This window comes from Chenopodium quinoa, unplaced genomic scaffold (genome assembly GCF_001683475.1).
Source record: "Chenopodium quinoa cultivar QQ74 unplaced genomic scaffold, ASM168347v1, whole genome shotgun sequence".
Lineage (NCBI taxonomy): Eukaryota > Viridiplantae > Streptophyta > Magnoliopsida > Caryophyllales > Amaranthaceae > Chenopodium > Chenopodium quinoa.
The window spans coordinates 1,766,418-1,838,506 of record NW_018743503.1 but is presented as its reverse complement, the minus strand read 5'-3'; the positions used below and the strand labels follow the sequence as shown (position 1 = coordinate 1,838,506).

The 72,089-nt window shown below is 40.8% G+C and overlaps 2 protein-coding genes across 2 annotated transcripts; one reads left to right on the top strand and one right to left on the bottom strand.

Moving 5' to 3' along the window:
* Positions 1–26,911: 26,911 nt before the first annotated feature.
* LOC110739567 lies at positions 26,912–27,364 on the top strand. Its single transcript, XM_021920023.1, has one exon. It carries the CDS (start codon positions 26,912–26,914, stop codon positions 27,362–27,364), a length of 453 nt encoding a protein of 150 aa, XP_021775715.1.
* A 1,864-nt stretch (positions 27,365–29,228) lies between these two features.
* LOC110739566 (protein trichome birefringence-like 42) lies at positions 29,229–70,500 on the bottom strand. Its single transcript, XM_021920021.1, has 5 exons — positions 70,305–70,500; positions 30,866–31,553; positions 30,578–30,755; positions 30,258–30,442; positions 29,229–29,791 (listed from the first exon to the last, which is right to left on the bottom strand). Exons 1-5 carry the CDS (start codon positions 70,498–70,500, stop codon positions 29,320–29,322), a joined length of 1,719 nt encoding a protein of 572 aa, XP_021775713.1. The 3' UTR covers positions 29,229–29,319.
* Between the last annotated feature and the right edge of the window lie 1,589 nt (positions 70,501–72,089).

Sequence of the window (72,089 nt, the reverse complement as noted above, 5' to 3'; positions counted from 1 at the left end):
CTAGGCTTCGATAGGGCCTAGCACACCATGGTGCGCCTAGCACACACATGGTGCGCCTAGGCTTGCGATGAGCTAGCCTAGCCTAGCTGCGGCTACGCTCATACTTGTTGCTTGTGATTTTGCGACGCTTGGTCTCGACGCCCTAGGCTCGATTTCCGACGTCTGTTTTAGTAAAACTCTGTCGACTCATTAAATCCTTTCGGATAAATTCGTTGTCTCGGATCGGTGATTCGATTGGGTTCGACCCGAAGGGTTCAGTTAAGATTAAGCTATAACATCAATTGCACATTGATATTACTGATCGGAAGCGGCCTCCACCTAGGCATTCCGATCACTTGACCTTACTGAAGAATTAGCTCCGTAATAATTCTTAACCCTCTATCGGAAGAATACACTTGTTGGAAGGACACCATTCCTTTCACCCAAACCTTAGTGACTTGTAGTTTTTTGTGATTTCAAGTCATGAACCCCTTAGAATACCTATAATAGACATGTTATGAGAAAGAAATAGGTCATTTGGTCGAAAACGTAGTAAATGGGCAAAGAATAGGTCATATAGGCCATACTTGCCTCAATTTGGCTCCAAAATGCGTCCCAAACCTTAGGGAGTTGTATTGTTTTGGAATTTCAAGGCATTTACCCCTTAGACTACCTGTAATAGAGATGTTTAGACAAAAAAATAGTTCATTTGGTCAAAAACATAGAAAATGGGCAAGGAATAGGTCATATAGGCCATAGTTGGCTCAATTTGGCTCTAAAATGCGTCCCAAACCTTAGAGAGTTGTATTTTTTTGGCATTTCAAGGCATGTACCCCTAGACTACCTGTAATAGAGAATTTTGGAGAAAAAAATAGTTCATTTGGTCAAAAACATAGAAAGTGGGCAAAGAATAGGTCATACAGGCCATAGTTGGCTCCATTTGGCTCAAAATGCGTCCCAAACCTTAGGGACTTGTAGTTTTTGTGATTTTAAGGATTGTACCCCTTACAATACCTAAAATATGCATGTTTAGAGAAAGAAATTGTTCATTTGGTCAAAAGCATAGAAAATGGTCAAAGAATAGGTCATATACTTCATAGTTGGCTTAATTTGGTTTAGCTTATTTGTATAACTTACTACCTCGTTTGTTCCCTTTTATATGTTTATCTTGTAGGTGGCCTACCAAAAGAGGGTTGAGGCAGCTAGCACTCAAACGACTCAGAAGAGTCCGAATGAGCTGTACTGGGAGACAGTGGGTGGTCGGAACAAAAAAGGACGTGTGAAGGGACTAGGCGAAAGTGCTGACATGTACTATGGCAGCCAGATAGGTCGCCGACTTTCCACCTCTTCCATGCAGTACACGCACTCCTTTGTTTCTCAGATGCAGGATCAGATGGAATCTAGGGTCCAGACTATTCAGGAACAAATGGAAGCCGACATGGAAGCCCGAGTTCAAGCCCAAGTTCAAGCCCATGTTCAAGCCCAAGTTCAAGCCCAACTACAAGCCCAAATGGAAGAAATGGAGAAGAGGCTGGAAGAAAGGATGATAAGTCGTTACGCCAATGACCCATGTTCCAACGTGCGACCTCCATTTCGAGATCCCAGGGACGACGACCCGGGTTTTGGTGGAGTTGGCCAGGGCTCTCGCGCTGTTGTATAACATTGATGAACTTAGTGTTTGTTAGTTATAATTTTATATTAACTTAGTGTTTATTGTAAACATTGGAATTAGTATCTATATATATATATATATTTGCACAAATTTGTTCAGTGAGTAATATAATATAAGAAGCAGGAATTATAATCCCTCGGAAATAGAGAACTTTCGACGGAATTATAATCCCTCGGAAAAGAAGACCTTCCGACGGAATTACAATCCCTCGGAATCTTCCGACGGAATTATAATCCCTCAGAAAGAGGGACCTTCCGACGGACTAAATCCCTCGTAACATTCCCCACTTTCGACGGAAAATTCCCTCGGAAAGGTGGGGCCTTCCGACGGAAATTTCCGTCGGAACAGGGGAATATTTCGAGGGATTTTATTCCGTCGGAAGGTTGCGACGGACCTCCAATTCTGATCAAACTAAGGTTCCGAGAAACTAATATCCGTCGGAAATTCCGTCGGTAAGGAAGTTTCCGACGGAAAATCCCTCGGTATATCCCAAATTTCCTACAAAGGGGTCTCCGACGGATTTTTAAGGTTTACCGACGGAAAATTTCCCTCGTAAATCAGCTGTCTTTTAGTAGTGGGTGAATGAGGATGATAACCTACGCATTACCCGTAACGATTTTGGTCTCAACAATGAGGAGGATGGAATAGAGTGGGTTGAAGATGGAGAGAAGGAGGAGGAAGACAAAGTGTCTCTTGGGATTTTGGGAAGGATCTGGACAGAACGACATGTTATTTCCAATGCTCTGATTACTACCATGAAACTTGTATGGAACCCAAAGCACGGAAAGGTGGTAAATTGTATTAAGAAGAAGTTGTTATTTCAATTTCACCACTGGAATGATAAGCGTCAAGTTATGGAGGGCCAACCATGTCAGTTTGATAGGCATGCTTTGATCCTCAATGATGTGGAAAAAAACTGTAAACCCTCTAAAATCCCGCTATTTCAAATTCCTTTTTGGGTTAGGGTTTATGACCTGCCATTTCTTGGGTAGAATAACATTTATAATGCTAAGACTATTGGTGATAAATTGGGAACCTTTGTTATGCTTAATAATCATGGTGATGTTAGGCTAAACCAATTCCTTCTTATTAAAGTTAATGTTGATGTGCAAAGGCCGGTGAAAGACAAGATTAGTATGAAGTTGTGATGAGAATCGAAAAAGTATGTTGAGGTGAAGTATGAGAGACTTACCCTGTTCTGTTATGTGTGTGGTAAATTAGGGCATGGTGAGAAAGATTGTGATGATGCTGGTCTCGATGTCCCCAATTGCTGCAAATTTAGTGATGATTTGAGGGTGGCCTCCCCTTGGAAGGCTATCAAAATCAGTGAGACAGAGAAGAAAGACAAAGCAGGAAGTTGCGCCAAGCAGCTTTTTATTGCAAAAAAGTCACGGTTTATTACTGAAGAGAATAAGGTAGTTGTTGAGAGTGTTATTGGGCAGTTGGAGAAGGTTGACTTTGTGGATACGGGTAATGTGCACCAGGGAAGTAAGGATGGGGATGGTGAAGTGCGACATATGGTTGATAGTCTGACAGTTCTGCTTCAGCAATCTGACAAAACTAGCAGTGCATCTAGCTCTATTTCTGTAGTAGTGAATCCTAATGAAGTCCCTGATCGGAAAAAAGTTTATTTTGAAGTGCAAGAGAACTCAAATAGAAAACTCAGGAAAGTGAAGTTGCTACATGGTGTTGCTGGAATGCACATGGAGAGAGATGACTTGGGGCGAGTTGTAAGTGAAAAAAGGAAGGGGGAGGGGATTTAGGTGGGAATAGAGAGCAGATAGAAGGGACTGATGTGAAGAAAATCATAATGGGATTTGAGGAAGTTCCTATGTCTTACAATATCTCGAAAGTAGCGTTGGTTGGTAATGTCCAACACCGCAAAGAGAAATGAAAATCTTAAGTTGGAATGGCCGGGGATTGGGCAATGCCAAGAAAGTTCGTAACCTCCAAACGTGGTATTGGAGAGACCGCCCTAATATAGTTTTAGTTATGGAGACGATGATTGATGCTCGAAGATTAGAACTAGTTCGAAAAAGGTGTGGGTTTATGAATGGTATTTGTGTAAGTAGTAATGGCAACTCGGGTGGTATTGGGCTATGGTGGAGGGTCATAAATGCTCATGTTTGGTCGTAATCAAATCATTACATTGCTATTGAGGTCAAGGATTACAATAACAGTCCTAAGTGGGCGGTTGTGGGTATGATTAGCCCGAAACGGGCTATAAGCACCTTACTTTTGAGCTCATTAAGAACCATAGAGATGATATTCAGTTTCCCATGGTGGTGTTTGATGACCTTAATGAGATTTTACATGAGAGTGAGAAGGATGGAGGGGTGTCAAGGAGTGAGAGGAAAATTGAGTTCTTTAGAGAGATGATGGAGTTGTGTAACTTTGATGACTTAGGATTTTTGGGGAATATTTTTACTTGGAAGCGTGCAAATGATCCTAATGGTGTGATAAGGGAGCGTCTTGAAAGGTTCATTGCTTGTGATGGTTGGTGTAACCTCTTTAAGAAGCGTAAGGTGCGACACTTTCCTATTGCTTTCTCTGACCATGCTGCAATCCTTCTTGAAACTGATCTGGAGAAAAGGCGCAAAAGAGGAAGAAAACGTTTCCATTTTAAGGACTTGTAGCTTTCTCACAGTGACTTTCAAAAAACCGTGAAGCATGCATGGACCTTAACAGTGAGCAGTGTGTTAGTTCCAAAATCACCTCTTGTGTGGCTAAGTTGAATACAAGGAGGAAAATTCTTCTTAAAGAGAATGAATTACAAAGCTGGCAGCGTCGGATCCCCGATGGGAAGATGCTTCAAAAGTGCGCAAGTATCGTGAAGGAGTTAGATGAACTACAACGTCTTGATGAGTCCATTTGGCATGCCCGTGCTAGAGTTAACGAGCTTAAAGATGGTGATAAATATACCTCGTATTTTCATAATAAGGCTAATAGTAGGCAGAGTCGGAACCGCGTTGATAGGTTAGAGATATGAATGGTGTGATGTGTGATGATGAGGGAGGAATGGCGCATATTATTCAGAATTACTTTTCTGACATTTTTTCTTCATCCTTGCCTTCTAACATTGAGGAGGCTCTTGCAGGGTTAAATCGGGAGGAGATTTTTGATGCGTTGTCTCATATGCACCCGAACAAAGCTCCGGGTATTGATGGGTTGCATGCATTGTTCTGCCAGAAATGCTGGAATATTGTGGGAAGTGGTGTGATTGCTTTTATTCAGAAATGGTGGGTCAAGAAGGGTGATAAGGTGAATCAGACATGTATAGTACTTATCCCGAAGTGCAAGGAGCCGAAGAAGATGACTGAGTTTCAGCCTATCAATTTATGCAACGTCATTTATAAAATCATCTCTAAATTGATGGCTAATCGACTTAAGGTTTTTCTTCCAAGCCTCATCTCTCACCATCAGAGTGCTTTTGTGCCGGGCCGACTAATAACTGATACTACAATTGTTGCTTTTGAATAAAAGAATGGTGTCCTTCCAACAAGTGTATTATTCTGATAGAGGGTTCAAAATTATTACAGAGCTAATTCTTCACTAAGGTCAAGTGATCGGAATGCCTAGGGAGGCCGCTTCTGATCAGTAATATTAAGGTACAATTAATATTATAGCTTAATCTTAACTGAACCCTTCGGATCGAACCCAATCGAACAACCGAACCGAGACGACGAATCAATCCGAAGGATTCGATGAGTCGTTGGAGTTTTAAGAATACAAACGTCGAATATGGAGCCTAGGGCGTCGAAACCAAGCGTCGCAAAATCACAACCAACAAGTTCAAGCGTAGTCGTAGCATCACTATGGCCTAACCATGTGGACGCAAGACTAGCTCGAGCTAGCATGCACAATGCGTGTGCTAGGCGCACCATGCGTACCAGGTGCATAAGGTAGCACCATCGCTAGCACTAGGTCAATGCGTGTGTGCGTGCCTCGCATGGCAGCACCATCGTAGCAGCGTGCTTATGTGTGTGTGCGTGCCTTTTCATGGCACAACACCACCGCAACAGGCATGCCTAGGTGCTATCGCAAGCCCTCGCACATCCTACGCATAGCACAACACTATCGCATGGCTAGGCCTGTGCGTATCTGCGTGTGCGTGTAGGCCATCACAGCAGTAGTATGTTGTGCTTGCTTGCTTGCGTGCGTGCCTTTGCATGGCAGCACCAAGTAGCAACAGCGAGCAACATGCTAGCAACCTCGCACAGCAGCACCATGCCAGGCATTGCCCAGCGCCCAGCAGCCAACAACATGCGTCTCTCGCTAGCAGCACGCATGTGCTAGCTGTGCTGGCTGGTGCGTGCTGGCCATGCTTGCTGTGCACAGGCTGGCACTGCTAGCTGGGCAGCAAGATGGGCTGCCAGCTCACTCCTTGCTTGAAGCCGGTTTGAGGAGAGTGGGGACCAAGGCTTAGAGCCATGCCTTGGGGAACAAGGTAATGGTCCCCCCATGGTCATGGTCCTCACCTAACCCATTCTTTCCTCTTGCCACTTGTTCCCTTGTGATTGCATATGCTAAATAATTTATTTTGGAATTCAATAAATTAGTGCATTTGCACATGATCCCACATTGATCATGAAATGGGATTCAAGTCCCCATTCTCTATAAATACCCACTTGGTTGGGATTTTGAGAACACACACTTGAGTGGAACTATATAGGAATCTCCATTGTTGAGAATACCTAAAGTTCGTAAAAGTCCAATCTTTTTAGGTCAGGCCCCGACTAACCTTCGGGGCTTGGGCCGATCGGGTCGGGTTCGAGGGTACGAGCCGTCGGAGACCTTGCGTTTGCGGGGTTCAAGTAAGAGCTCTTTTAGCGAGCGAAGCACGTGTCTAGGGTATAATTCTCTATCCATCTTTCTATTAATTGTGTATTAATTATGTTTTGCATGCTATAATTGCTTTAGTTATCGGGGCGGGTCTTGGTGGGTTTCTTTCCGCGTAGAGTGGGTCTCTACGAAACCCTACAGCGGTATCGGAGCCGCGCTCCTTTTATTTATTGCAATTATTTATTAATTAAGGTGTTTTAAAGAAGATTTAATTTCTGGTGTTTGCTTTTCTAATTAGATTAGAAGTACGTTTTTAAAATAGTTTTAATCTCGTATTTTTCAGGTTTTGGTCTGGGAATTCTGATTTTGTCCCAAATAGTGTTTTTTGGGAGGAATCGACGTTCTAAATCAGTTTCAACCCTTTTTAAGGATTGTCCAGAAGCCAAATTCGAACCAGAAACCCATTTTTTTCTTAAGTTTTTTTTGTTTTCAACGAAAATTTTAAATCTTTTATGCCTTGATTAATGCAAGCATGTCAAGGTTAGATTAAATGCATTATTGCATCCCTAATCTACTGCAGTTTAAATATTTTTTAAGTATGATTATGGAGTTATAATATGTGCTTAAGTTGACATGTTCTTTTTCACATAATTAAACTTGCTTTTCACAATTATGCAAATAAATTGCATTAATGTGTGAATGTTAAAGATCTAATCTTTAAATGTTTTAATGATTGGAACTTTAACCCTAAATTCCATGTTGAACTAACTTTGGATTTTTCATATTTGGTTGATTAAAATCCTTAAAGTTCAAATGCTTGTGATTATTTTTGATAAATCTTCATATTGGAAGATGTAATCTTGTTATTTTACACAGGTATAAAAGTTGGAAAATTTTATCATTGGATGATTAGATTATTTTTTCAACTCCCTATTTGTCAAATCCATTATTAATTTGCATATTGGTTAAATTAATTATGGACATAACTCTTTTAATTTTAAGCTTCAAGAAAGACCTAAAATATTTGTGCACAATTAAAATTGAAATTAATTAAGTTGGACTTATTTTATTTTGATTTTTCCCTAAATTAATTCTAAAAATAAATTAAGATTAATTTTACGTCGCACGTAAATCGAGATTAAAATCCCGAGAAAAATACACGAAAATTAAGGCAAAAACCCCAAGCGTCACCAAGGCTAGTCTATGGTGCGCACAGGGGGTGAGCATCGAGCATGCGATGCTGTGTGGCGAGGGATGCAAGGGGGCTGATGCGTGGGCAGTAAGCCAACATGCGTAGCATGCAAGGCACGCTGCTGGAGCTAGCAGTGTGGCATGCTACGCTAAGCGCTGCATGCTAGCACCATGCACCAAGCACACCCCACGGGCTGCTTGCCAGCCATGGTGCGCAACCCACGAGGATAGGAGTGGGTGTCTTTTTTGCTTAAGTTTGTGCTATGCGTTTGTGAAAATTTTTCCATTTTAAAATATGTATGTAATTATTTAACGAGGTTGGACCTCGATTTTTCCGGCTCTTGCAAAATTTTTAATTTTGACAAATTTGGGTTAACTGGCTTAATTAATTGGATTGATTAAGTTGGATGCGGAATTTAGTGGGAGCTTAGCTAATTACGTGAACAAATTGCACCTTAGTAATACATAATTTATTAAACAACTTTGACTAGTTTTAATTATGCGCGTTAATCGGATTAACCACCTAAGTTAGTTACTAGTTTTTGCGTGTTTAATGCATAGGCCATTCACAAATAGTGAATGGGTGACTGAAAGACTGTTTCAAAACAGGTTTTGAGAAAATGGCAACTAGTGGGACCCGACTAGGATAGAAAATATGGACTGCGTTCCGTTACATATTTTTGTAAATCTAAATACGGTCTGCGTACTGTTAAGTATTTTTGTACTTTAGTTTAATCTTAGTCGTAGTAGCTAGTAATTTTATTTTGGCAAAGATGTCTCAAGACAGCATTTCGATGAAGAAGAGCCCAGATGAAGGCCCTTGAAGATTTGAAGATTTCAAGGGGTCATGCTAGTTGCCAAATGCATCAAATTTAAGCTATATATATATATTGCTGTTATAATATTGTGAATGATAGATGCATGTTTAGGATTTCGATATGTTGTGTGATTAGTTAAGTTCACTTAAATCAACCAACATAGAAACCCTAGGTCCCTTAAAATATTGAGCTAAAATTTGTCGTTCCAAGAACAACACTTATCGAACTAATGCACTTATGTGATGGGCTACGCCAAAGCGAGGCATCACTACTTCCCTAGGAACGTAATGTATAATAGGTATACGAGTTGATCTTGGTTAAGCTCAACGATATCAGTAAGGAGTCCTTAGATGTCGTGCCAAAAGAGATAAAATGTCAAGAATGCATTAGATGCGATGTTTTATCAAACCGAGAGTAGCTTAGTGCTATTAGCAATTGGATTGCTTACCTTAAGAGATTTAATGTTAAGACAAGCCAAAGCATGCTTAACCATTTCTTGATCTTTAGGATCTCGGAATCATTTTATTCTCGCCTAAATGGGACAAAATTATTAATGCGTGGATAAAATGCTCAATAAGATTGAAAATTTTCTTGAACGCTTTTAAATTTCAAATTTATTGATTATATGAATGGTTTTTCATTTCAAATTCTTTCAATTGTAAAACAATGTCTGCAATTAACTCAAACAACAACCCTATGTGGCCCGGATCTCCCCGATAAGTTGTGCATCAAGCTTAACTTGACAAACTTTGAAGAATGGGAAGAGGAACTCAGGAAAACTCTCCGAAGTTGTTCCAAGGAGTATGTTCTGGATACTTCCCTCCTAACCCTCTTCACCAAGAAATACTTGAGTGACGAAACTTATTGTGCATGGTCCAATGATTGTAAAATAGTGTCACAACTCATGGCTAACTCCATCCCGGAAGAATGGAAAGGAAAACTTCCGTTCTCTTTTCCGGACTTATTCCTTGGAGGACTAAGGGATGTTGTCGGTGTTAGATTCTCTAAGAGTTTCAACGACAACAGTGATGGACTCTTGTTTGAGGTTACTAGGTTACTTAAAGACATGAATATGAAGCCATCAGATCAAGGTTGTCTTGCTAAAGAGAGGTACCATCTTTGGTCTACAGTTTGCAACACCAAGTTGAGACAAGGTATGCCCCTCCGACCCCATGTGGCAAGAATGACTAGGTTCTTCAAGCACATGGAACTCCTCGGAATTCCATTAGAGGATGGAATGGCTGGTCATATTATGCTCACTTCATTCCACTCAGGATATAATGCACTAAGGGCATATATTTCTGAATGAAAGGAGACACATTCTTTGAAGAGTGTGATGGACCATCTGCCTCAGGTATCTTCCTTAAACACTTGTGAATTAAGCTTATTATAGGTATTAGATACCAAGTATGACTCACTTTATGTTGCCTTTTTAGGGACCAAGTGAGAAGCTTATCAAGTGTACGTGCAAGGACAAGTAGACGACGAAGATGGTTTTTCGGTCGTGCTTGCATGCACTATTTTGTCTATGACATGTAATTAAACTAATCTTAGTTTCATCATGCTTTTAAACATACTATGATCTATGGTGTTTCCCACCTAGTTATTTTGAATGTAAGACTTTGACAATGGTTGTTTCAAAATTGTCTTGCAAATATATGTTTAATGGAAATTGCATGATTTTGACATATGATTAGACAAAAGTTGATACCACTACTTAAACTAAGACCCCTACGAATTCACCTTCGTTAACAAACATTAGTAGATATGGCTATGTCTACCTAATGTCGAATAAAATATGAATCTTTTGAGAAATTCAAAGAATTTCAAGGAGAAGTTGAGAATCAACTTGGCAAGAAAATTAAAGCACTTCGACCGGATCAAGGTGGCGAATATTTGAGCCATGAATTCGACGATCACTTGAGAGAAAATGGTATTCTTTCAGAGCTGACACCTCCCGGAACTCCTCAATGGAACGGAGTATCCGAACGAAGGAATCGAACCTTGTTAGACATGGTTCGATCAATGATGGGTCTTAGTGAACTTCCTATCTCTTTCTGGGGACATGCGCTACAAACCGCGTCACTAACACTTAACCGAGCTCCGTCAAAAGCTGTTGAAAAGACTCCATATTAATTATCACTAGTAGAAAAAAATGAAATAGGCAACCCCCCTATGGCAACGATTCATGAAAACCGTTGCCAACATAAGTGAGCGACATTTAAAAAAAATAAATTATTGGTTACATTTGGCAACGGTTAACCGTTGCCAATTGATTAATTTTTAAAAAAAAAAATATAAAAGGGGTAGATTTGGCAACGGTTCAATTTAAAAAAAAAAAAAACCGGGTTTTTGAATACATACAGCTACTGTGCAAACGTTCTTCTTTCACCTCTGTTTTTGCTTTCACCTCCAAAAATGCGCGCCTTCCCTCTCCCCAAACCATTCCTCCATTGAAGCTTCCATTGAAGGGTCCATTGAAGCTTTTGCCTCCTCACGCACGCAGTGGGTCTGGGTTTGTTCTTCTGCCTCCCTCACGCACGCACTCAGCTCTTCTCTTCTGCCTCCCTCCATATATGCTTGCATTATTGAAGTATGTAGCAGCTCCTCCATTGCTATAGCGCTCCTCATTGCTAGGTAAGTCGTAATAGCACTCCTCCATAGTTATGGTTTTTGAGGAATTGGTCTTTAGTTAATATTGACAAGTTTCTTGTAATTGCTAGGGTTTGTCAATCATACGCGCAAGGCTCAGCTCCCCCTCCATTGAACGCATAAGGCTCCCCCTCCACAAATGTAAGGCCTTTTTTAGTTGTTATTGTTGCTGTTTATAAGCTGAGTACAAGCTACATTTACCTATATTTCTAAATTGTTATGTGAACTTTATTTATCATCACTATTAAAGTTGAGAGTTTTATTTGGTTTATAGGATAATTTAGTCCGTTTTATTTAAGAGAACAAAGTTGAGAGTTTAGGGTTTAGGGTTTAGGGTTTAGGGTTTGAATATATTTTTCTTTATGAGTTGCTTCTCACTATATATATGCGTGTTTCAGGCTAAGAAATGGGTGTCAAGGGCTTCTAGGGTAAGATCATCAGTTTGGAGAGTGGGCGGAAAACATCCGGGTATCTTACTCTGACTGTCCTTGTTCTTGCTCACTAATATCATTCTTATCTTTTCCCTTAATCTGGTTTTCTATTTGTGTTCTATATAGGTTACACTGAAAAAGATTATCAGGAATTTTTGGGCGAAGCATAGACCTTGGCATTGACCTTCTATTTGAGAGTGTTGAGCCTTTATAGGTACTCAGGTATATATATATATATATATATATATATATATATATATATATATATATATATATATATATAACTTTATGTGCTTTAAATAAGTTCTTGGTTGCACATTTTTGTGGAGATGGTGTGTGATATAACTTTAGTGCATCGTCTATCATGATGTGTGGTTAATCCATTGTTTTTTAATTGATTTCATGTATCATCATATGCCTAGATACCCGTTCAAGGCTTTCTCATTAGGAGAAAGTCTTGAATAGTCCCCGGTTGGGACTGTTCTTGAACGTTTGCTCTCACTTAGGTGGTGAATGTATATCAGTTTTTTTGATTTTAAGGAACATCTTGGCTTAGCATTTCCTCGATCACCATGTTCTCTGGGTGCATATGTGGGTAAGTAATTACCTACGTCGTTTATTTGGAGAATTGGGGGGAAATGCTGCCGGATTTTCCTTAAAATTGGAAATCTGATATACATTCACTAGTGAGAGTAAACGTTCAAGGATGGGTTAGGTTGGAGTGATAAGGACCCTTTGGAAGAATATATGCATTTTTCTATCTATATGAATGTTATATGCATGTTGTGTGTTTGAATTTGATTTGTATATATAATAGATGTAGCAATTATACATTATTCGTAATATGTTTCCATGTTTAGAGACAATTTACTTAATGGAGAAGGATCGTGGATGGATGTATGGTAGACGTGATACATTGGAATTCTTTAATGGGGTTCAAGAGTTTTGCGAGACGGCTTCATCTTATCAGCGCAGAATGGGTTTCGAGTGCCTCTATTGTCCTTGTGTTGATTGTAATAATGTGAAGGTGGTCAATAGTGTTGATATCATTAGAGATCATGTAGTTTGTCGTGGGTTTAGGGTTAAATATCATGTGTGGATTGGCATGGTGAAGAAGGAGAGTACAGTGGGGATGTTATTGGGTATGATGTGCATGATGATAGAAGCAATGATATCCGTGTGGACGAGGAATACAAGAATGATGAACATATTGTTGATGATGGTGCTGAGGAGGGATTTGAGGATGATCATGTGGATGAGGTTGAGGATGAAGGTGTGGATGAGATGATGCGTGGTTTTGAAGGTGACGTGTTTGAGTCATTATCGGAGGCTTCTAAAAAGCCTTTGTATCCTGGGTGCAAAAAATACTCCAAACTATCAGCCGTGCTAACTCTTTTTAACATTAAGTTGAAGCATGGGTGGACGGACAGTAGTTTCACTTCCTTATTGAGCGTGTTAAGTGAGATGTTGCCCGATGGGAATGAAATTCCTAAGTCTTACTAATACGCTAAGAAGCTCATGTGTCCATTTGGTTTGGAGTATAAGAAGATACATGCATGTCCTAATGATTGTATTCTTTACTAAAATGAATATCAACAATTGGAGAAGTGTCCAAGATGCAAGAAGTCGCGCTACAAGCGCAAGAGTTGCAATGCTGGTACGAAGGAACCTCCTGCTAAAGTGTTGTGGTATCTTCCCATAATTCCAAGGTTTAAGCGTCTGTTCTCTTTACCAAAAGACCCTAAAAACTTGAGGTGGCATGTAGAGGGAAGAAAGAAAAACAGAATGCTGAAGCACCCAGCCGACTCCCCGCAATGGAAGAACCTTGATATGAAGTTTGGGGAATTTGGTGATGAAGTCAGAAATTTAAGGCTTGGTTTGTGCACGGACGGGATGAATCCATTTGGCACTCTTAGTACCCAGCACAGCATATGGTCGGTACTTTTAGTGATCTACAATTTGCCTCCTTGGTTGTGCATGAAACGGAAATATGTAATGCTTTCACTCTTGATATCGGGGCCAAGGCAACCTGGAAACGACATAGATGTGTATCTTGCACCATTGGTTGATGAATTGAGAAAGATGTGGGACGAAAGGGTTTCCGTATTTGATGCTCATAAGAATGAGATGTTCACATTGCGTGCAGCTCTTATGTGGACCGTTAATGATTTTCCTGCATATGGCAACTTGTCTGGTTATAAGAATAAAGGGAAAAAGGCATGTCCCATTTGTATTGATGATACGCCAAGAAGACGCCTTGATCATTCTTTCAAACAGGTGTATTTGAGGACAAGAAGGTTGCTCAGGCGCGATAACTCGTACCGTCGGCAGAAAAAGGCTTTCGATGGGACGGTGGAAGAGGGGACTGCTCCTAGGCCACTGACTGGTGAGGAGGTTTACGCTCGGGTTAAGGGTGTACAAACAGTATTTGGGAAATCTGAAAAAGCGGCGAAATCAGTTGCTCTCTTTAAAAAAGAATCAATCTTTTGGTTGCTCCCGTACTGGAAAGAACATGACGTTAGGCACTGTCTTGATGTAATGCATATAGAGAAGAATGTGTGTGACGCTCTTCTGGGAACGCTGATGAATATTCAAAACAAGACAAAGGACGGAAAGGGTGCACGTTTAGATTTGGAAAAAGATGGGGGTGCGTCAAGAATTGTGGGTTCAGCAAAGGGTTAGTAAGGGAAAGGAATAGGAAAAGGAAAAAGAAATGGGTTCGAAAAAGGGAAAGGGAAAGAGCAAGGGAAAGGGAAAGGCCACGGATGCGTCGAAGAAGAAAAATGAGGGAAAAGCCAAAGAGGGGAAGGCCTATTTACCTCCGGCTTGCTACACATTGGCAAGGGTAGAAAAACAGATATTTTGTGAATGTCTGTATGGAATTAAGGTTCCATCAGGGTACACATCTAACATGAAAAGATTTGTATCCTTAAATGGAGAATTGAAGCTGACAAGTATGAAATCCCATGATTGTCATGTTCTGATGCAAGTTTTTCTACCAATTACAATACGTGGTATTTTGCCAAAGCACGTGAGGGAAGCTATTACAAGCCTCTGTTCGTTTTTCAATACAATATGCAGCAAAGTGCTTGATCCTTGTACACTTGATGCTTTACAGGCGGATGTGGTTGTGACTTTGTGCAAATTTGAGATGTACTTCCCGCCCTCGTTTTTCGACATAATGATGCATTTGATTCTTCATTTGGTGCGTGAGATTAAGTTGTGCGGTCCAGTTTTCATGAGGTGGTGCTATCCTTTTGAAAGACACATGGGTACATTGCAAGATAAAGTTAGGAATCGGGCTCACCCGGAAGGAAGTATGATTCAAGGGACCGTGGCGAGGAGATTGGTAATTTTGTGGCCGACTATGTAGCCGTTGCTGAACCTATTGGTATTCCTACTTCTCGACATGAAGGTAGACTTGATGGTCATGGCACGATCGGGTCGAAACGAATGTCACCTGATCGAGAGAAGTTCTTACAAGCACACCTTTATGTGTTGCACCATGTTGCAGATGTTCACCCATATTTAGACGAGCACATGGCTAGTTTGCTTGATGAGTTTCCGTCGAAAGGTGAAAGGGCACTGATGCAGTTGTACAATAAGAAGTTTGTGAGTTGGTTTCGTGATCGAGTGATGGGTGGAATGGATGAGAGTGTCACAGCTACAATAAGGTGGCTTGCTTATGGTCCTAGGGATGATGTTCGCTCATTTGAGGGATATGACATAAATGGGTACACATTTTGGACAGAGCGGCAAGATTTGAAATCATCCTGGACCCAAAACAGTGGTGTAACGGTTGTGGCATCGTCAAGGGAGTTTGCAAGTGCTAAGGATAAATCACCCGTTGATGCAGAGTTGTCATACTACGGTCGAATTCAAGAAATATGGGCGCTTGATTATTGTGACTTCACGATTGCTCTTTTCCGGTGTAAGTGGGTTGATAATATCAGGCGTAACGTCAAATTTGATGACTTTACTCTTGTAGATCTTGGCAACCTGAATTATAGTGCAGAACCATTCATCCTTGCATCTCAAACTAAGCAGGTGTTTTACGTAACTGACCCTGCCAACTCAAAATGGTCTATTGTGCTAGCCGGCAAAAGAAGAATCCTTGGTGTTGGAGATGTCGAGGATGAGGAAGAATATGATACCTTTGATGACTCGGCACCTTTCACTGTTCTTAGACCTGCTGTGCCAAATGAGATAGACGACCAAGCCAATTACATGAGATCAGACCACGATGAAGGAACATTAGATTAAGGTACTATATATTTTCTGTTAGTTTGAATTGTAGGCGTAGAAAGATTTAAAAAATCACATTTTAGGTGAAAATGAATGAAATTGTTGAATTACTTGCCAATTTTTCTTATATTCTTTTAAATGAATAAAGTAACTTGCATCACCATTTTCTATGTTTATTTGTATTATAATTCAGTAATTTATATATGATTATAAGTTTACCTTACAATTTAGCAGCTAATAACGTGTTATGTTTGTAATGATAGGTTTTAACATCTAATGGCGGACGATCAATACCGTGTTCGAGTTGAGGATGTTGAATCAAATGATGATGATTAATCAAATGATGGGGACCAACTGTATAATTTGAACAAGGAACCTGATTTGGGTGAGCCAGAAGATCAGGCGCAAGATGTATTGGAGAGAATGATAGATGAGTTTGAAATTGAAGCTGAGCAAGCGCCTCCAATCTATAATGCCATTATGGAGCCGTTTCGTGAGGATCAAAGTGGGGGGGGGGGGTGCAGGCACCAGCAAAGAAAAGGCAGAGGGGTCCGACGACAGCTTTCAAGAAACATGTCGGTCCTATGGTCTTGGAGTATGACAGGTTAGGGCAACCCTCAGGTAAATGGCGTCGTCAGTATGCTGGTCAAGTTGGGATTTGTGCGCGAAAAATCCCCATTACGCTTCGTATGAGCGACGTACCTACAGGCTTGATTGACACGTTTTGGAATGATACCAGGGTAAGTTTTTGTTATTCCACATTATTTATAAACAATTTCAATTTATTGTTATGTTATGGGAAAACTAATAATGTTTGTTATTTGTGCTTTCAGATTCTATTTAACATTCCAAATGAGTACGCCAAGCGAAGGGTGTTTGAATCCTTACTTGCGGCAAGATTCAGAAGCTTCAAGTGTAACTTAGTTCGTCGGTTTATCACAAAGAAACTTGTGAGGAAACCAAAGAACAAGAAAGGAGGTGGCAGTGATGATGATGTCATCGATGAAGAGAAACTCCCATGGCAAATATGGCCTAGCATATCGAAGGATGATTGGGAAGCTTTCGTTCTTCAAAAATGTAAAAAAGAGGAAATTGTAAGTTTAAAGAACTCTAATGAAAATTGTGTTGTAATTTATCGTCTTTTTTATTAGAAATGAAACTAACATGTCTTTTTATGTAGGAAATGAGGGAGCAGAATTCCAAGAATGCATTGCAAAAGCAATACCACCATCATATGGGAGCAATGACATATGATGAATGGAGGGATACGTGGGTGAGTGAAGGAGTATACCCCACTGCGCTTCTAGGGTCCTCCACAGCGCTGTCTGACTCCACGACCAGTACTTTGGTGAGTCGTGCTGGGGATTTCTTTTGCTCTATGCATTCGCGGGACAAGAAAACCAGAAAATGGTCCATCAAGGCTCCGGAAACCAAAGAAATGACAGATAAGCTAGTAAGCAACTATGAACTAGGGAACTACATTATTCATTTGTATATATATCACTTTATATAAACACTTACTTCATGTTGCCATTTTGTTTTTGCTACAGCTTGAGTAGAATGGAGAGCTTGTTGAAGGCAAGCTCGTCCCGACGGTAGAGAAGGATCCCTTCACCTTGGCTATGGGAAAACCCTACCATCCGGGACGGGTATTAGGTGCTGGGGGGAGCTTGCTAGAATGGGAGAAGGTAATGGGTCCCGAATATACCAAATCTGGAAGATCCCGAGCAAGTGTGAACTCGCCACAGAACTTCGATGCAATAGTGGCATCAATTAAAGAACAAGTGCGCAATGAGATGCGTGAAGAGTTCAATGCATGGGCGAAGCAAATGAATTTGCCGACCTTGCCCTTTTCATCGACAACACCGGCCGACTCAAGTAGCCACCCACGAAGAGAAGGAGAACAGGAGATAAATGCACGAGAGGAGGTACATGATTAGAATTCAACTCTATAAGTTTTGATATGTTGAGTTACGTGAATACGGTTCTAATTAATGTTTCACTATCAATACACTATTGCAGATTGGTACTCCTTCACATGCGAACTCAAGGGGGCTTGATACTCCGACACCTCATCACTATCCATTTCTATAGGTGATTTTTTACTTACTTGTTTGGATAATGATATTAGTTTTTGGATTGTGTTGTGAAATGGTTAAGTTGGTTGTGAAATGGTCAAGTTCGCCGTGTTGTGTTGTTGGTGTTGCTTTGTTGATGTGATGTGTTGTTGTTTGCTCTTCCTTCTCCTTCTCCTCATTCTCCTCCTCCTTCTCCTTCTTTTTCTTCTTCTTCCCCTCCTTCTCCTTCTCCTCCTCCTTCTCTTTCTCCTCTCCTTCTCCTTCTCTTTCTCCTCTCCTTCTCCTTCTCCTCCTCCTCCTCCTCCTCCTTCTCTTTCTTCTCCTTCTCCTCCTCCTTATCTTTCTCCTCCTTCTCCTTCTTTTTCTCCTTCTCCTCCTCCTCCTTATCTTTCTCCTCCTTCTCTTTCTTCTCCTTCTCCTTCTCCTTCTCCTTCTCTTTCTCATTCGGAAGCCGAGAAGGTAGGCTGCAGCAGCTGTGTAGGAGCTATGCAGCTTGCAGCTGCTGCCCTTCCCGCTCGGGTTTTTTTTTTTTTTTTTTCACTCATTTTGGTTTTTTTTTCTTTTTTTACAGATGATGCAGTCGTCTACACAATTGCAGGCGGCTTCTCAGGAGGCGGCCCCACTATTAGGGGCAACAAAGACAATATCAGACGGTTAGGTGTAAATTCCGTTCACCAAGAACGGCCCTCCAAATGTTCATTTCCTGAGATTGTCATCACTGAAGAAGATCTAGGAGGGGTAAGAGGGCCGCATGACGACCCTATCGTTATTGAATGTAAAGTGGCCAACCAGAGAGTTGGCCGAATCCTCATAGATACCGGAAGCTCCTCAGATATCATCAGTAGCAAATGTCTGTCGAAACTAAAATATCAGACTGATTGCATACATTCGGCATCCCACCCTTTAGTAGGGTTTGGAGGAGGAGTCGTCCACCCAGTGGGACGAGTGGATTTACCCATCCGCCTGGGCGAAAAAGGGGTAGGTCGACACATGGTAGTCCGGTTCCTGGTGGTAGAAGAACTCTCGGCCTACAACATGATTCTGGGACGACCAACCCCGAATAATTCCAAGGTTGTTATAATCCCATCTCTTATGTTGCTCAAGTTTGAGAGGGATAATGGAACAGTTGGGTCCCTAAGGGGAGATCAGAGGATGGCCCGTGAGTGCTATCTCTCGGATGTCAAGCCCACTGTTATGGCCACTGGGTCGAGCGGTGGAAAAATAGACCTTGACAATGTCAAGGAGAGTGCGCCTGTTCAAGAAGCAGGCGGCAAGAAGAGAAAGGCATCCCAGACAGGGGCCGCAAGAAAAGACAGAAAATAGCAATCATTGGCAGAGGAGCGGTCGGATGAATTCCTCCCTCAGCCAGCTGGTGAGCATACGGACCTGATCTTAGATGACTCGCGTCCTGACAGAACAATCAAGGTTGGGACGACTTCTCTAAGAGGCCTGGGTGACGACTTTCACAAACTATTGAAAGAATACAAGGACATCTTTGCATTCGAAGTCCATGAAATGCCAGGCATTAGTCCTGATCTGGCGGTACATAAACTGGTCGTGGATCCGAAAAAGAAGCCGGTACGGCAGAAGAAGCGGAACCATGGCGAAGAAAGAAGTCAGGCGGCAGCCGCCGAAGTTAAAAAATTACTTGATGCAGGGTTCATTCGGCAATGTTACTTCCCAAACTAGGTTGCAAACGTGGTGCTTGTTAAAAAGCCGAATGGCACCTGGCGAATGTGTGTAGACTACACAGACTTAAACAAGCCGTGCCCCAAAGACAGTTACCCTCTGCCTAAAATTGATAACATGGTCGACTCAACAGCCGGCTATGCTTTGATGAGCTTTATGGATGCCTACTCTGGTTTCCATCAAATTCCTTTATGGGAGAAAGATCAGGAGAAGACAACCTTCGTCACTGATCAGGGGTTAAACTGTTACACGGTCATGCCGTTTGATCTTAAGAATGCCCTGGCCACTTTCCAGCGAATGATAAACACTGTGTTCTTTGATCAGATTGGGAGAAATGTCGAGGCATATATTGATGATATGATTGTCAAGTCTAAACTTCAAAAAAGATCATCTTTCGGACCTCCAAGAAACTTTCGCCACACTTAGGCGGCACCATGTCATGCTCAATCCCAAGAAATGTGTCTTTGGAGTTAGTCTGGGAAATTTCTCGGATTCCTTATCAATCAGAGAGGAATAGAGGCGAACCCTGAGAAGGTGCAGGCGGTCATCGACATGCAGTCGCCTCGTACCATCCGAGAGGTTCAGAAGTTAACAGGTTGTCTGGCGGCCTTGCGAAGATTTCTAAGCCGATCAGGCGACAAATGCCTATACTTTTTCCAGGCAATTAAGAAAAAGGCAAGGTTTGAATGGGGGCCGGATGCTGAGGCGGCCTTCAAGAAATTGAAAGTTCACTTGCATTCCTTGCTGAGGCTGGTCAGCCCTTTGCCCAAAGAAGTACTCTACATGTACCTGGCCGTCTCTGATCATGCGTTAAGCGCTGTTCTCCTTGCTGAAAGAGACGGCTGTCAGCTCCCGGTCTACTTTTTCAGTCACGTACTGAAAAATGCCGAGTTGAGGTATCCCTTAGTAGTGAAATTCGGTCTTGCACTCTTCATGGCTGTTAAAAAATTGAAGCCCTGCTTTTTGGCACATGCAGTCGTCGTGTATACAGACCAACCTATCAAGCGGCCACTAACCATCATGGAGTCGTCAGGCCGAATGATCAAATGGGCCATAGAAATACAGAGCCTCGAAGTTACTTTCGAGCCTAGAAAAGCAGTGAAGGGGCAAGCCTTTGCTGACTTTATTGTTGAGATGACTCGTCCTCCTGACTCTCATGTTTCAAACCAAGTCTGGAAGGTATATGTGGATGGAAGCTCTACTTCAAATGGTTGTGGAGCAGGAGTCATGTGTCAGTCGCCAGAGGGCGACAGGTACGAGTATGCTTTACGCTTCAGTTTTCAGGCCTCAAACAATGAGGCAGAATATGAAGCTTTACTAGCCGGAATCCGCATGTGCAAGGCGGCAGGAGCAAGAAAAATAGACGCCTGTTCCGATTCATAATTGATAGTGAGTCAGTACAATGGCGAATACGAAGCAACCCATCCGGCCATGATCAAGTATTTACAGGCGGTCCGACAAGTAGTCGGCTTCCTTGAGGATTTCCATCTGACCCAAGTGCCGAGATCAGAAAACAACCAGGCGGATGCACTTTCAAAATTAGCATCATCCGCCTCCTGTGATACTCCTCGAACTGTTTTTTGGGAAGTAATGGAGAGGAGAAGCATTGAGGAAGAACCTATTGGAATCTTAGACAGAAGCTCAACCTGGATGGATCCAATCAGGGCATATCTGACAAATGGTACCCTGCCGGATGATCATCAACAGGCGGCAGCACTGAAAAAACGAGTAACCAGTTTTGAAATAATAAAGGGAGAACTTCACAAAAGGGGGTACCTTCAACCCTTCTTAAAGTGTGTTACTCCAGAAAAGGGGCGAGAGATACTGGACGATCTTCACTCTGGTTACTGTGCTTCCCATATAGGAGGTAGGATGCTTGCTCAACGGGCAAGGCGGCAGGGCTACTTTTGGCCTACTTTAGAAGCAGATGCGATGGAGATGGTGAAAAAATGTGACAAGTGCCAAAGGTTTGGCAAACTAATTCACCGTCCGGCTATTGACCTCACTACCATTCATAGCCCACTACCGTTTGCTAAGTGGGGCATGGATATTCTGGGTCCATATACGCCTGCTACAAGTGGAAGGAGGTACATACTTGTTGCCGTCGACTACTTCACTAAATGGGTAGAGGCGGAGGTTGTAAAGGGAATCAAGACGAAGGATGTAATTTCATTCATTTGGAAAAATGTCATCACTCGGTTCGGGGTTCCCATGTCTATGGATTTTGATAATGGTCCCCAATTTGAGACGCCTGTTCTCAAAAGCTGGTTGGGTGACCAAGGAATTGCACACTACTTTGCATCTGTCGGCCGTCCACAAGCAAACGGCCAGGTAGAAGCCTTTAACAAAATCATCTCAGGCGGTCTCAAGAAAAAGATTGAACGAGCAGGCGGCCTATGGGCGAATGAATTACCACATGTTCTCTGGGCCATTAGGACGACTGAAAAAGGGGTGACTGGAGAAACTCCATTCCTCCTAACTTATGGTGCGGAAGCTGTTCTTCCAATAGAACACTACGAGCCGACTCTTCGAGTAATGCTATATGACGAAGAGGCAAACTGGGAAGCCATGCGCCTGGCATTAGACTCACTTCCTGAAAGGAGGGGAAATGCTGTCTTGCGCCATGAAATTTACCGCCTGAGAATGACTAGATCATACAACAAAAAAGTACACAGGCGTCCACTCAAAGTGGGGGACTTTTTACTTAGAAAAATGGAAGCAGTTGGAAGGGCTAATGAGTCTGGCAAACTAACTCCCAACTGGGAAGGACCCTACCGAATCTATGAAGAGGTCAGGGACAGTACCTACCGTCTGGAAACACCAAACGGCCAACCGTTGCCTCGAACTTGGAATGCAGATAATCTTAAGAAATATTTCTTTTGAATGATGTAAATAGTCAAGGGCTACTTAATAAAAGTTTGCATACTTAATATTCAATTTTGTACTAAGAGGGGCACGCCTACTAACAAACAGTCGGCTTCTCTCCATAGTTTTTATTCTTACTTAAGAGGGGCATGCCTGCTGACAAACAGTCGGCTACTCTCCATGTTCAATTTTTATTCTTACTTATCACCATAGGGGCATGCCGTCTGGACATATAGTCGGCTACTCTCCATAGAAGAGGGCCGACTAGTTCCAAACACACAGCCACCCCCCTTATACTTTACTAAAAATGATCAGGGCCTGGCCGACCCTGTGCCTAAACAGGCGGCTACCCTCCTTTTACTTAGCACCTACGTGCACCAAGAACTAACCAAGGCCACAGGTCGAATGATCAGACCAGGCGCCAAGCCAACTGATCCAATCTTCAAAACTAATACGACCTGCCCCAACATCATAGAAGGCGTCCGGCGGCATCCCTCCGGATGAAATTCGTCGCAGAGAGCAACTCCCTTTTGGGTGGAACATTGCTCTATAAACTAATTACACGGCACCTATACGACTGTCCCCAAGGGCAACCACGTAGCCGTTTTTGAGACAAGGATAACTCTATCACTAACCAAACCAAAGGTAGCAGTTGACATCTGAGTCAGATGACCGCCTGTATTACTTGGGATAAATGCAGGGGGTACTCTTGAGTTAATAACCAACAAACATTGGCGAATCAAAAGGTTCATCTGGCCTCCGCCGCCTGGTACCTTTACTACTCAAGCAGGAGTGACGGCGACTAAGTAACACCAAAGTTAACTCATAGTCACTCTCTCAAATTTAGTATGGAGCCTAAAAGGTATGAGTCGTCCGCCTGTTTTTAGCAAACAGGGGCTCTCAACCACTACTCCTGCTAGGTTAACAACCTATGAGTTAAAAGCCAACAAACATTGGCGAATAAAGGGGAACAACCGGTACCCACCGCTTGATACCTCTACTACTCAGTTACTTGGCGACTAGGTAACAATCATGTTTACTTGGTCACTCCTTAAAAATTTAGTATGAAACTAAAAAGGTGTTCATACAGCACCTGTTCACACTAGATTAAATATGGCGGGGAACAGTCGGCCTAGACGGCCTAAAGTCTCTAGCCTAAAAACATGACAAGTAGGAAACCACTTTCCTACTTGGTTAATTTTATATGACAGAACCGCCTGCCTAAAGGGGATCCAGCCTTTAAAATGGTTCAAATACCGATTGGATAAATGGCCGACTGATCGTCTAGCCTGGAAACAGACGACCAGTCGTCCAGGGGCATAGGCGGCGTGACTAACTATTTGTACCTGTCTGCAACTATCGGCCATGTAAAACAGTCGGTATAGTGTACAATTGGATATCAGAATATTCAATACTTGAACAAGTTTGAAGCAAAACAAAAATATTCATTAAAAGGAAGTCGGTCATTAAAGACCGGCAAAATATTCAGAGCCCCGGCCCCCTGGCCGGGTAAATACAAACAAACGGCTCGAAGGCCGTGTAAAGAAGACATAAAGCTTAAGAAGGGGGCAGATCTTCAATATTAGCAGCTGCCGCCTGGTCATCACTCTTCTTGCTGGACTCGGCTTCAGTTGCATCCTTCTTTGATGCATTACCCCCAAGCGGCACAAGCGCCACTACAGGCTGCTCCTCCTCCTCCAACGCCTCTTCCTCAGCAGCCGCCAGGATCTCTTGATTATATCTTTCAGAACACTAGCGGTACGTTTTTTCCCATGAGGCATAGTCGGCATTGGGGAAGAGGCGGCCCCAAGTCATACGCTGGATTTGAGCAGAGTCTTCCATCATCTCCCGGACCAGCTCTTTCTTTTCTTGCTTGGCCTTTTCCGAGAGCTCCTGAGTAAGACTCTTCTCCTGGGTCACCAGGCGTACCTTTACGCTCGCCAAGGATTTCTCCAAGGTTTCGTATGAGGACATCTTTTGGCGAAGAGGTCTCAGCTCGGCCTTGAGGTTGTTGATGGTCGCCTCTAGCTTGCTATTCCTCTTCTGGGCCGCCTCTAACTGAGCCCGGATAGCGGCGGTAGCCTGCGCTTGATAATAAAGAATATCAATGGTCAAAACTTCATTTTGGGCAATTTGAAACATTTCCTTATCACAGTCAGAGGCGGCCATAGCTTTTGCAGCCTTTACCTCTTTGTTCTTCCGGTCAAGCGGCTTGCGAAGGCCGTTCACTCGGAGCAGGGCCTAAGTAAAAAGGGGAACATGCGTCAGTTTCCAAACAAAAAAGAAAACAGGCGTCCTGGAATTCAAATACTCAAAAATATGCTAAGTATACCTCAGCAAGGACCCCTGCAATCCCGTCTAGGTCAAGGGTGCCGACACCCCTGACCGCCTCCCTTTCAGCTGGAGGAACGGCCTTGATCATAGACTTGGCCACCTCGACCAAGTCAGGCTCCTGAGGGCCTGCTGCATCAAGCATAAACAAATGGATTAGACCTAGTAAAGAAGGGAGCAAGTCTAAAATTTACTAGGATAATTTCATACTTCTAGGTGGCCCAGCTGGAGTTTTAGAAGAAGTGGCCGGCTGTTTCTCAGGCGCCACATGTTTCCTGGTTGAACCAGGAGAGCTCGCAACAGTCGTCCTCCGGGACTTGGGGTCTGGCTGTTGGGAAGAAGAAGCTCTTGGAGCGCCCGACTAAAAAAGAAGAAAAGAGTCAGTATATGCATAAAAACAACTCCATAAAGAGGGTGAAAGGTTCGAAGCCCACCAAGGGTGCCCCCTTGTTGGGGGAGTCGGTTGAAGACTGTTGCATCATAGAGGCCCGCAACATGGCCGCCGCAGTCTTGGAGGCGGTAATTTTGCTCATGGCGTCCGCTGCAAAAACAAATAGCAAAGTTAATAAAAGTCATAACAAGAAATGCACGGAACAACAGAGTATTCGACAGGCCGGCTACCTCTTGAGCACCGACTGCTGAGGCCACAGGCGGCCAAAAAGTACTCGTCGTAGAGCCATTTGAAGCTCGGGACGCAGTGCAGGGGTACTTGCTCTCGTACCCCTAAAGTAGAGTTCACTTTCGACTCTACTTTGAAGAGTCCTTTATCTAGGATCTCTTTCTTAGCCTCGGGGGGAACAGGCGGCATGCTGCGGCCGCCTGCAAGAAGGGGCGGATTCCTGTTCCACCTATTGAAGCGCTTGTTCAGCTCTGTGTCTGAACTCTCAATGATAAGGAAGGTGCTCCGCCAGTCCTTCCATTTGTTTGCTTTACCTCTCGTCATGAGGTAGCCCCTGTGGCTCGTCAATTGATACCAGGCGGTACCGCCTGCCTTAGGGGTCCGGCTGAGGTAGTTCATGTGGGCAAAAGCCTCAAAGTTCGGCTCCACCCCGTGCAGTTCGCACCCGACCACATAGCCGAGTACGTTGACCCAGGAGTTCGGGGCTAACTGCCATAACCCCAACTCATACCCATCCAAGATCCGCTGAACAACCGGATGTAGTGGGAAGCGCAGCCCAGCCTTGATGGCTGCCTCGTAGCATCCAAAGCAGGCGCCATCATAACTGGTACCAGCCGGCCAGACGACTGTGTCTTCTGGATCCGGCACGAACACTAAAAAGCCGGGGCCCATTGTGTGGTTTGCGATAAAGCTCTCCACTTTCTCTTGCATGGCTGTGATCCAGCCCCGAGGTACCGTGCAGTAGTAGGGGGTATTTTGCTCTCGGTGAGAGGCGGATGGCTCCGCCCAATCGTCCCCCTTCTCAACTGCGTGAGAAAGCCTCGCCTCTTGTAGGCGACTGTTTTTTTCTTCTGTGTCCAGGGAAGCATGGCCAGAAGATCTAGACTCGGAATCGTCCTCTGACGAGTCCGAAGAGTACGACTCCTCCCCTCTCCCGGAGGGGCCCGCCTCCTCTCCTTTAAAAGGAGAAGGAGAGAATGTAGAATTGTCAACTGTAAAATGGGAAGGGGTCACTTTGACTCCTCCCTCAGAACTGCCGGCTTTCAAGCCGCTTTGTTTCACTTCCACATCTGGCGCTTGGTCAGATGTTTCACTAATCGGCACCCTGTGGGAGGAGCCGTCTGAGTTTGAGATCCTGGCAGTCTTTTTTGTTCTGGCCATCATGCTCTGCATAGACACACATACAGTCGGACTTTGTATAAAGGGCGAAGATGGGTCCAGAAAAGGGCAGGCGGCACTCCTAGTCCTAGATTCAGCCCAATCAGCCCAAGGTTAACCTAAACCTAGATTGGCACGTTTCCCGAGGTTATAAATACCTCCCTTAATCCTCATTAAGGGGGGGGGGACGCAGATTACACACATTAAACTCTCTCACCTAGAGAGACCCAATCACTTTAATTTCCGCATTAATTACTCCTTAATCAAGTACTAACTTGACCGTCGGAGGCGGATCTCCAATCATCCGGAGCATCCGTTTGTTTTGCAGGTATAGGCGTCCGGTTCCAGTCTCGGAATTGTAACTCTCCCGCAGGACACCAGAAAACCCCGAAACAGGTACGATGACTCTAAAACTTGATATGAGTAAGGCGTACGATCGCGTTGAATGGACTTTTGTGAAGCACGTTGTTGAAAGATTGGGTTTTGTTGAGGGGTGGGTTCAACAGATCATGACATGCTTGTCTTCTGTAAAATACTTGTTCAAGTGGAATAATCAGATTACGGGCTCGGTAGTACCATCTCGTGGACTACGACAAGGGGATCCTATCTCCCTGTATCTTTTTCTTCTTTGTGCTGAAGCCTTTTCTACTCTTCTTGTGAAGGCGACTAAGGAAAATTTCGTTACTGGTGTGTTGGTGTGTAGGGAGCACCGAGACTTTCCCGTCGGTTTTTCGCAGATGATGGTATCTTATCCTCTAGAGAGACAACTGAGGAATGCTCAAAGATTGCTGAGATCATTAGTACTTATGAACGAGCTTCGGGGCAAAAGATCAATTTTGATAAATTTGAGGTGACCTTTAGTAAGAAAGTGGAGAGTGGGAGGAGACAAGAAATTATTGAGGTATTGGGTGTCAAACAGGTTGCTCGACACGAAAAGTATCTAGGCCTACCGACTATAATTGGAAGATCAAAGAAGGTGGTCTTTTCTTGTCTAAAAGAGAGAATTTGGAAGACAATGCAAGGGTGGAAGGGTAAGTTGATTTCCCAAGCCGGGAAGGAAGTTCTCATCAAAGCGGTGGCTTAGGCGCGGCAATACTGACCTACATGATGGGTTTGTTTCGTATTTTGGATGGTCTTATTAGTAAAATTAATAGTATGATAGCTCGATTTTGGTGGGGTGCTTAGGGAACGGAAAGAAAACTCCATTGGGTTAGTTGGGAGAAATTGTGCCTTCCTAAATCTTTAGATGGGATGGGGTTTCGTGATTTGGGGACTTTAAACCAAACGTTGTGTAATACCCCGAATTTTGGGAAAATATTTTAATAATTTCTTGAATTATTTAATTTGGAGCCAAAATGAATTTTAAATTTTGGCGCAAAATATAAGCATTTAATCATTTGAATAATTAGTTATTTTTGGATTTCTAAATTAATTGGTTTAATTATCTTTTAAAGGTCAGTCCATATTTTATTAGAAATTTAAAGAGTTTTAGAGATAATACCTAATATACATTATGATTTACAACAAATTTTAGTTTTGATATTATCTAAAATATTTATATATTTGTATAATAACTTGATTTAAATATCAAATTTCATTATTTTATCCATTTAAATATGATTTTCGTTTTTAATAAAAAATAATAATAATAATTCAGATTTTTTAAAAGATCATTAGCTGGCCGAAAATCTGGAAAAAAATAACATATATATATATATATATATTATTATTTTGTGATTTTTATCTTAGTTTAACTTAAATATTAAACTTTCTTATCTTACTCTTATTCCTATCTCCTTCCTTCTAATCCTTTAACCAAATGATTTTTTATCCAATTTTTCTACTTATCTTCTACACCCAACTATTAATCTAGACTTAATTTGATTCAAGTACGATAACAAACCCCAATACTTATCATATTTTCTAATAACCATATCATACCTTAAGCTTTATCTTTTCCACCCTCTAAACAGTATAAATAGACCTTCAATTCTTCACAAATTTCTCACACCAAAATCAGAATTCTTTTTCTCTCCTTCACTCTCTTATACTCTCGTCCCTCCTCTTCCTCTTTTCCTCTCTTGTTTTCTTGCCTTCTTCCTTCACTGGTGCAACCACCAAGCCTTGTTATTAATAAACAAGATTTGATTTTTATAAAGGTTAATATTTAGGTGGTTCATGTACAAATAGGGTACTATAGTCTCCGGAGGCGTAGTGACAGTCGAAGGTGGTGGGGCTGGTGGCTGGGTTAGAGTTTAGAGATTTTTCTTATTTTTTTTAATTTTTATTTTAATTTTATTAATTTTTTTAATTTTTATTTTTAAGCCAATAAACAACTGACACGTGTCCCTAGTGGGTCCCACTAACGGTTTCCATCCAAAAATCCGTTAGTGGGGGGTGAAACCAAAATTTTGGGATTTTAAGTGGTGTTATAATAAAATTTCGAAATGTTTTGGTGTTATAATCAAAATTGGGTGTTTTTACAGGTGTTATTTTCAAATTTGGCCTTAATTTTATGATAAAATTTGTTTATAATACGTTATCAAAAATCTCTATGATCAAGGTTAGTGTATGAATAGTGAAAAAAATTCAAACATGTCAATTATCTTTGAATAGAGGATTATAAATTAATTTAATTTCAAATTTGACCAAAAAAACCGTAAATGTTAAATGATAAAAGAAGCAAAGGACATACAAGAACTGATTTTTTTAATTGATGTGGCAGCTACATCTTATATATATATATGACTTTTGCCAAATTTTTCTTAGAAAAAATTGCACTAAAGAATTGCTAAGATCTTGCCAAATGTTACAAATTAGTATCAACTAAAATGGAAGCATACAATAATCTATTCCAAGTATCCGGTAACCCAGGAAGACACCAATGACTACAATCAGAACTTCCCGGAAGATTACCCTTAACCTTTTTGGTATAAATAGACGGATGTGCATCAATTCTATATTCCGAAAGCTTTGTAATATTCAAGTATTTAATTCGTAATTTACCCATTCGTGGTATCATATTCTCTACAACATCGATCAAAGGTTTTGGAAACCCCATTACGTAGGAATCGTCCTTGATAGGTTGTGTCACATTATAGCACCATTGATCGTATTTTCGAGCTTCATGTGTAGGCGAAACACTTCGGAAGAACACGCTAGTTTTTTTCGGATCAATGTTTTTCTTAATCCATGACGCCCATGTTCTCATGGCTCGTTTGAAGGCAATTTCTCTTGGCATTACTTCTGTTAGTTCTCCTTTGTATTGGAACAATTCCCAGCTGCAATATTTTTACCAATATTATATAACTAATAAAATTGTAAGTAGATTACTCAGTACTTAATGTATAGTTCAGAAATAGGTTTTTAACAATATATGTAATACGTTAACTTAATGGTATTAACATTCATATTTTAACATTTCGTAACGTAGATTATAAAACACTATAGTATAATAGTGTATTTTTAAATAAAATGCTGAAATTTAAAAAACAAAAAGGAGTACTTTGTAATATTCTTAGACCTATCTAATATGATTTCATATGACTATTACTTTTTCTTTTTAACATGGTCATATTATAGATTTATGTTAACCAAAAGCTTATATTGGTGGTTAAAATTCAGAATTGATTTACGTGTACTCAATCAGGTCAAATTAACCACTTGTAATACTGTCAAAATTCTAATTAAAGGTTAACATCATTATAAAGCAAAGGCAGTTTATTATAAATCGATAGAATTACATACGCTTTTATATTGTCATTATGAGTCCACCAGTGGCCTGAGTTGAATACCATAATATCGGCACCTTGCCACATCTTTGCAAAGTGTGATATACTGTCAAGAATGAGAACTTTGCGCCCACTTTTGTGCTTGTGATCGAGTTCGGTTAAAAATGGGCTCATGAAGAACTCAACTGTAAAGTTATAGTCCTACAACCATTCAATTCCCAGCAAAATAAGTCATAAAAAATAAGTACTCACTAAAACTCAATCTTAGCAAAGGTTAATATTGTAGAAAAATAGAATAGAAACTATTTTATCTAGCTTGATAGTTCGAACATTCACCTTTGCTTTCAAGAACCTATGTGCAGCTTCTTTATTAGTACTGGCTACTGTTCGAGTCGACGGAACAGAAGAGTAGATAAGGCAAGCAAGGGATTCCCACATATTTCTGTTTATTGAATCTCCAACTATTATCATTCTCTTGTTTCTTAGTCTTTCTAACATATCTCTTCCATTGAACCTAGCAAAATTGTCAAATTAAAACAGTGCACATTAGACTTTTCTTTTTTTTTTGGTCAGGCCCTCAGGATTAGTTTTATACTCTATCAGTAAATAATTAAGTATACATACAATGGTATTTCACAGTCTCTAGCTTCCCATCTCCATTTTTCGTACTCGAAATTTGCCCTTCCGTTCTCTTGGCATCTTACACCTACCTCTACGAATGGACAAGTCATTGTATTATAGCTCGGCTTATAATCAGCATCATAAACCCATCTCCCATCAAATATGTCACAATCTTTTTCCTTTTCTTCTATAGGTTTCTCCATGCTATTAAAAGTGATATTCGATGCAATTACCGGACTAATAATCGAGGGCGATACTTCAGGGCTATGGATGAATACTTCAGGGTGGTGTATAGGACTAATAATCGGGGTTGTCACTTCTGGAGTAAGGGTGGTAATATCTGGCTCGGATATGGGACTAATCGAGGGCGGAACCTCAGGGCTATGAATAGCTACTTGAGGCTGGAGTATAGGACTAATAATCGAGGATGATATTACATCTGGAGTACAGGTGGTAACATTTGGCTCGGATATAGGACTAATAACGAGAGGCCGAACTTCTTGGGGATGGGTGGTGGCATCAAGCTGGATTATGGTACTAATAATCGGGGATAGAACTTCCGAGGGATAGGTGGTGGTGGTGGCATTAGGCTCCAGAATGGTGCTAATAATCGGGGGTGGAACATCAGCGTCGACGGAATGAGTGGTTATTTCTGAAGGCACGGTGGATGATATGCTGGTTGTTGGTTGATCTATAATATTAGAAAAGGGGTTTAATTTTTGCAAAGCATTGTTAGCTGCTAATAACCTTGCATTTTGTTGGGTTTGGTCGATGAACAAGAGTGAAATAAGACCACCGCAAAAACAACCAACTAAGAAGAGTTTCCATGTGCCTAAAACTTGAGGTTTCTTTTCCATGACTTGGGGAAATAATAAGTTTCTACCGTGTTTGCTGCCTTTGATAATTGTGAAAATGTCAAATTAGTTTACTAATGTTTGGTACGTTATCATATTGTTTAATACAAATAGGTCAACTTGCATGAATATTATACTTATACGAAGTAAAATATATAATTAAGCTAATACAGTACATAGTTCTTAAAATAAAAAAAATTAAAAAAAAAGCTAATACAGTAGTAGCCTTAGCTTCACTATATAAAGTAATAATAATAACTATTAAAGGATAACTATTACTGGAAAATCGAATGTATATACTTGCCGCTTGCCAATTTAGACCCCAACGAGGCTTGAGCGCAGAATTATAGGGTCATTCAGTATACTACTAGTATAGAGTGTATAGTCCTTCAATATATTAAAACTTAGTTCAAGCATAGTACGTACACGTCTGGCCTTGATTTATGAATCAAGCCTTTTAGGGAATTGAAATTACAACTTCTTAAAGAGAAACTGAAGGAAATGTATGTAAATGCAATTACTAATATTTTTGCGATCTTATCGTCTTGTTATAGACCAAGTATGATATGTTTTGTGGGCTAATAGGTGTTCTCATATAAACAATAAAATATAAATTAGTTATCTGTAAGTTGCCAATATTAATTGACAATTGGGCGACGTAGTGAATTGATCACTGCACTAAAAGGAGATACTGCGCTACCCTTGTGTAGTTAATAAGTGCCATTAATGGCACTCTTAAGGTAGTTTTCTTCCTTAGATTTGGTCATTTTCAGCTTATTTATTTGTGTTTTGGATGATAATTGTTTTGGTGTTTTTTTGGAATCCCACGTGATACAGGTCTTGAATATAGCCGGACGGTTACGAACACCTGCAAAACAACAAATATTCCGTTTGACCGAATATTTGCCTCCGACGATCAAGTTAGTGATCAGAAAACAAAGTAAATTTAGAGAGAAAGTAGAGAGAAGTTGGAGCAATTTAATACTCTTGAATGATATGTCTTAATCTACCCCTCCCATCATGAATGATTGGGGTATTTATAGGGGTAAGAATGTGTGTCATCTAGGGTTTGATGACCTAGAATGGTGTGCTCTGAATGACAACGCAATCAGAAGAGGACATGTGTCCTTTAGGGCGTCGTTTTAGCGCTATTCACGGGATTTGGGCTTCCTGATGTAAGGAGGTCTTTCTCTCATTTAGAGCTCCAATTTTTTGAAACGTGTCAGCATCCTATTAGGACACGTGTCACCCATCTATTGCGCCACATGTCACTTTTTGGTTGGGCCACATGTAGGGGTATGTTTACCATAAACATTTTCCCCGCATAGGGGGTGGTTCGTAACCTACGAGCCTCCTCCTCTAACCTTTATTCGTCCAGCATTGTTCGAATATCGGGCTAATGGAGCATCATTATTATTAGAAGGAGGCGGACAATACCGTCCGTCTGATCATGGGATTACTCCTTTTGGGTTCTCTGCCTTAGTCGGTCCGCTTGATTTCATTAGTGGTCTTCACGTCTTGAAATCAGTCGGACAAATGGTGCCGCCTGGTATCAGGTGGGGTACCTGTTCCACGTTTCTCGGGCCAATGGCTTGGGATTGCTGACTTGGCCGTCTATTTTGACATGCCGTTTGGGCAACCGTACGTCTTTCCCGTCTATATTGACGGGAAAGACAATTTTGTTGGGTTTCTTAAAGTCCGACTCTACGTGGAAGAGAAACCCGCCCAAGACCCGCCCACTAATTAAGGCAACTAAGCATGCAATCACATATTAAACAACAATAAAAAGAGAAAAGGAAAAGACAATTATACTCTTGGCGCGTGCTTTGCTCGATCCCTAGTTCTTACTTCAAAACCCAAACCCCGCAAACGCGAAGGACTCCAAAAGCTCGTACCCACGATCCCGACCCGAATGGTCCTAGTCTCGAAGGTTAGTCGGGACTTGACCAATAAAAACTAGAGTTTTTACGAACTTAAGGTTTTCTCACTTTTCTAAGGAGATGTCTTTTTAGTTCCACTCAAGTGTTCTTCCCAAAACCCAAAACTTGGGTATATATAGGGAAATGAACCTTGATTTTCCATTCTCAATCATTGCGGGTAAATTGCAATTCAATCAACAAGTTACAAGTGGCATAAGGAGGAGGAGAGAAGGTGAGGACCACCAAGGGGGGGACCAAGTCACCTTGCTCCCCAATCCAACCCTTGGCCTCCTCCCCGTGACCGGCTGACCAAGCCACGTAGAAGGCTGGTAGCCTGCCTTGGTTGCCAAGGCAGCAACCAAGCGCCTAGCCCCAAGGCTAGGCAACTGGCAAGCTTGCCCACGCACATGCGCAGCCACACAGCCAGCCCACGCATGCATCGCTAGGATGCGGTGCTTGATGCTACTAGGGGGTTGCTGCTATACGAGGCCTAGCACGCACAGCGTGCTGCTGCCTGGTCCGTGCCACTACTCAGCACCACGCATAAGCCAGCATACCTAGTACGCTGCTATGCGATGCTGGCGCTTGTACCGTGGCTAGGCGCCTAGCATGCTAGCAAGGCTTAGCCTTGCGATGCTTGCTTGGCTAGCGATAAGCTGGGTGCCTGGCCTAGCATGCTAGCAAGCACGCACAGCCTAGCACGCTGCTAGTATGTGCGATGCTTGCGGCTAGGTGCATGGCCTAGCACATTAGCACGCTAGCATGCTTGCTCCCAGCAATGCCAGCCATGCTAGCACACTTGGGCTAGCACACAATGCATGCTAGGCTTGCTGCTAGCATTGCGATGCACATGCTAGCTCGAGCTAGCCTAGCACTCGCATGGCTAGGCCAATGCGAGGCTACGGCCTAACTCGAACTTGTCACTTGTTGTATTTGCGATGCTCGATCTCGACGCTCTAAGCCCGATATCCGACGTCTTTGTTTGTAATACTATGACGACTCATCGAATCCTTTGGATTGATTCGTCTTCTCGGATCGGTTGTTCGATTGGGTTCGACCCGAAGGGTTTAGTCAAGATTAAGTTGTAATATTAATTGTACATTAATATTATTGATCAAAAGCGGCCTCCACCTAGGCATTCAGATCACTTGACCTTACTGAAGAATTAACTCTAAAAATTCTGAACCCTCTATCGGAATAATACACTTGTTGGAAGGACACCATTCCTTTTAATCTCCCACTTGTCCTTCCGGACATGTGTGCAATTAGTGTATAGGCCTTTTCTTATGTCGCTTAATGTCTCTTCATGAACTATAACGTAAGATTCTTCATCATCCTTATTACGTCCAGAAGTGTTTCTCGATTCCCGAGTTTGATTGTCAATAAACAGATGATTTCTAAAATCCATCTGAGCACGGCCATGCATTTTCAAAGTCTCGCTCATCGAGAGGTCTTGTAAACAACAAAGACATGTTCCTTATTATTAATAGGGGGACATTCCCAGTCTTGTAATGTAATCTTCCCTTACTAAGAGGACCTAGTCGCCTGAGTGTTGCCGTTATAATCCCCATTTACGGTAGACGTTGGCAACATCAAAACGACTAATACTCAAACAAGAGAACTTGCAATACTCATGGTCGAGGAAAAAGGTTCCGATAGCTATAATGAGAAATATACTTATGACGATTTGATGTCTCTTAAAGTATTCTCATAGGTTTATCCAGTATAGTTCCAAACTAGTACCTATGCAAATCATTAATCGTCCATCGTTTAAGCAGCCACACAGCCAGCCCACGCATGCATCGCTAGGATGCGGTGCTTGATGCTACTAGGGGGTTGCTGCTATACGAGGCCTAGCACGCACAGCGTGCTGCTGCCTGGTCCGTGCCACTACTCAGCACCACGCATAAGCCAGCATACCTAGTACGCTGCTATGCGATGCTGGCGCTTGTACCGTGGCTAGGCGCCTAGCATGCTAGCAAGGCTTAGCCTTGCGATGCTTGCTTGGCTAGCGATAAGCTGGGTGCCTGGCCTAGCATGCTAGCAAGCACGCACAGCCTAGCACGCTGCTAGTATGTGCGATGCTTGCGGCTAGGTGCATGGCCTAGCACATTAGCACGCTAGCATGCTTGCTCCCAGCAATGCCAGCCATGCTAGCACACTTGGGCTAGCACACAATGCATGCTAGGCTTGCTGCTAGCATTGCGATGCACATGCTAGCTCGAGCTAGCCTAGCACTCGCATGGCTAGGCCAATGCGAGGCTACGGCCTAACTCGAACTTGTCACTTGTTGTATTTGCGATGCTCGATCTCGACGCTCTAAGCCCGATATCCGACGTCTTTGTTTGTAATACTATGACGACTCATCGAATCCTTTGGATTGATTCGTCTTCTCGGATCGGTTGTTCGATTGGGTTCGACCCGAAGGGTTTAGTCAAGATTAAGTTGTAATATTAATTGTACATTAATATTATTGATCAAAAGCGGCCTCCACCTAGGCATTCAGATCACTTGACCTTACTGAAGAATTAACTCTAAAAATTCTGAACCCTCTATCGGAATAATACACTTGTTGGAAGGACACCATTCCTTTTAATCTCCCACTTGTCCTTCCGGACATGTGTGCAATTAGTGTATAGGCCTTTTCTTATGTCGCTTAATGTCTCTTCATGAACTATAACGTAAGATTCTTCATCATCCTTATTACGTCCAGAAGTGTTTCTCGATTCCCGAGTTTGATTGTCAATAAACAGATGATTTCTAAAATCCATCTGAGCACGGCCATGCATTTTCAAAGTCTCGCTCATCGAGAGGTCTTGTAAACAACAAAGACATGTTCCTTATTATTAATAGGGGGACATTCCCAGTCTTGTAATGTAATCTTCCCTTACTAAGAGGACCTAGTCGCCTGAGTGTTGCCGTTATAATCCCCATTTACGGTAGACGTTGGCAACATCAAAACGACTAATACTCAAACAAGAGAACTTGCAATACTCATGGTCGAGGAAAAAGGTTCCGATAGCTATAATGAGAAATATACTTATGACGATTTGATGTCTCTTAAAGTATTCTCATAGGTTTATCCAGTATAGTTCCAAACTAGTACCTATGCAAATCATTAATCGTCCATCGTTTAAATGACCTCGATTAGGGATAATTTTCGATTAAAATATTCAATGTTCACTTAACAGGTTTCTCTTTATCCAAGACATGGTCTTGATACCCTGTTTTGAATATTCTCATAAATCGAATGGACTAATTATTTAATCCTAAACCACAAATTAAATAGATATGGAGCAATCATAAATTTGCAGAAAATTTAATTGCTCCAAAATTGAATGGTTCAACAGAGTGTTTTACATTAAGACATCGAGTTTAATTAAATCACCTATACAAGCCAATCTCCAATATGCTTGATTCCCATTGCCTCAACGTGCTTGTTGTGCTTCACTTGAGACAATGGTTTAGTCAGAGGATCGGCTACGTGGTCGTCCGTTCCAATCTTACAAATTCAGATTTCACTCTCGGATTTCCATTCCCTTATCATGTGAAATCGTCGTTTGACATGTTTGACCTTCTGATGTTCCCTTAGCTCCCTGGCCTAAGCAATAGCTTCATTGTTATCACAAAAGAGGTCTATAGGACCCTTAATCGTGGGTACAACATTAAGTTCACCAATGAACTTACGAATCCAAACTGCCTCTTAGCTGCTTCCGAAGCTGTCAAGTATTCGGCTTCAGTTGTAGAATCTGCAGTGGTGCTCTATTTAGCACTCTTCCAACTAAACGCTCCTCCATTAAGGCAGAATATGTACCCTAACTACGACTTGGAGTCGTCTCTATCAGTCTGGAAGCTCGCGTCAGTATAACCATCAACAACCAAATCATTACATCCACCATAGACCAGGAATTTATCCTTGTTCCTTTTCAGGTACTTTAGGATATTCTTGGTCGCAGTCCAATGCGCCTTTCCTTGGTCTAATTGGTATCGGCTTGTAGCACTCAAGGCATACGATACATCCGGCCTAATACATATCATGGCATACATGATCGATCCAATAAGCGAAGCATATGGAATCTGACTTATCCTCTCTCGCTCGTCAGGTGTATGTGGACACTATTTCTTGCTGAGAGTTATGTTATGGGACATGGGTAGGTGCCCTCTCTTGGCCCCTTCCATGTTGAATCGTGCTATTATCATATCTTTATAGGTACTTTGGCTCAATCCAATCATTCTCTTAGATCTATCTCTATAGATCTTGATGCCCAATATGTATTGTGCCTCTCCCTAGTCCTTCATTGAAAAACACTTCGCAAGCCAGCCGTTTACGAACTCTAATAGTTTAGTGTTGTTTCCAATAAGTAATATGTCGTCGACATATAAGACTAGGAATGCGATGTCACTCCCACTAACCTTCTTGTAAACACAAGACTCATCTGGATTCTTGTAAAACCAAACTTACTAATGGCGTCATCGAACCGCAGATTCAAACTTCTGCTTACCTTCTTTAGTCTATAAATGGACTTCTTAAACTTGCATACCTTCCCGGCATTTCTTAGATCAACAAAACCTTCCGGCTTTGTCATATACACAGTTTCTTCCAAAATCCCATTAAGGAAGGCGGTTTTGACATCCATTAGCCATATTTCATAATCATAATATGTAGCAATAGCTAGGATGATCTGGACAGACTTAAGCATTGCAATTGACGAAAAGGTTTCATCATATAATTAACTCCATCAATTTGCCTATAACCTTTTGCCACCAGTTTAGCTTTGTATATAGATACATTTCCATCTTTGTCTGTTTTCAATTTGAAAATCCATTTGCAACCAATAGGTGTGTAACCTTCAGGAAAATTAACCAAGTCCCAAACTTTATTTTTAGACATGGAGTCCATCTCGGATTTCATGGCCTCTTGCCATTTTGTAGAGTCGGGGCTCGTCATAGCTTGTTCGTATGTCGCTGGCTCATCTCCATCCATAACTAGGATGTCTTGATCTTCGGTTAAGACAATACCAAGGTATCTGTCTGGTTAAGATCTAGGTCGTTTCGACCTACGCAGAATAATAGGTTAAGCATTTGCATTGTCGGTTCTACTTTGCACATTGCCGATTTGACTCTGACCAATGTCAACAGCTGCTTCTAAAGAACTTTGATTATCAATTTTGTCATGTTGACTTTGTTGCTCTTCCTCTTGAACTTCGTCGATTTTGATTTACCTCCCACTTGTCATTTTGGAAAGGTGTTCCTTCTCCAAAAAAACACCATCACGAGCAACAAACACTTTGTTCTCGGATTTATTGTAGAAGTAATACCCCTTGGTTTCTGTTGGATTACCCACAAAGAAACACTTGTCTGATTTTGGGTGAAGTTTGTCAGAAATTAATGTCTTGACATATGCTTCGCAACCCCAAATCTTAAGAAAAGACAACCTTGGAGGTTTCTTCGTCCATAATTCATATGGAGTCTTTTCGACAGCTTTTGACGGAGCACGGTTCAAAGTTAGTGTCGTAGTTAGAAGTTCACTAAGACACATCATTGATCGAACCATGTCTAACAAGGTTCAATTCCTCCGTTCGGATACTCCATTCCATTGTGGAGTTCCGGGAGGTGTCAACTCTGAAAGAATACCATTTTCTTTCAAGTGATCGTCGAATTCATGGCTCAAATACTTGCCACCTCGATCCGATCGAAGTGTTTTTATTTTCTTGCCAAGATGATTTTCAACTTCACTCTGAAACTCTTTGAATTTCTCCAAAGACTTAGATTTATTCGACATAAGGTAGACATAACCATATCTACTATAGTCGTCGGTGCAGGTAATGAAATATCGATAACCTTGTCTTGCAGGTGTACTCATTGGTCTACATACATCCATATGTTTTAGACCCAATAAGTCACTTGCCCTTTCTCCCAACTTGGAGAATGGCAGCTTTATCATCTTGCCTAATAGACATCCTTCGCAATTTACAAACGACTCCAAGTCGAATGAGTCATGAACACGTTCTTGAACAAGTTTCTTGATGCGTTTGATATTAATGTGGCCAAGACGACAATGCCACAAGTAGGTTTGATTCGACTCGATGGTATTAACCCTTTTAGCAGTATCATCAATGTTATAAACTTGTTTGTCTAGAGAAAGCACATAAAGACCATTTTCTGAATATGCTTTACCATATAAAACATTATCGAAATAAAAAGAACAACTATTGTTCTTAATTTGAAATTCAAAACCTTTGGCGTCCAACGTCGAAATTGAAATAATATTTTTGGTAACTCTAGGAACATGATAGCAATTGTCAAGTTCTAGAATAAGCCCAAAGGGTAAAGACAAACTGAGAATTCCAACGGATACGGCAGACATCCTTGCTCCATTTCCAACCCGAAGCTCGACCTCTCCCTTCTCTAGCCTCCTATTTATCCTTAGTCCTAGAGCATTGGAACAAAGGTGTGAGCCACCTCCGGTATCTAATACCCATGATGTTTTGCTAGCGAATTTTAAGTCTATAACAAAAATACCTGATGAAGAAGCGACGGTGTCGTTCTTCTTATCTTCCTTGAATTTGAGGCAATCCCGCTTCCAATGTCCCTTCTTCTTGCAATAGAAACATTCGGAATCATATTTAGAAGAGGCTACCTTCTTGTCCTTGCCACTCTTAACAATACTTGACTTAGGCGGAAATTCTTTTCTTTTTCCCTTCAAAGCTTCTCTTCTTGCCCGAGCGCTTAAATGGCTTTTCCTTTCTCACCATGAGCATGTCATGCTTTTCCTCATCCTTGAGGGTTTGCTCGGCCTGCTTCAACATACCATGAAGCTCGGTGAGAGTTTTCTCCATGCTGTGCATATTATAGTTCATCTTGAACTGATCATAGCCTTTGTGCAGCGAGTGGAGAATGATATCAATTGGCATCTTGGTCGAATACCCAGCATCAAGCCTTTCCACATTCTCAAATAATCCAATCATTTTAAGAACATGCGGGCTGACTACCTCTCCTTTCTTAAGCTTGCTCTCAGGGATCTACCTGTGGGTTTCGAACCTTTCAATTCGGGCCTACTCTTGAAACATATTCTGAAGTTCAGAGACATATTCTTGAGGGTAAGCAATCCAATCACTAATAGCTCCAAGCAACTCTTGGTTCGATAAAATGTCGCATCTAATGCTTCCTTGACATTTTATCCTCCATTGCCACGACATCTAAGGACTCCTTACCAATATCGTTGAGCTTAACCAAGACGACTTGTGTACCTAGTATACCTTACGTTCCTAGGGAAGCGGTGATGCCTCGATTTGGCGTATAGTAGCCCATCACCATGCACATTAGTTCGATAAGTGTCGTTCTTGGAATGGCATATTTGGCTCAATATTATAGGGACCTAGAGTTTCTATGTTGGTTTATTTAAATGAACTTAATTAATCATTGCAACATTAGAAATCCTAAACATGCATCTAACATATCATTCACATATATAAGTACAATTATATGTAGAAAACATGAAATAAGATGCATTTGGCAACTAGCATGACCCCTTGAAATCTTCAAATCTTCAAGAATCTTCGATACACCATCTTGGCTCGTCTTCATAGAAATGCCGTCTTGAGACATCCCCGCCAAAATGAAATTACTAGCTACTACGACTAGGATTAATCTAATTATTAAGGTACAAAAATAAGCAATGGTACGCAGACAGTATTTAGATTTACAAAAATACATAACGGATCGCAGTCTGTATTTACTATCCTAATCGGGCCCTACTAGTTGCCATTTTCATTCATCCATTCACAATATGTGAATGGCCCATGCATTTTACAATGAAAAACAAGTAACAATGCATAACGAGCGCAAACTAGTAACTAACTTAGGTGGTTAATCCAATTAACGCGCCTAATTAAAACTAGTCAAAGTTGTTTAACATTTTATGTGATTAAGACGCAATTAGTTCATGCAATTAATAAAGTTCCCACTAAATTCCGCATCCAACTTAATTAATCCAATTAATTAAGCCGGTTAACCCAAATTTTGTCAAAATTAATTAATTTTGCAAGACCGGAAAAAAAAACCGATGCCTAGCCTCGTTAAAATAATTAAATAATATTAAAATGGCAAAATTCGCAAAACTCAAAACCCATGCATCGAAAAATCAGCCTACTCTAAACCGAGTGCCTAGAATCCTAGCTATGGGGCTAGGCTTTCTAGGCACCATAGCTGCGGCTGGGGGTGCTTGGGCGCAGGCAGCCTGCCTAGATGACATCGCTACGCCTGCTAGCACCAGCACACATCGCAGCAAGCTGCGCATGCTAGCATGCGTGCTGGCAGGTGTGGCTGGGCGTGTTGGGGCTCACTGCCTTGCTGCCCAGCAGCACTTGCGAACATCTCCGGCAACCACGCACCACAAGCATCAAGCACGCCCCATTGTGCACTCCTAGCCCGCCACACAGCCGCATCACTTCGAGGTGGGAGCACCTCCATGCGCACAAAGGTAGCCACATGTGGGTTGCGTGAGATACCTGACTAGCCTTGGTGGCGTTTGGGTGATTTTACCTCGATTTGCGTGCTATTATTTCTAGATATCAATCCCGATATATGTGTGACATAAAATTTATTCTAAATTTATTTTAGAATCAATTTAGAGAAAAATGAAAATTAAAATAAGTCCAACTTAATTAAATTCAATTTTAATATTCCACAAGCCTAAATTATTTAAGAACCATTCTTTAAATCAATTTAGGTCTATCTTGATGCTACAAAATTGAAGGACTACACTCATTATTAATTTAATCAAATGTAAATTAATAATGAGATTTGAAAAAATTAAAGGGGTTGGAAAATTAAACCCTTTCATCCAATGAACAATTTCCAACAATAACTTGTGAAAAATTGAAAAATTACATCTTCTTACATGAAGATTAACTTAATTTCAATAACAAGTTTTGAACTTTTAGGACTTTAATCAACACAAAAATTTTGATTTAACATGGAATTTAGCAATCAAAGTTCCAACCAAATAAACAATTAAAGATTGGGTCTTTGAAATATTAGGGACTTCAAAATTACAAGTTCACCATAAACATTCACACTTGAAGCAATTTATTTGGAACAATGTGAAAAATGAACACACCAAATTAAGGACCAATTATGACTTCATAAACTGGCTTAATGAGGTTTATATTTGCCTCCAATGATTAAGTTAGTGATCGGAAAACGAAGTAAATTTAGAGAGAGAAAGTAGAGAGAAGTTGGAGCAATTTAATACTCTTGAATGATATGTCTTAATCCACCCCTCCCTTCATAAATGATTGGGGTATTTATAGGGGTGGGAATGTGTGTCATCTAGGGTTTGATGACCTAGAATGGTGTGACTTGATTGACAACGCAATCAGAAGAGGACATGTGTCCTTTGAGGGTGTCGTTTTAGCGCTATTCTCGGGATTTGGGCTTCCTGATGTAAGGAGGTCTTTCTCTCATTTAGAGCTCCAATGTTTTGAAACGTGTCAGCATCCTATTAGGACACATGTCACCCATCTGTTGCGCCGCATGTCACTTTTTGGTTGGGCCACGTGTAGGGTTATTTTTACCCTAGACATTTTCCCCTCAAAAGGGGTGGCTCGTACCCTACAGGCCTCCTCCTTTAATCTTTATTTGTCCAGCATTGTTCGAATATCGGGCTAATGGAGCATCATTATTATTTGAAGGAGGCGGACAATACCGTCCGTCTGATCATGGGATTACTCCTTTTGGGTTCTCTGCCTTAGTCGGTCCGCTTAATTTCATTATTGGTCTTCAAGTCTTGAAATCAGTCGGACAAATGGTGCCACTTGGTATCAGGTGGGACACCTGTTCCACGTTTCTCGGGCCAATGGCTTGGGATTGGTGACTTGGCCGTCTATTTTGACATGTCGTTTGGGCAACCATACGTCTTCCCCGTCTATATTTTGTTGGGTTTCTTAAAGTCTGACTCTACGCGGAAGAGAAACCCGCCCAAGACCTGCCCACTAATTAAGGCAACTAAGCATGCAATCACATATTAAACAACAATTAAGAGAGAGAAGGAAAATACATTCATAACCTTGGCGCGTGCTTCACTCGATTCCGAGCTCTTACTTCAAAACCCAAACCCAGCAAATGCGAAGGTATCCAACGGCATGTACCGACAAACCCGACCCGAATTGTCCTAATCCCGAAGGTTAGTCGGGACTTGATCAATAAAAACTAGACTTTTACGAACTTAAGGTTTTCTCACTTTTCTAAGGAGATGTCTTTTTAGTTCGACTCAAGTGTTCTTCCCAAATCCCTAAACTTGGGTATTTATAAGGAAATGAACCTTGATTTCCCATTCTCTATCAATGTAGGTAAATTGCAATTCAATCAAAAAGTTACAAGTGGCATAAGGAGGAAGAGAGAAGGTGAGGACCACCCAAGTGGGGGACCAAGTCACCTTGCTCCCCAATCCAACCCTTGGTCCCCTCCCCTTGACCGGCTAACCAAGCCACGTGGAATGCTGGCAGCCTGCCTTGGTTGCCAAGGCAGCCAGCTGGCGCCTAGCACCAAGGCTGGGCAGTTGGCCAGCGTGCACACGCACATGCGCAGCCACACAACCAGCCCACGCATGCATCGCTGGGATGCGGTGCTTGATGCTGCTGGGCGCTGCTGCTATGCTAGGCCTAGCACGCATAGCGTGCTACTGCCTGGTGCGTGCCACTACCCAGCACCACGCATAGCCCAACATACCTAGCACGCTGCTATGCGCTTCTGGCGCTTGGAGCGTGGCTGGGATGGTTGGGCGCCTAACATGCTAGCAAGGCCTAGCCTTGTGATGCTTGCTTGGCTAGCGATGCTCTAGGTGCCTGGCCTAGCATGCTAGCAAGCATGAACAGCCTAGCACACTGCTAGTATGTGCGATATTTGCGGCTAGGTGCATGGCCCAGCATACTAGCACGCTAGCATGCGCTAGCTGCTAACATTCTTGCGGCCAACAATGCCAGCCATGCTAGCATGCTTATGCTAGCACGCAATGCATGCTAGGGTTGCTGCTAGCATTGCGATGCGCAAGCTAGCTCGAGCTAGCCTAGCACTCGCAAGGATAGGCCAATGCGAGGCTACGACCTAACTCGAACTTGTCACTTGTTGAATTTGCATTTTCTAGAGAGAGGTCAAATCTTTTAGAGAGAGAAAGTGCATTTTCGTCACATCTTCGACAGCTCCATCGTGCCTTCTACTTTTTCATCCGAATTTCCTTTAGTTTTCCGGTTAACCTTTAAGATCTTCAAAAACATTCAAAGTTTTCTACTTGTACAGAGAAAACTGTCTGCTTTCCTTTACTTCATCCTTTTTCATACTTGTTTTACTATTTAAACACCAACTGGCAAAATACTCGACTTCGTCCGTTTCTCCTCATGACGTCGGTCATTTTCTTGGGACTGAGGAGTTTAGAGTGGATGGAGACGATTCTTCTCCTTGGAGTGGGTCCATTGTTAGTGCATACCAACTCACCCCCACTTATTCTTCTCTGGTCCTCTAGTCGAACATGGCGCGTACGAAACAAAAGTACGAACAAGGTGTCCCCAGAAATCCAGACAGCAGTATGGCGGACCCCCTAGTCCCTTATTTTTCGAGTAATACGGACGGGGAGAAAGCGGACAACACTGTTATTGGTGATAAAAGTGACCACCTCCTTTTCAGAGCGCCAAAATTATCAAGGCACTTCTTCTTCTAGGGAGGCGTCCGGGCAAAATCCGATACTACGCGTCTCCCAATACACCAGCTCGGTCTAGATGTCGTCCGAACTGCCATCTTCTGAAATGAGGCGGATGCTAGGTCCGGCCGTGTGGGATCATCCGACCAAAATCCCCAATAACCCTCAATCCAAACCACCATGTCGGCCAGGCCTAGAACTGGCATTCATATTACTGAGCCATCCGACTTTCCCCTTCGCTGCACTCCCCCTTCTGGAATTCGGCGGACGCTAAGGGGAAACAAGATAAGGGTAAGAAACCCATGGTGCCTAAAGGTACTGTAGTGACCGAAGCCGGCCAAGGCTCCAAGGGAGGGAGCTCGGCCGAAGGAGCTGAACCGGACATAGTGTTGTCCACTAAGTTTGGCTCTTCTAGGGAAAAGCTGAGAACCCAGACACCGATCAAGCGGTCGAAGAGGCCAACGCCAACAATTTTAAGAACTCGTATGTCTGTACGATCGGCGATGTTGCCTTAGGTTTTTGCACCATCATTTTGAGAAGTTTCGAGACTCCCTTCATCTTAGAGAAGGTTATCAGCTCGTGGCGCCGACCCGCTCGTACTCGATGACCGCCTAGGAGAGCAAGAGGCAGCGGAAGAAATCGCCGCCTTGGAAGTGGGCCTTCGCTTCCCCTTACATCCATTTGTTCAGGCTCTGCTAGATCAATAAACCATTGCTATCTTCCAGCTGCTGCCAAACAGCTGGGTAAATATTTTTGGCTATCTTGTGACGTGCCATCGACAAGGCTTCAATCAGGACGTCCAAGTTTTTTGTGAACTGCATTCCATAGTCCGCCTAGATTCCGAACGGACGGCTGGTTTATCTTAAGCATCCAAAAAGAGTATCTGGTGGTTCTGAACAGGCCGTCCAAGTGGCGAGAATGGAAGCACCAATTCTACCGCATCAAAACTAAGGACGAAGAGTTTAACTTGCGGATGAATCAGTTCAATGCTTATCCAATTCGACTCGAACGTGGGATGCACAAGCCCTCTAAGACGCCCGTCGACCCTGGCAATAGCTTCCAACTAGGGTATTTTAAAGCCCAAAAGGTGGTTAGGAATGGGAAAACGGTGAACGTACCATCCCATCAGATCCCGTTGGCCGACTGGCTTAGGAATCCGGTATTCATGTTGGCCTACGGCCTATACCGAAATTACCCTCAAGGTGGAACCTTGTGACTTGCCTGTTCGTATGCTTTTTCAGCTTGAAATTATTTTAACGCTTTTATTCTTCTTATTTTCTCAGCCAAAGCTCTTGCCATGTTGGACCCTGAGCAAAAAGGGAAGACCAACATGTTCGAGTTTCACATTATACGGTACAAACTCCGCCAATAACAGCACAACAAGGCTAAAGAGGTAATGATAATTAGATATATATATATACACACATACACACACACACACACACATATATATATATATGTATATGTATATATACATATATATATATATATATATATATATATATATTCGTCGAGTTGATATGCTAGAGAAGAGATCCTTCTCTTTTTACTCAGACGTAGCTTTCTTTGTCATAATGCCGATTTGATATGTTGGGAAGGGTGTCCTATCCGATTTCACTTGGACACCACTGTTTTACTTTTATGCCGAGCTAGTATGTTAGGAAGGGGCTCCTTCTCAATATTGCTTGGACACTTATCACACTTTGACTTTGACTTGTTCTCTACAAGTGTCTACTCCCATTCCCCGGATGAAGAGGAAGCATTCGGCCTCAGCTTCCAAGGACGGTCAGTCGTCCGAGGCTAGAAAGAAAACAGACTTAAAGGTTAAGTCTTTCCCTAATGCGAACAAGACCATGCCGCAGGCTGCCTCAAAGCAGTCTAAAGGAGAGAAACCCCCACTGACACCTAGTGGGGTCTCTAAGTCCGTGGAGCCGCAAACTGAGGCGGTCCACGATTAATCCGTCCATGTTGGTGAAGAAGGTAAGTCGTCCATAACTAAAACGACCGGGAACATAACCTTGACTCCGCATGTCGAGGTGATTGACAAATATGAGTGGCAAAAGGGTGCCTCTCAGTCGGCCGAAGAGCAGCTCGGCCACACTTAAGAAATGGGGGATCAACCGTTGCCCTTTCATACCTCTGCATCCAACATCCCATCTCCTCCATCTTTCTCGGAAGGTACATGAGATATACGTATTCCTTTTACTTGTATTTTCATCACTTGTTCCAACAATCTAACTCCCCTTCTTGTTTGGCACAAACATTGCTGAGGAGATGCATATAAAACTGCCCGGCCAGTCGCTCATTGGCGCTGATCGGAATGCTATCCAGGAAGCCATGCAGCGGGATGTCCCTAAAGAGTAGCAGGACAAATTCCACGACATTGATGAGGGCTTCCTCGGCCCTATGATAAACTGAAGCGCCGAGTTGACCACACTTTGCCCAAGCTTCAATACTTAGTTTATTTTCACATTTAGGTCTTATTAGCTTGTCTCCGTTCGAATGTAGATCTTCCTCAGGCTCAGTGCCTTCCTAGATTGGAAGGCCAAAGAAAATAGGAACATCAAGGCAGCCTGGGCTTAAGACGGATCTCTGACAAAAACACCGGAACAATTGCCATGTAGGAGATCCGACACAAGGCGGCCATGACTACGCTATTAGAGAAGTTGGCAAAGCGGACTAAAGACATCGTCATAATTCACGATGCTCTCAAGCAGGAGCAGCTGGCTCGGGAGGCGCTGCAGGTAGAGAGAGATGTGGCCACGAACGTCTCTCAGTGGAAGGAGGGCTTCAATGCCTTCGAAAAACTAAGGAACGAGTTGTCCTCCTCCCAAGAAGCTCTTTAAATGGCCTTAGATGAAGTAGACTCCCTCGGGCTTAAGGTTGTGCGCTTAAACAAGTCCATTGCGGACTTGTCTGAGCAATTAATGGCTCCTCGACTAATTAACCCTAAAGAGGCCATCTGAATTGAGCATAAGGCCGAGGAAAATCTGAAAAGCCGCTTCTACGAGGCATTTTCCATGATGGTTGACGAGGGTGAGACGGCCTATTAACAGTAGCGCTTCACTCGCTGTCTCGAGCACGTCTGCCTCAAGGAAGAGGCCGAGGCTGTCGGCAAGCCCCCTCTCGAGTTTGTTGAGACTTCCTCTGACTACGAGGTCGAGAAAGATGATAAGGGAGAGGAGCAGAAGTCGGCCAAGGAGGAGGACCCTACCAAAGTTGATGAGCGGTCTTGTATTATACTCTTCTTTTTATTGTCGTTTTGTTGAACAACTTTTTTTTTATACATATGCAAGTTTTCTTCTTTCTTCATCCATACTTAGCAGTTTTGAGAAATTTTTCAAGCCTTTATCTGCTTTTGCGTACGAATGATTTCTCACTCACTGGGGGTATGCCCCTTTATTCAGCATTTTGCCTATTCCATATTTGAAGAAGTTTGATTAACTTAGTAGATTTTATACCTCAAAGGGTATGACGACTAGTAAGTTAATCAAATCATAATAATGATTGTCCTTGGACTAGGTGAATGTCAAACGAATTTTAGTTATACGGTCGTTTGATTGGCTAGTGCCGAGTCGTCCTTTGATACTATCTCTCGGACGTACTAAAGAAATTTAAAATATTATCTCAACCTTATTACTTATAAGTGTTTGTAGGGCTTGGGAGCCTAGGCATGCCCTTGCCCTTAGGGTAAAAATACCTTTGGCAATTTTTGCACTATCTTATGTTTTATCCGTTTGACCTGTCACATGGTCGGATGGAGTTAATAGTATTTTTACCATTATGGCCGAGTTGCTTTGCCAGGGAATGCCCTTGCTAGGTATTTTGCCCGGCCGCTTAAACATGCCCCTTTAAGGGCCGAGCTTTTATATTGCGAGCAACTTCGTTTCTCTTTTTAGGCGGTATTTCTACTTATCATTAGGTAAGCGTACATAATGGCAAGAATTTACAAACAATGTTTGACTTTTTCATTAATATTGTCAAAATTATATTGTTTTTAACTGTACGGCTCAATTACATTGCTCGACCATTTAGACCTAGTTGTATATAAAACTTCTGGCTAAGTACTAAAACTTTATACATAATATTTTTTTAGATTGTCCGTATTCCATATATGTGGAATAGGACGGCCATCTACTGCTTCGAGACGGTAGGTACCATCTCCCACTTCTTTTCTAGTTCGGTAGGGCCCTTCCTTGTTAGGGGTTAGCTTGCCATCCTCTTTTCCTGGGCCTACCGCTTCCATTTTTCTCAAGACCAAATCTCCAATCTTAAGCGGCCGCTTTAAACTTTGGGATTGTATGCCCTTGTCATCCTTAGATAATATATTTCATGTTTAAGCGCCGCATTTCCCCTAGATTCTGGAAGGAAGTCTGGAGCGGTCGCCATGGCCTCCCAATTGGCTAATTCATCATATAGTATCACTCGTAGAGTGGGCTCATACATTTCAATTAGGAGCACAACCTCAGCACCATAGACCAGAAAGAATGAGGTCTCCCCTATTGAACTTTTTGTTGTTGTTTGAATGGAGCATAACACATTGACTAACCCATCAGCCCATAGGCCGCCTGCTTTCTCAAGCTTCCACTTGATGCCATTGGAGATCAATTTGTTTAATTCTTCAACTTGGCTATTGGCCTTTGGGCTTCCGACTGAGGCAAAGCAATGTGCTATGCCCTGGTCACTCAGCTAATTCCTGAGATGGTCAGTCTCAAATTGCGGTCCATTATCAAACGAATAATATTTGGTAATTTATACTCGTAACTTTGATAATCCTTTATTTTTATTTACATTTTCAAAATTTGTATTTTATTCCAAAATATGTAATCTTTATGATATATATTAAAAAAAAATACAATTCACATAATAATGTAAACAAAAATACGATGACCATTTATTATAAATAAATAATACAATGCCTAACTTCTAAAAAATAAATTAATAAAAGGGATTACCATTGATAAAGTGAAAAAGTAGGGGATTACCATTGGGAATTTCCCAATAAATTAATATATGCCCTGCCGTTTATCCACAAAAAATATATAAATAAATAAACAAAAACAAAAATAAATAAACACAAATAAAAAAAATAAAAAAAAGAACATTGTCAATGATATCTTCTAACATTGTCGACGTATTGTAAATACTCATCAAGCACCTCACAAAGTAGTGCTCCGTTCCTTCCTCATGTCGTTAGTCTACACAACTAAATAAAAATTAGAAATACCCCTAAATTTCCCGCAGCATATAGAGGTATCAGATTAAAAATATTAGTTTAATTTGTAATTACTGTTAAACTAATGTTTGAAACATCTTCAACCTTTTGGTTGTATGCTTCAACGTACTTAATTACATACACTCCACAGTCAGTATCATTCAATTGTGGTTTTACTTCAATAAAATTTGTCGAAAATGTATCTTCCTCAACGAGAAATTTGAAATTTCAAAGAAAATAATCATTTGTAAAACGCTCTTTAGCCAATTTGATCTTTCCAACAATCAAAACAATAAAGATTATATTAATATTTCAATTAGAAAAAAATTATTTTTCTCATCGGGATTAGAATTGACAAATATATATGAAACAACTTACTGTCTTTTAAACCTTGACGGTACGATCCGGAGGTGGACTGCCAATAGCATCAATGATATAATTACGTTTATGTTCAAAATGTCTCACTACCAAGAACCAATGTCCACGGTCATATATTGGGATAAACATCTGAAATAGGTATAAAGTATATTACAATATTATTTATCAGGAACGCGAATAAATTAAAATAATCAAGGTTTATGATAATTATTTTATACCTTCTCTAACAGTTTCGTTGTAACGCTCGTTATATAAGATGCAACCTTTTTGCATTGCTCCACTCATCCGCAGTTTTAGGAGTGGTTGGCTGACTTATTTGGGAGGAAATAAGGGATTGCAATGCGGTTGGCATGTAAATTGTCGATAAATTATTATACATGACCACAATGATGTTGTTAGCTTACCATCTTAGTACTTGTCTCTGCTTTTTCAAATTCCGGATTCAAATTCCTTGCTTGTAAAAAAATCAATTAAATTAACAACAATTATCATAATTAATATGCTATATTAATTGGAAATTTTAATTACTATGATAATTGTAATTACTATGATAATTTTAATACACTCCACAATTATCATAATTAACAACAATTATCATAATTAATATGCTATATTGATAAATAGTCAGTACCATTCAGTTGTGGTTGTATGCATCAACGTACTTAATTACTAAAATTTTAATCCATTGTATTATTTAATACAAATAATTAATTAGAAATATTTAACACATTAAAGGTCTCTCTACATTATTTGTATCAAAAAATATATACTTATGACTATTTCGTAAATTATTAATCAACATAGAATACATACGTTATTTTTTAGTTAACGATTTCTAACGTGACCGGAGAAACTTACAAATTTCATATTCTTTGTTTGAGTTTCCCTACTCTCTAGCAAAGTCATCATTGTCTCAATGTCTGGGTGAAACTGATCAACATCAAAGTCATGATGCTGGAATTTTTGTTTACCATCATTATTATTTATAAAAGGTGAATTACATCAACCAGAGACATCGCCAGTTACAAAATTTAGTTTTTCGAGAATTTTCTCCATTCTCTTTTCGAAACCTTTTAAATTCATCCGTATCATTTCGGCAGCATCGCTTCCACAAAAATCAACTGCGGTCTGCATTTGAAATTTTTTAAAATTGGTTAAACAAGATAAAATTCTATTTAATTATATCATTCAAAATTGTGTTGCTGCGTCTCAATGTAGATTAAATTGAATGTAATAAAAAAATTTTAAAATGCTCCGGAGCATAAAACCTCAGTTGTAACATTTTTAACTGACTTCTTTGCTACAAGAGTAGAAATCTTCTCATGATCATTAATTTACTTTTTCTTGTGTGGCTTCGGCTTCTTCCCAACATCATTCGGAGTTTTTAGCACATCATCAATCGACTTCATCTTGGGCGGTTTCTTCACAACATCATCATAAGTAGGCTTAGGATACTTGTATTTTTTCACAACAACATCAATTGACTACTTTTTAGGTGGCATGTTTATGTGTTAATTGTATAAGGGAGTGAAAGAAAAAACGTCTAAATATCTCTCATAGATTCAACAATTTAGAGTTTAGGGTTAGAATTTAGGGTTAGGATATATATGTAATGATTGTTTAAGAGTGATACATTAGGAGTGAAAGAAAAAAAATTCCCAAACTGATATGTATATATATATATATATATATATATATATATATATATATATATATATATATATATATATATATATATTAGGAGCGAAAGAAAAAAAGTCTAACATATCATTAACAATTGTTTTCAAAATACAAATGTATCTTCTTTCAAAAAAAAAAAAAAAATACAAATATCTCTTTAATTATCCCCAACTCTATCCTTAACGATTATTTAGTAAAATATATAATGGAAAAAAGATCTTTTCAAAATATTTCATTCAAATAACAAATTAATTTTTTCTTTTTACCAATTTCGTACTATATTTTATACTTCCTCCGTTCTTTTTTACTTGACCCGCTTTGACTTTTACACTATTCACCACCCTTCATTTGACCATCTTTTGTGAATGATTTGTAAGGAAAAATATATTCATGTGGGATCTTTTCTAATTAGTCTCAATAAGTACTATCGTAATGTACAACTTTTATAATTTTTACTTATGGAGAATTAAAGTTATTGATCGCTGAAGTTTTGCATTGTCAAGCGTAATAAAAGAAACAGGTCAAGTAAAAAAGAATAGAGGAAGTATTTATTATGAATAGTAAGATTGTAGTAATTATCCATTATTATGAATTTAAAAAATTATCGTTCAAATTTTTTTTATTCTATTATTATATCTTGTATTTGGTATTATTACCTAATAGTTGGTAGTTTCCTTAATTCTAGGATAATGATAATATCCTCAGAATATATTTTGTACTTTTTTCCTCGACAATTTATCAATTGTTAATGTTATCAAATTATATGGAAGTAATTTTATGATTTTTCTAAATCAAAATTCTTCCGACGATCATAGCCAGACGGTTTTTATGTAGTTATTTCATTATATTTCCAAAAAAAAAATACATGTCCATGAATACACGATCCTAGCCTCCTATAGGCAGTTTTTTCTATTTGTATTTTTTTCCAATATTTTTATGAAAGGTATTTTTAATCTCAACCAAAAAAATAGTGTTCCCTTTACAAATTAACAAAGATAAACAAATCATTAATATTATATAAATTCAAATATGAAAAAATTATCAAATATATTTACCTTTTTACGTATCAATCAATGATATAAAAGTAGTATATACCATAATTACTTTTAGAGATTTGTATTGAAATAATGATACATTTATAGGCTTATTTAATAGAGATTTGAATTGTTTTGGAGGTTGAAAAAGTATAGATGGAAACAAAAGATTATTTGCTTATGATCTTATATTTAATTAGCTAATTAAGCAAAATTCTTTACTAAAACAGTTACCTATAAATTCTAATTCCAAAACTAGCCATAATATTGAAAACAGTTATTTTTTTTCCATATTAATTTTAATTAATATAACCGAACAAAAGTACATCACTACCATTAGAATTTAATTTTCGTTTTAGGTTCCATTCATTTTTATTATATTTTTGTCTAATTTGTTTGGAATTTTTTTTAGCCAACATGATTTTCCATACTAGGATAATTCTAACGTTGATATGTTAAAGGGCCTAATTTGGGAAAATAATTCCCCAAATTCCATCCTATCATATCACAGGTTATAAATTATACATCAAAGGGAGGGAGTAAAAGTTTGATTTTATAACCCTCCCACCATCTACCCTTTTTTATCACCACCGATGTGGGACTTCACACAATATAATATAAACAAAATTAAGCATTAAGTTTTTTAATTTTTTTTTGTAACATAAACATCAAGAATTTACAAGATTTTGCATCTTCAATTAATCCATTAAGCAACTCCAACGGTGGGCTACAAAATAATAAGATATTGTGGCTTGCTTTTTCAAGCAACATCAAGTTCAAGCTACAGGTTGCCCCAAACAATTAGCTACAATACCATGTAGCTTGCATTATCAATATTTTTAAAAAATACGAATAACAAAAACAAAAACAAGCATAACGCAACATCACCAATCAACATTGTTTATTCTATCCATGTATCATCATTAACAATAAATGGATACAAAGAGGTTTGAACACCAAAACTTAAATGACTGAAAACATAACTTATAACTTTTTAATTATAAATAAAACATACTCTATTAATCAATACAAATATATAAATACATATTGGCTTGTAATATATAGACTAAAAGCAAATCTCTAGCTATACGTAAAAAATTATAAAAAATATCCCCTGGGTCAAGACTTAGGTCACACACTATTTTATTACTTTAAACGATAAATGCTTTTTTTATTTTTTTTATTTTATTTATTTTCATGCATGCAACAAGAGCAATGTGTTTTAGGACCTCCTAATAATTATTTAGGGTATTCTCAATAGATTAGGGTATTGATATTTGGAAAACAATAAATTAGTCACAAGAAATGTTGCATATATACCTCTTATGAATAAAATTAAAAAGTTGCATATATAATACGGGTTAGTGTTTAGGGTTAGTGTTTAGGTTTTAAGGTTAGGATTTAGGGTTTACGTGAAAGGAATGATGTCCTTCCAACAAGTGTATTATTCCGATAGAGGGTTCAGAATTATTGGATAGCTAATTCTTTAGTAAGGTCAAGTAATCGGAATGCCTAGGTGGAGACCGCTTCCGATCAGTAATACTAATGTACAATTAATATTACAGCTTAATCTTGACTGAACCCTTCGGGTCAAATCCAATCGCACAACCGATCCGAGACGACGAATCAATCCGAAGCATTTGATGAGTCGTCAGAGTTTTACGAACAAAGACGTCAGATATCGAACTTAGAGCGTCGAGACCGAGCGTCGCAAGTCGAGTCGAGTTTAGAATTCTACGAGACGTAAAATCAATCAAGTTACAAGTACGAGCCTAGCCCTATCCTTGCATTGGCCTAGCCATGTGAGTGCTAGGCTAGGCAAGACCCCTCGCAATGCTATCCATAAGCCTAGCATGCTAGGCGTGCTAGGACAATGCGTGCTAGCAAGCCATCGCACGTCGCAAGGCATAGCCTAGAACTGCTCGCAAGCATCGCAGCTTTGCGTGCTTACTAGCGTGCTAGGCGCCTAGCCATCGCAGCCACGCACCATCGCATAGCAGCATGCTAGGCGTGCTACGCTATGCGTGATGCTAGGCGCTGGCAGCCTCACTAGCACAGCATTGCACATCACTATGCGCCAGCCAGCAGCGAGCTGGGTTGTGCGTGTGTGTGTGTGTGTCCAGCACAGCATCGCACAGCACCGCACAACACCATGCGCCAGCCAACAATGAGTTGGGTTGTGCGTGTGTGTGCGTATGCCTAGCATTGCAGCGCCCAACACAATGCACCAAGCAGCAGCGATGCATTGCATGATGGCTGGCCTTGTGCTGGCTGGCTGCGCATGCATGTGGACTGTGTACGTCTGTGCTGGCTGGCTGCCCAGCCTTAGTGCTAGGCGCCAGCTGGCAGCCTTGGCACCCAAGGCAGGCTGCCAACCAGCCACATGGAAGGGAATGCCGGTTTGCTAGTGGGGACCAAGGGTTGAGGGCTTTGCCTTGGGAGGCAAGGGGTATGGTCCCCCCCTGGAAATGTTCCTCACCTAATCTCTCATCCTCATTGTGCCACTTGTAACTTATTCATTGAATTGCAATTTTATTTTGTTTTAATTAAAATAAAATGGGAAAATTGCAAATCTCCCACATTGATTGAGAGTGGGAATTCAAGGTTCATTTCCCTATAAATACCAAGATTTGGGATTTGGGAAGAATACTTGAGTGGAACTAAAAAGGCATCTCCTTAGAAAAGTGAGAAAACCTTAAGTTCGTAAAACTCTAGTTTTTATTGGTCGGGTCCTGACTAACCTTCGGGACTTGGATCGTTCGGGTCGGGTTCGTGGGTACGAGCCGTCGGAGACCTTCGCATTTGCGGGGTTCAAGTAAGAGCTCGGGATTCGAGCGAAGCACGTGCCAAGGGTAAGAATGTCTTTTCTTCTCTCTCTTAATTGTTGTTTATTAGTGATTGCATGCTTAGTCGGTTTAGTTAGTGTGCGGGTCTTGGGCGGGTTTCTCTTCCGCGTAGAGTCGGACTCTACAAAAGTCAACAGCGGTATCGGAGCCGCGCTCACTTTAATTATTATGACTAATAATTAATTAAGGTGATTTAAAATGGATTAAAATTTCCTCTTGCGCTTTCTAATTGGATTAGAAGCTCGTTTTAATTATTTTAATTTCGTATTTTTTTTAATTTTGGCTGACGAACCCTGATTTCGACTCAAAATAGTGATTTTTGGGTGGAATCGATGTTCAAAATATGTTTTTCGAGGGGTTTTTCGTTTTAGACGAAAATTTTTAAATCTTTTAACCTTGGTTAATTATTGCATGTTGAAGGTAGATTAAATGTATGGTTGCATCCCTAATCTACTGCAATTATAAACCTCATTAAGCATGTTTATGAAGTCATAATTGGTGCTTAAATTGGTGTGTTCACTTTTCACATAAACTTGTATTTTTCACATTATTGCAAATAAATTGTTTAAGTGTGAATGTTTACGGTGAACTTTCAATTTTAAAGCTCTAAAATTTCAAAGATTCAATCTTTACTTGTTTATTTGGTTGGAACTTTGATTGCTAAATTCCATGTTAAACTAATTTTTTGGATTTAATCATTTTTGTGTTGATTAAAGTCCTTAAAGTTCAAAACTTGTGATTGAATTTTGATTAATCTTCATATTAGAAGATGTAATTTGTTCAATTTTGCACAAGTTATTGTTGGGAAATTTTTCATTGGATGAAAGGGTTTATTTTTTCAACTTCCTATTTTGTCAAAACTCATTATTAATTTGCATTTTGGTTAAATTAATTATGGGTGTGGCCCTTCAATTTTAAAGCATCAAGAAAGACCTAAATTGTTTCAAAGGTAATTTTGGATGATTTAGGCTTGTGCACCATTAAAATTGAATTTAATTAAGTTGGAATTGTTTTATTTTCATTTTGCCCTAAATTGATTCTAAAATAAATTTAGAGTTGATTTTATGTCACACGTACAACGGGATTAAAATCCCGAGAAAAGACACGCAAATCGAGGCAACAACACCAAGGCGCCACCAAGGCTAGCCAGGCTGCCCACGCCGCCCACATGTGGCTGCCTTAGTTGCACTAAAGGGTGTTGTGCCTTAAGGTGCTGCTGCTATGTGGCGAGGCTTGTTGCGCGCCGAAGCTTGATGCGTGGCCAAGGCTGCTGGAGGATGCTTAGGCGTGTTGCTGGGCAGCAAGCCCCAGCTAGCCAGCCACTCGCTGCCAGCGCCAGCGAGCATGCTAGCATGCGTAGCGTGCTGCTGATGCTAGCTAGCGTGGCATGCTACGCTGGGCGAGCAAGCTAGCACCCAGCATAATCAGGCGCAACAACAAGGGTTGCATAGCATCTGTGGTGCGCAGCCCACGAGTTTTAGGAGTGGGCCATTTTTGCTTAATCTTAGGCTATCACTTTTGCAAAATTTTGCCGTTTTAATTTATTTAATTATTTTAACGAGGCTAGGCCTCGGTTTTTACGGCTCTTGCAAAATTTTAATTTTGACAAAATTTGGGTTAACCGGCTTAATTAATTGGATTAATTAAGTTGGATGCGGAATTTAGTGGGAGCTTCGTTAATTGCATGAACTAATTGCGTCTTAATCACATAAAATGTTAAACAACTTTGACTAGTTTTAATTAGACACGTTAATTGGATTAACCACCTAAGTTAGTTACTAGTTCGCGCGCGTTATGCATTGTTACGTGTTTTTCGTTGTAAAATGCATGGGCCATTCACATATAGTGAATGGATGAATGGAAGATATATTGTTTCATAGGTTTCGTGAAAATGGCAACTAGTGGGGCCCGCTTAGGATAGTAAATACGGACTGCGATCCGTTATGTATTTTTGTAAATCTAAATACGGTCTGCGTACCGTTGCGTATTTTTGTACCTTAATATTTAGATTAATCCTAATCGTAGTAGCTAGTAATTTTATTTTGGCAAAGATGTCTCAAAGACGGCGTTTCTATGAAGACGAGCCAAGATGAAGACTCTTGAGGATTTGAAGATTTCAAGGGGTCATGCTAGTTGCAAAATGCATCTTATTTCATGTTTGCTATATATAATTGTTCTCTTATATATGCGAATGATATACTAGGTGCATGTTTAGGATTTCAAATGTTGTGATGAGTAATTAAGTTCACTTAAATCAACCAACATAGAAACCATAGGTCCCTAAAATATTGAGCTAAAATATATCATTCCAAGAACAACACTTAACGAACTAATGCGCGTATGTGATGGGCTACGCCAAAGCGAGGCATCACTACTTCCCAAGGAACGTAAGGTTTACTAGGTATACAAGTTGTCTTGGTTAAGCTTAACAATATAGGTAAGGAGTCCTTAGATGTCGTGGCAATGGAGATAAAATGTCAAGGAAGCATTAGATGCGACATTTTATCGAACCAAGAGTAGCTTGGAGCTATTAGCAATTGGATTGCTTACCCTAAAATATTAAGTGTTAAGACAAGCCAAATCATGCTTAATCACTTTTTGATTTTTGGGATCTTGGAATCATTTTATTCTCGCCTAAAAGGGAAATATGTTAATGCGTGGATAAAATGCTCAATAAGATTGAAAATTTGCATCAACGCTTTAATTTCAAACTTATTGGTTTATGAATGGTTTTTTATTTCAAATTCTTTCAATTGTAGAAACATGTCTGCAAGTAACTCAAACAACCAGTTTTCATTACGCTCAATTCTCGACAAGAAGAAGTTGAATGGGCAAAATTTTCTTGATTGGCAAAGGAATTTGTGTATTGTTCTCATGCAAGAGCAAAAGGAATACGTCACCCAAGCTGCCCTTAACCAATGGTAAAGTGCCAATCGCGATGTCAAGTGCATCATGTTGGCCACTATGTCTCCGGACCTTCAAAAGACTTTCTTTGAAAAGGAGACGGCTTTTGAGATCATTTCTGAACTTAAGAATATGTTTCAAGAGCAGGCTCGAATTGAGAGGTTCGAAACCCACATGAAGATCCTTGAGAGCAAGCTCAAGAAAGGAGAGCCAGTCAGCCCGCATGTTCTTAAAATGATTGGATTGTTTGAGAACATGGAAAGGCTCGATGCTGGGTATTCGATCGAGATGGCAATTAACATCATTCTCCACTCGCTGCACAAATGCTATGATCAGTTCAAGATGAAATGTAATATGCACAACATGGAGAAAACTCTCACTGAGCTTCATGGTATGTTCAAACAGGCCGAGCAAACCCTCAAAGATAAGGGCAAGCCATTTAAGCGCTCGAGCAAGAAGAGAAGCTTTAACGGGAAAAAGAAGAAGAACTTTCCGCCTAAGTCAAGTGCTGCTAAGAATGGCAAGGACATGAAGGTAGCCTCTTCTAAATCCGATTCCGAATGTTTCTATTGCAAGAAGAGAGACATTGGAAGCGGGATTGCCTCAACTTCAAGGAAGATAAGAAGAACGACATCGTTCCTTCTTCATTTGGTATTTTTGTTATAGACTTAAACTTTGCCCTCAAGGCTTGTTTTAGAACTTGACAATTGCTATCATGTTCCTAGAGTTACCAAAAACATTATTTCAATTTCGGCGTTGGACGCCAAAGGTTTTGAATTTCGAATTAAGAACAGTAGTTGTTCATTTTATTTCGATAATGTTTTATATGGTAAGGCATATTCAGAAAATGGTCTTTATGTGCTTTCTCTAGACAAACAAGTTTATAACATTAATGATACAGCAAAAAGGGCTAAGGCCATCGAGTCGAATCAAACCTACTTGTGGCGTTGTTGTCTTGGCCACATTAACGTTAAACGCATCAAGAAACTTCTTCAAGAAGGTGTTCTTGACTCATTCGACTTGGAGTCGTTTGAAAATTGTGAAGGATGTCTATTAGGCATGATGATAAAGCAGCCATTCTCCAAGTTGGAAGAAAGGGCAAGTGACCTGTTGGGTCTAATACATACGGACGTATGTGGACCAATGAGTACACCCGCAAGGCAAGGTTATTGATATTTCATTACCTTCACCGAAGACCATAGTAGATATGGTTATGTCTACCTTATATCGAATAAATCTGAATCTTTTGAGAAATTCAAAGAATTTCAGAGTGAAGTTGAAAATCAACTTGGTAAGAAAATAAAAGCACTTCGATCGGATCGAGGTGGCGAGTATTTGAGCCATGAATTCGATGATCATTTGAAAGAAAATGGTATTATTTCACAGTTGACACCTCCCGGAACTCCACAATGGAACGGAGTATCCGAACGGAGGAATCGAGCCTTGTTAGACATGGTTCGATCAATGATGGGTCTTAGTGAACTTTAATCTCTTTCTAGGGACACACACTTCTAACTGCGGCACTAACACTGAACCATGCTCCGTCAAAAGCTGTCGAAAAGACTCCATATGAATTATGGACGAAGAAACCTCTGAGGTTGTCTTTTCTTAAGATTTGGGGTTGCGAAGCATATGTCAAGAGATTAATTTCTGACAAACTTCACCCAAAATCAGACAAGTGTTTCTTTGTGGGCTACCCAAAAGAAACCAAGGGGTATTACTTCTAAAATAAATACGAGAACAAAGTGTTTGTTGCTCGTGATGGTGTCTTTTTGGAGAAGGAACACCTTTCCAAAATGACAAGTGGGAGGAAAATCGAACTCGACGAAGTTCGAGAGGTAGAGCAACAAAGTTAACATGACAAAACTGACAATCGAAGTGCTTTAGAAGGAGCTGTTGACATTGGCCAGAGTCAAACCGACAATCCAAATGCTCAACCTATTACCCTGGATAGGTCGCAACGACCAAGATCTCAACCAGACAGATACCTTGGTATTGTCTTAACCGAAGATCAAGACATCCTAGTTATGGATGGAGATGAGCCATCAACATACACACAAGCTATGACGAGCCCCGACTCTGCTAAATAGCAAGAGGCCATGAAATCCAAGATGGACTCTATGTCTGAAAATCAAGTCTGACTTGGTCAATTTGCCCGAAGGTTATACACCTATCGGTTGCTAATGGATTTTCAAATTGAAAACAGACAAAGATGGAAATGTATCTATATACAAAGCTATACTTGTGGAAAAAGGTTATAGGCAAATTCACGGAGTTGATTATGATGAAACCTTTTCACCAATTGCAAAGCTTAAGTCCGTCCGGATAATTCTAGCAATTGCTGCATATTACGATTACGAAATATGGCAAATGGATGTCAAAACCGCCTTCCTTAATGGGATTTTGGAAGAAACTATGTATATGACACAACCGGAAGGTTTTTTTTATCCAAGCAATGATTGGAAGGTATGCAAGCTTAAGAAGTCCATTTATGGACTAAAGCAGGCAAGCAGAAGTTGGAATCTGCGATTCGATGAAGCCATTAGAAAGTTTGGTTTTATGAAGAATCCAGATGAGTCTTATGTCTACAAGAAGGTTAGTGGGAGTGACATCGCATTCCTAGTCTTCTATGTTGATGACATATTACTCATTGGAAACAGCACTAACCTATTAGAGTCCGTAAAGGGCTGGCTAGGAAAGTGTTTTTCAATGAAGGACTTGGGAGAGGCACAATACATATAGGGCATCAAGATCTATAGGGATAGATCTAAGAGGATGATTGGATTGAGCCAGAGTACTTATATAGATAAGGTACTGACATAATTCAACATGGAAGAAACCAAGAGAGGGAACCTACCCATGTCCTATGGCATAAATCTCATCAAGAAACAGTGTCCACAGACACGTGATGAGCGAGAGAGAATGAGTCAGATTCCATATGCTTCGCTTATTGGATCGATCATGTATGCCATGATATGTACTAGGCCGGATGTATCGTATGCCTTCAGTGCTACGAGCCGATACCAATTAGACCCAGGAAAGGCGCATTGGACTGCGACCAAGAATATCCTAAAGTACTTGAAAAGGAACAAGGATAACTTCCTAGTCTATGGTGGCTGTAATGATTTGGTTGTTGAAGGTTATACTGACGCGAGCTTCCAGACTGACAGAGACGACTCCAGGTCGCAGTCAGGGTACATATTCTGCCTAAATGGAGGAGCATTTATTTGGAAGAGAGCTAAGCAAAGTACCACTGCAGATTCTACAACTGAAGCCAAACACTTGGCAGCTTCGGAAGCAGCTAAGGAGGCAGTTTGGATTCGTAAGTTTATTGGTGAACTTGGTGTTGTACCCTCCATTAAGGGTCTAATAAACCTCTATTGTTATAATAATGGAGCTATTGCTCAGGCTTGGGAGCCAAGGGAACATCAGAAGGTCAAACATGTCAAGCGGCGATTTCACATGATAAGGGAATGGAAATCCGAAGGTGAAATCAGAATTTGTAAGATTGGAACGGACGACAATGTAGCTAATCCACTGACTAAACCTTTACCTTAATTGAAGCACAACAAGCAGGTTGAGGCAATGGGAATCAAGCATATTGGAGATTGGCTTTGATTTCCCTGTATAAGTGTTTCAATTAAACTTGGTGTCTTAATGTAAAACACTATGTTGAACCATTCAATTTTGGAGCAATTAAATTTTCTGCATATTTAAGATTACTCCATATCTATTTAATTGTTGTTTAGAATTAAATAATGAGTCCATTCGATTTCTTAACATATTCAAAACAGGGTATCAAGACCATGTCTTGTATAAAGAAACATATGTTAAGTGAACATTGAATATTTTAATCAAAAATTATCTCTAATCGAGCTCATTTAAACGATGGACGATTAATGACCAGTTGAGATTAGCGTGTAGTATGATTTATAGCACCGTTTCTTGTGCTACAAGGACATGATTGTCATAAATCATTTGCACAGGTACTAGCTTGGAACTATACCGGATAGACCTATGAGAATACTTTAAGAGATATGAAATCGTCATAAGTATATTTCTCATTATAGCTGTCGGAACCTTTTTCCTCGACCATGAGTATTGCAAGTTCTCTTGTTTGAGTACTAGTCGTTTTTGTGTTGTCAAACGTCTGCCGTAAATGGGGATTATAACGGTAGCACTCAGGCGACTAGGTCCTCTTAGTAAGGGAAGCTTATAGTACAAGACTGGGAATATCCCCCTATTAATAATAAGGAACATGTCTTTGTTGTTTACAAGACCTCTCGATGAGCGAGACTGTGAAAATGCATGGTCGTGCTCAGATGGATTTTAGAAATCATCTTTTTATTGACAGTCGAACTCGCTAATCGAGAAACACTTCTCGTCGTAATAAGGATGACGAAGCATCTTACCTTATAATTCATGAAGAGACATTAAGCGACATAGGAAAAGGGCTAAACATAAATTGCACACTTTTTCGGAAGGACAAGTGAGAGATTGAAAGGAATGCTGTCCATCCAACAAGTGTATTATTCCGATAGAGGGTTCTGAATTATTGGAAAGCTAATTCTTCAGTAAGGTCAAGTGATCGAAATGCCTAGGTGAAGGCCGCTTCCGATTAGTAATATTAATGTTCAATTAATATTACAGCTTAAACTTGACTGAACTCTACGGGTCGATCCCAATCGAATAACCGATCCGAGACGACGAATCAATCCGAAGGATTTGATGAGTCATCAGAGTTTTACGAACAAAGACGTCGGATATCGAGCTTAGAGCGTCGCGACCGAGCATCGCAAGTCGAGTTGAGTTTGGAATTCGACGAGACGTGAAATCAATCAAGTTACAAGTAGGACAATGCGTGCCTTTAGCCTAGCATGCTAGGCTAGGCAAGACCCCTTGCAACACTAGCCTTTAGCCTAGCATGCTAGGCGTGCTAGGACAATGCGTGCTAGCAAGCCATCGCACGTCGCAAGGCATAGCCTAGCACTGCTCACAAGCATCGCAGCCTTGCGTGCTTACTAGCGTGCTAGGCGCCTAGCCATCGCAGCCACGCACCATGCGCCAGACAACAGCGAGCTGGGCTGTGCATGTGCCTAGCATTGCTGCGGCCAGCACAACGCACCAAGCAGCAACGATGCATTGCGTGCTGGCTGGCTGCGCATGCATGTGGGATGTGTGCGTGTGTGCTGGCTGGCTGCCCAGCCTTGGTGCTAGGCGCCAGCTGGCAGCCTTGGAAGCCAAGGCAGGCTGCGAGCCAGCTACATGGAAGGGAATGTCGGTTTGCTAGTGGGGACCAAGGGTTGAGGGCTTTGCCTTGAGGAGCAAGGCTATGGTTCCCCCCTTGGAAATGGTCCTCACTTATTCTCTCATCCTCCTTGTGTCACTTGTAACTTATTAATTGTATTGCAATTTTATTTTGTTTTAATTAAAATAAAATGGGAAAATGGCAAATCTCCCACATTGATTGAGAGTGGAAATTCAAGGTTCATTTCCCTATAAATACCAAGGTTTTGGGATTTAGGAAGAATACTTGAGTGGAACTAAAAAGGCAACTCCTTAGAAAAGTGAGAAAACCTTAAGTTCGTAAATCTCTAGTTTTTATTGGTCGGGTCCTGACTAACCTTCGGGACTTGGATCGTTCGTGTCAGGTTCGTGGGTACGAGCCGTCGGAGACCTTCGCATTTGCGGGGTTCAAGTAAGAGCTCGGGATTCGAGCGAAGCACGCGCCAAGGGTAAGAATGTCTTTTATTCTCTCTCTTAATTGTTGTTTATTAGTGATTGCATGCTTAGTCGCTTTAATTAGTGTGCGGGTCTTAGGCGGGTTTTTCTTTTGTGTAGATTCGGACTCTACGAAAGCCAACATTACGGTTAATCAATTCTTTAATGAGTTGGTTTGGGTTTAGGGTTTAGTGCTATTGCATGCAAATTAAACGAGCAATGTTTTTTAGGGCCTTCTAATCACAATCTTGGTATTCTCAATTCCTTAGGGTATTGATATTTGGAAAACATTCCATTACGTACTCTTAATAAATGTTGCATCTTCAATCAGGATTTTATGGTTAGAGTTAGAGTTTAGGGTCAAAACATACTTTAGTGAGTTAGTTAAGGTTTAGGGTCTAGGGTTAACCAACTCTTTGGAATATGTAAATGAGGATATTTCGGTAAATGTTAAAGAATTTCAAGTTGCATAAGTAATAACATTTTATTTTAATACTAAAACAACTTAGCCTTAATTAATGTTAAAGAATTTAAAGTTGCATAAGTAATAACATTGAACTTCTCATTAACACTTCTAATATTGTATGGCTCCATTTACTGAATAATTTTACAATGCCTACACTAATTTTGTAGCTATTGTAATATTTTAATCCAAACTATTAACCACTACACGAAAAGAGCAAATTGGCAACGGTTCAAACCCCCCCAAAGGCAACGGTTTTGAACCGTTGCGTATTTAAGGGTTGCCAAATCCCAAAATAATTGGCACTAATATTGACCTTTTTTTTTTTTTTTGGCTGCAATATTATTAGTGTTATAATATTAACATTAATAATAAAATAATAATTATTATTATAATATTAATATTAATATTAATAATAATAATTATTATTATTATAATAGTAATAATAATTATAATTATTATGATAATAGTAACAATAATTATTATTATTAATAACAATACATAAATAATTAATAATAACAATCGCAAGAGATGATATAAATTAGAAAAATGTTTCATGTATAGGACATAATGCTTGAGATTACAAGAAAAGAGCAAGTAAGAGGTTTTGGGACGCAATTTCAACCAAAATGGCTCAAGTAAGGCCATTTTGGCTACTATGATGCCTATTTTCTACAATTCATGTCTATTAAACTCATAACCAGTTAAAACATGTAATTATCACTTAGTTATAGGTGACTAATGCTTGAGATTACAAGAAAAGAGCAAGTAAGAGGTTTTGGGACGCAATTTCAACCAAAATGGCTCAAGTAAGGCCATTTTGGCTACTATGATGCCTATTTTCTACAATTCATGTCTATTGAACTCATAACCAATTAAAACATGTCATTATCACTTAGTTATAGGTGACTAATGCTTGAGATTACAAGAAAAGAGCAAGTAAGAGGTTTTGGGATGCAATTTCAACCAAAATGGCTCAAGTAAGGCCATTTTGGCTACTAGGATGCCTATTTTCTACAATTCATGTCTATTGAACGCTTAACTAGTTAAAACGTGTCATTATCACTTAGTTAAATGTGGCTAATGCTTGAGATTACAAGAAAAGAGCAAGTAAGAGGTTTTGGGTCGCAATTTCAACCAAAATGGCATACCTCTTCAAGCTGACGTGTGTCTGTACAAGACTCATCACTATGTCATACATGAATCTCATCACGTATAGGCCACAGTCAACTCTGTTTTCCTGTTGTGCGCACTAGCATGAGGAACAAAGCACATGAATCAAAATGCATAGCAAATAAGCAACATCTTAAACATTGTAAAGTAAGAAAATCACAACATCATGGGTGAATTACCTTGGGTGCTTTCCATGTAGGACCTCGAGGAGATCGAGGATTTATCTTCTTCATGGTACTACAAAAAATCAAAGTAATAAGTTCAAATTTGACTAGTATAATCAATACATATGAGTTCAGATATGAAAATGGATAATAAGAAGTGAAACAAACTAGATGCTTACTTTTGCAGTATGGACCTCACGAGGCACTTTCTTACTTGAGGTAATCGAGCAGAATCAAAGTAGAAGATTGTGTTACTGGAAACACAAATCACAAGTAGGGTCCAATGATAACTACACACGAGACAAACAAATCAATAGTTAGCCTATTACAACAAATAAACTGGGAAAACAAATGAACTTGACTAGCATAATCAGATGTACTCCTCATAGTATGGGACGAATATAAACTTGTCTCCCACACTCACTGATTGCCTGATACCCCGTTCAGCATAGTACAACACGTCAGCGGAGTTGCCTAAGATTCTAGCAGTGGACATCTTCTCAGGGCACAACCACCCAACTTGACAAGGAGATTCAAGCTCCCATATTTGCTCCTGGAGTGCTCTGCATGCATGATAACACAATGTTGATCGAAAACCAAACGACAAACACCACTAAACTGAATAACATAAATTGAGTACCAGTTGAATTACCTCATGGATATTTGAATGAGGGGAATGTTAAGCATTGCACCACTTAGAAATTCCTTGACATCTTCTTTGAATAGCCATGCCGTTGCATCATCATCGTAGTGGAACATTTCCTTAGGAAGTTGAATTTGGATGGGGCTGTCATTAGGCAATACGCAAACACGGGTTGTGCAAATAAGCTAACTCCTGAGATAGCGATTGAAGCACCGTGTCTTCAACTAATGGAGTAGCTTGCGTAGCCGAACCTCGTGAAGGGCTCTTCATCGACGCCTTTCCACTCACCGAGCCATGTTCACTCCTGTTCTTTGGCCGCTCCACCCTCTTCTTTGGAGTTTGGCTTTTCCTCGATGGCTAATAAGACAGATCACACAAATGGTTAGAAAAGATTTCCATCCAACTCTTGGGAAGAAAATATTAAAGCGTGAAATCTAAATCTTAATTACCTGGTTCATCAACCATATCCAAGCAGATGACCATTGCACAAAACTACCTTTTGCTGCCCCGAGTGTAGTGAACTCATCCTCCTCCACGGGCACAGGTATTAAGATGTCCTCGGACCCGGAAACCACAGAATGGATCCCGACAGAATAATGCTCAGGCAGAAGAGGTCAAAGATGGACTGTACCTTGTTCGGCCGGTTGTGCACTACCATAGGCAACAACATTCAAAGGTCCATCATATGATTCGCCCGGGTGAAGAAGTTCACAACAGGTCTCTTCCTGCACCATTTAAATATTCATAACTAAGTATCTTAGGTGTAATATAGGAGTTAAATCAACATTGAGCTAAAATCATGAAAAATGGGCAAGTTAGAACTCATTTAGGCCATTTCGAGCCGTAAATACTATAAATGAACCTAAAACTTGTGAAATTGCTTTTTTTAGGTTATTTCAAGCCATAAATATTGACAACTAAGTATCTTAGGTGCTAGTTAAAAAAAAAAAAAACCAAAACGAGTGCAAAAAAAAAAAAAAAAAAAAAAAAACTCGAGCGCGAAGGGCTGCAGCCGCAGGCTGCACAACTGCTACAGCCTCCCCTACCTTCTTCGCTTCCCAATGAGAAAGAGAAGGAGAAGGAGAAGGAGAAGGAGAAGGAAAAAGAGAAGGAGAAGGAGAAGAAAGAGAAGGAGGAGGAGGAGGAGGAGGAGGAGAAGGAGAAGGAAAAGGAAAAAGAGAAGGAGACGGAGAAGAAAGAGAAGGAGGAGGAGGAGAAGGAGAAGGAGAAGGAGAAGGAGAAGGAGAAAGAGAAGGAGAAGGAGAAGAAAGAGAAGAAGGAGGAGGAGGAGAAGGAGAAAGAGAAGGAGGAGGAGAAGGAGGAGGAGAATGAGGAGAAGGAGAAGGAAGAGGAGAAAGAGAAGGAAGAGCAAACAACAACAACACATCACATCAATAAAGCATACTGACAACACAACACAGCGAACTTCACCATTTCACAGCCAACTTAACCATTTCACAACACAATCCAAAAACAAATATCATTATCCAAACAAGTAAGCACAAAATCACCTGTAGAATAGGAAAGTGATGAGGTGTCGGAGTATCAAGCCCCCTTGAGTTCGCATGTGAAGGAGTACCAATCTACAATAGTGTATTGATAGTGAAACATTAATTAGAACCGTACCCAAGTAACTCAACATATCAAAACTTATAGAGTTGAATTCTAATCATGTACCTCCTCGCGTGCATTTACCTCCTGTTCTCTTTCTCTTCGTGGGTGGCTACTTGAGTCGGCCGGTGTTTTCGAGGAAAAGGGCAAGGTCGGAAAATTCATTTGCTTCGCCCATGCATTGAACTCTTCGTGCATCTCATTGCGCACTTGTTCTTTAATTGATGCCACTGTGGCATCGAAGTTCTGTGGCGAGTTCACACTTGCTCGAGATCTTCCAGATTTGGTCACTAGTTCATAGTTGCTTACTAGCTTATCTGTCATTTCTTTGGTTTCCGGAGCCTTGGTGGACCATTTTCCGGTTTTCTTGTCCCGCGAATGCATAGAAGCAAAAGAAATCCCCAGCACGACTCACCAAAGTACTGGTCGTGGAGTTAGGCGGCGCTGTGGAGGACCCTAGAAGCGCAGTGGGGTATACTCCTTCACTCACCCACGTATCCCTCCATTCATCATACGTCATTGCTCCCATATGATGGTGGTATTGCTTTTGCAATGCATTCTTGGAATTCTGCTCCCTCATTTCCTACATAAAAAGACATGTTAGTTTCATTTCTAATAAAAAAGACGATAAATTACAACACAATTTTCATCAGAGTTCTTTAAACTTACAATTTCTTCTTTTTTACATTTTTGTAGAACGAAAGCGTCCCAATCATCCTTCGATATGCTAGGCCATATTTTCCATGGGAGTTTCTCTTCATCGATGACATCATCATCACTGCCACCTCCTTTCTTGTTCTTTGGTTTCCTCACAAGTTTCTTTGTGATAAACCGACGAACTAAGTTACACTTGAAGCTTCTGAATCTTGCTGCAAGTAAGGATTCAAACACCCTTCGCTTGGCGTACTCATTTGGAATGTTAAATAGACTTTGCAGGCACAAATAACAAACATTATTTGTTTGCCCATAACAGAACAATAAATTGAAATTGTTTATAAATAATGTGGAATCCATAAACTTTAACCTGGTATCATTCCAAAACGTGTCAACCAAGCCTGTAAGCACGTCGCTCATACGAAGCGTAATGGGGATTTTGCGCGCACATATCCCAACTTGACCAGCATACTGACGCCGCCATTTACCTGAGGGTTTCCCTACCCTGTCATACTCCAAGACCATAGGACCGACAGGTTTCTTGAAAGCAGTCGTCGGACCCCTCTGCTTTTTCTTCGCTGGTGCCTGCACCCCACCTCCACTTTGATCCTCACGAAACGGCTCCATAATGGCATTATCGATTGGAGGCGCTTGCTCAGCTGCAATTTCAATGTCATCTATCATTACGGCCTATACCGAAATTACCCTCAAGGTGGAACCTTGTGACTTGCCTGTTCGTATGCTTTTTCAGCTTGAAATTATTTTAACGCTTTTATTCTTCTTATTTTCTCAGCCAAAGCTCTTGCCATGTTGGACCCTGAGCAAAAAGGGAAGACCAACATGTTCGAGTTTCACATTATACGGTACAAACTCCGCCAATAACAGCACAACCAGGTTAAAGAGGTAATGATAATTAGATATATATATACACACACACACACACACACACATATATGTATATATATATATATATATATATATATATATATATATATATATATATATATATATATATATATATATATATATTCGTCAAGTTGATATGCTAGAGAAGAGATCCTTCTCTTTTTACTCAGACGTAGCTTTCTTTGTCATAATGCCGATTTGATATGTTGGGAAGGGTGTCTTATCCGATTTCACTTGGACACCACTGTTTTACTTTTATGCCGAGCTGGTATGTTGGGAAGGGGCTCCTTCTCAATATTGCTTGGACAATTATCACACTTTGACTTTGACTTGTTCTCTACAAGTGTCTACTCCCATTCCCCGGACGAAGAGGAAGCATTCGGCCTCAGCTTCCAAGGACGGTCAGTCGACCGAGGCTAGGAAGAAAACAGACTTAAAGGTTAAGTCTTTCCCTAATGCGGCCAAGACCATGCCGCAGGCTGCCTCAAAGCAGTCTAAAGGAGAGAAACACCAACTGACACTTAGTGGGGTCTCTAAGTCCGTGGAGCCGCAAACTGAGGCGGTCCATGATGAATCCGTCCATGTTGGTGAAGAAGGTAAGTCGTCCATAACTAAAACGACCGGGAACATAACCTCGACTCCGCATGTCGAGGTGATTGACAAATATGAGTGGCAAAAGGGTGCCTCTCAGTCGGCCGAAGAGCAGCTCGGCCACACTTAAGAAATGGGGGATCAACCGTTGCCCTTTCATACCTCTGCATCCAACATCCCATCTCCTCCATCTTTCTCGGAAGGTACATGAGATATACGTATTCCTTTTACTTGTGTTTTCATCACTTGTTCCAACAATCTAACTCCCCTTCTTGTTTGGCACAAACATTGCTGAGGAGATGCAGATGAAACTGCCCGGCCAGTCGCTCATTGGCGCTGATCGCAATGCTATCCAGGAAGCCATGCAGCGGGATGTCCCTAAAGAGTAGCAGGACAAATTCCACGACATTGATGAGGGCTTCCTCGGCCCTATGATAAACTGAAGCGCCGAGTTGACCACACTTTGCCCAAGCTTCAATACTTAGTTTATTTTCACATTTAGGTCTTATTAGCTTGTCTCCGTTTGAATGTAGATCTTCCTCAGGCTCAGTGCCTTCCTAGATTGGAAGGCCAAAGAAAATAGGAAGATTAAGGCAACCTGGGCTTAAGACGGATCACTGACAAAAACACCGGAACAATTGCCATGTAAGATATCCGACACAAGGCGGCCATGACTACGCTATTAGAGAAGTTGGCAAAGCAGACTAAGGACATCGTCATAATTCGCGATGCTCTCAAGCAGGAGCAGTTGGCTCGGGAGGCGCTGCAGGTGGAGA

Coding starts and splice junctions, on each gene's coding strand:
- LOC110739567 (XM_021920023.1), top strand. CDS start 26,912: ATGACTCTAAAACTTGATATGAGTAAGGCGTACGATCGCGTTGAATGG.
- LOC110739566 (XM_021920021.1), bottom strand. CDS start 70,500: ATGATAGATGACATTGAAATTGCAGCTGAGCAAGCGCCTCCAATCGAT. Junction 31,554..70,304: donor CAGGGTAGGGAAACCCTCAG/GTAAATGGCGGC, acceptor CTAATATTATAG/ATCAACCAACAACCAGCATA. Junction 29,792..30,257: donor CATAATGACAATATAAAAGC/GTATGTAATTCT, acceptor AAAATATTGCAG/CTGGGAATTGTTCCAATACA.